The 61,410-nt window shown below is 45.2% G+C and overlaps 1 protein-coding gene across 1 annotated transcript; it reads left to right on the forward strand.

Annotated features, from left to right (window-relative positions):
* The first annotated feature begins 6,455 nt into the window (after positions 1-6,455).
* Positions 6,456-47,724, forward strand: LOC120942910 (uromodulin-like). Its single transcript, XM_040355862.1, has 19 exons — positions 6,456-6,563; positions 9,139-9,162; positions 10,457-10,486; positions 11,826-11,969; positions 13,489-13,754; positions 13,836-13,949; positions 16,772-16,952; positions 19,929-20,102; positions 23,668-23,682; positions 26,803-27,627; positions 27,720-27,851; positions 29,886-30,088; positions 32,356-32,510; positions 34,361-34,609; positions 36,154-36,316; positions 37,982-38,060; positions 41,202-41,222; positions 43,389-43,409; positions 47,390-47,724. The coding sequence occupies exons 1-19, from the start codon at positions 6,500-6,502 to the stop codon at positions 47,452-47,454; spliced, it is 2,925 nt and encodes a 974-aa protein (XP_040211796.1). The 5' UTR covers positions 6,456-6,499; the 3' UTR covers positions 47,455-47,724.
* Positions 47,725-61,410: the final 13,686 nt, after the last annotated feature.

Here is a 61,410-nt window from a genome sequence, read left to right on the forward strand (position 1 = left end):
AAGCCGACCTAACTCTGAATCTAAGCCGGCCTATGTTTAGGTGTATTCTCAAACAGAGATACACTTAGGCCTCGTACAGACGGGCAAACATGTACGATGAAACCAGTCCGCCGGACCGTTTTCAGCGTACATGTCTGCCCGGGGATTTCTGTATGATGGCTGTACACACCATCATACAGAAATCCGCGCGTACTCGATACGCGGCGACGAGGCCGTGCCGTCGCCGCAACGATGACGCGGCGACGTGCGCGGCCCTGGCAGTTCAATGCTTCCACGCATGCGTCAAAGTCATTTGATGCATGCGAGGGATGGCGGCCGCTCGGACATGTACGGTAGGTCTGTACAGACGACCGAACATGTCCGACGGGCAGGATTCCAGCGGGCTGTTTTAAAACATGTTCAGAAATATTTGCCCGCTGGAAAAAGGCCCGGCGGGCAAATGTACGCTGGAATCCTGTCCGCTCGGGCCTACACACGACCGAACATGTCTGCTGAAACTGGTCCGCGGACCAGTTTCAACAGACATGTTCGGTCGTGTGTACGGGGCCTTAAACATACCTAAGATAGGCTGGCTTGCGCCATTCTATCTTAGGTTGCAATGTTTCTTTTGGCCGCTAGATGGCGCTTCCATTGCGGCCGGCCTAGATTATGTAAATGAGGGGATACGCCGATTCCCGACGATTTACGAGCGTACGCCGGGCCTACACCGTTGAGTTACGTTGTTTCCGTACGCGATAGGCCGCCTAAAGTTATTCCACCTATGAGGTGGAATAACAATGTCAAGTATGGCCGCCGTTCCCGCCGCGAGGTTCGAATTTTTTACGTCGTTTGCGCAAGTCGTCCGCGAATCGGGATTTACGTAGTTTACGTACGCGTTGAAATCAATAGGCCCGTACGGCCTACTTAGCCGCAATGCGCACTGGGAAGTGTAGTCGCCCGGCGCATGCGCAGTGTAAAAAACGTCAAAAAATGTGAGGTCAAGCCTCATTTCAATACTACACGCCCCCCTCCCAGTCATTTGAATTAGGCGTGCTTACGCCCGCTCGTTTTAGCCTACGCCGCCGAAAATTTGAAGGTAAGTGGTTTGAGAATCACTTCTAACCTAAATAATTTACGGCGGTGTAGCCTAAAAAGAGTAGGCTAGGACGTCCTAATTTTAGACGCCTCTACGTGAATCTACCCATTTATAGGGTAGATTCACGTAGAGGTGGACGTACGGGTGGACGTACGTTTGTGAATCAGCGTATCTTGCTCATTTACATATTCAACGCAGAAAACAACGGAAGCGCCACCTAGCGGCCAGCGTAAATATGCACCCCAAGATACGACGGCGTAAGAGACTTACGCCGCTTGTATCTTGGCCAAATCTATGCGTAACTGATTCTATGAATCAGGCGCATAGATACGACGGCGGCCATTCGGACTTACGACGGCGTATCTGGAGATATGCCGTCGTAAGTCTTTGTGAATCTGGCCCTATGTATTCCTTTGTCGTTAGTGTAAGTAATATCAACAAATTGTTAGTCAAAGAGCAACAACTCTGAGGCCCCGTACACACGAATTCAGCCAGAAACTCGATCGGAGACGTATTCTGCCGAGAAACCCGGGCGTGTGTACACTTTTCGCCGAGGAAGCCGACGAGGATCTCGTCGGGCCAAATAGAGAACACGTTCTCTATTTCCTCGTTGTTCAATGGGAAATTTCGGCTCGCCAAGATCCTCGGCGGCTTCACAAGGAACTCGATGTGTTTTGCCCGTCGAGTTTCACGGACGTGTGAACGGGGCCTCAAAGCTACAAATGGGCCTGGGCAAGAAGGGGGTGAACGTGTCCGGTGGGTAAGAGGTTAAACTCCAGCGACTTACATCTCACCCATTGTCCTGGATGATTAATAATAAAAAAAGATTAATAATAAAAATAAATCTCGTGGTGCTTAATCCTCATGAACAACTTTTCCCACCACTCTCCTGTGTACAATGAATGTATTATGTGGAGCTTATACAGATCACCTTTCTATAGGTCAGATTATCGGATCACATAGATAGCGATACCGACCAGAGACCTTTTTTTCACAGTTCTCTTGAGAAAAAAAAATTAATATTAACCAGTTCATAAAACTGATATTTCTTTCCTCTCACTAAAATAAAAAAGTTATCTTTACAAATACATTTGTGCATAAAGTGCGTTGCGCTATTTGTGCAGAAAAAATATATAAATCAAAATAGCGATATTTTAAATCCCAATGGCCAACAATCAAAAGATATGCTATATTTAAAAGTCCCAGTAAAAAGTATACAAAGACGGGGAGAACATGCAAACTCCATGCGGGTATTATTACTAATATATGGGATTTGTATAGCGCCAACACTTTAACCGCTTGCCGCCCGTCAAATGACGGCTAGGCGGTGTGGCTCTTGTTCTGGCCGGGCAACATGTCCACATCCTTGACTTCTCGAGCCTCTAGGGGGCACAAGTGTGCCACCAGCGTCGCGCACGCGCCATGCCACTCGGGGTACAGGTGCACGTGCGCGGCGGATACGATGTCTACCAGGCACCCGCGAAAGCCGGGGACACAGCCAAGGATGTGGATCTGTGTGTGTAATGATGGGGTGTAAACACAGAGATCCACGTCCTGTCAGAGGAGAGGAGACCGATGGTGTGTTCCCAGTACAGAGGAACAATGATCGGTCTCCTCCCCTTGTAAGTCCCCACCAACTACAGTTAGAATCACTCCCCAGGACACATATTTAACACATTGATCGCCCCCTAGTGTTAATCCCTTCCCTGACAGTCACATTTACACAGTAATCAGTGCATTTTTATGTAAATGGTCCCAAAATAGCGTCAAAACTGTCCAATATGTCCGCCGAAATAACGCAGTCACGATAAAAATTGCTGATCGCCGCCATTACTAGTAAAAAAAAATATGATAAAAATGCCATAATTCAATCCCCTATTTTGTAGACACTATAACTTTTGCGCAAACCAATCAACATACGCTTATTGCAATTTTTTTTTTGCAAGACCATATATAACAATATCCTTAACCACTTCACTACCGGCGTATAGACATATGACGTCCACAAGGTGGCTCTGCTATCCTGGGTGGACGTCTTATGACGTCCTCGGGCCTCGTGACCGCCATGTCCCGCGCGTTCCAATGCACATGGCTGGCGGCTGCGATGTATGCCAGGTACCCACGATCGACAGTTACAGAGCCAGGGACGTGGAGCTCTGTGTGTAATGATGGGGTGTAAACACAGAGATCCACGTCCTGTCAGGGAGAGAGGAGACCGATGGTGTGTCCCTTGTACATAGGGACACAGATCGGTCACCTCCTCTAGTAAGTCCCCTCCCCCCACAGTTAGAATCACTCCCTAGGGAACACATTTACCCCTTGATCGCCCCCTAGTGTTAACCCCTTCCCTGTGTGACAGGAAGTCAGGTAAATCTGTGGGTGTTGTCACAGACAGGACATACATTTCTGCCTTGTTTAGACAATACACCAATTGTTATTAGGCGTCGGCTGCAAACGTAGCCAGAGAAGGTCTAAGGGCGTTGGAAAACTTCAGCTGTTCAGAATGAGGCAATTAAGGCCTCTATAAGTAATCCAGAGGATTACCACTGAATTGCTGCATCCTGAGGCTTTGTGAGTAAGGAGAGCAGCGTACTGAAAGTCTTCTGAGGAGGTGAGGAGGTGTTTGATTTTTCTGTGTGATAAAAATCAAAATACTATTGTTTTTCTGCTGTATGACCAGTAGTGTCTGCCCAGCAGTAGGCTGTGCCAGACTCCCTAGATAGGTTCCTGTGTGATGAAGGTAGACGCCCCAAGTGGCCAGGGTTTATTTTATGTTTGATTTTGTTTATGCTGTTTGGATGCTTGCACTTGTTTCCAGCAAGATGGAAGAATAAACCAAAATCTTTGGGCTAGATTCAAGTAGCCCGCCGTAAGTTTGTGCGGGCGTAGCGTAAGTTACGGCGGCATAGCATAAATGGGGCCGGAGTAAGCGCTCCTAATTCAAATTTGTATGAGGGGGGCATGTTTTATGTAAATGGGTGGTGACCCGACGTGATTGACGTTTTTCCCGAACGGCGCTTGCGCCGTCCGTGGAATTTCCCAGTGTGCATTGCTCCAAAGTACGCCACAAGGGCGTCATTGGTTTCGACGTGAACGTAAATTACGTCCAGCCCTATTCGCGAACGGCTATCGCAAACGACGTAAAAAATTCAAAATTCTACGCGGGAACGAAGTCCATACTTAACATTGCGTATGCCTCATAATAGCAGGAGCAACCTTACGCCGAAAAAGCCTAACGTAAACAACATAAAAAAAATAGCGCCGGGCTTACCTAAATTTGTGAATCGGCGTATCTAGGTCATTTGCATATTCTACGCCGAAAACGAAGGAAGCGCCACCGAGCGGCCAGCGTAAATATGCACCCTAAGATACGACGGTGTAAGAGACTTGCGCCAGTCAGATCTTAGGCTAATGCCGGCGTATCTTGCTTTCTGAATACAGAAAAAAGATACGCCGGCAAAGCTTTGAATTTACGCGGCGTATCTATAGATACGCCGGCGTAATTCAATGCTGAATCTGGCCCTTTGTTTTCAACCGTCTTCGACTGCCTGTCTGTGTAAATTCAGTGTGTAGTGAACCCATCCAAGGGGTCACACACCCCGCTACCGAGCTAACCCCTTACACCTGCCAGTCACATTTATACAGTAATCAGTGCAGTTTTATAGCACTGACCGCTGTATAAATGTGAATGGTCCCAAAATAGCATCAAAGGTGTCCGAACTGTCTGCCGCAATATCGCAGTCCTGACAAAAATTGCAGATAACCGCCATTACTAGTAAAAAAAAAAAATGTTATAAATCTATCCCCTATTTTGTAGGCGCTGTAAATTTTGCGCAAACCAATCACTATGGGCCAGATTCACAGTGGAGATACAACGGAGTATCTGAGAGACTCCGTCGTATCTCTCAGAGTATCTATGCGGCCGATTCATAGAATCAGTTACGCATAGATAGCCCTAAGATCCGACAGGTGTAATTGTTTTACACTGTCGGATCTTAGGATGCAATACCGCGGCCGCCGCTGGGGGGAGTTCGCGTCGTAAACCAGCGTCGGGTATGCAAATTAAGAGTTACGGCGATCCACGACGGTTTTTCGCATTCGCTACGTCGCCGTTAGTCTAGTTTCCCGTCGCAAATTTAGTCGTCGTTTTTGGTGCCTTAACTTTAGTCAGCAAACGTATGTGCTGTCTAAAGTATGGCCGTCGTTCCCGCGTCGAAATTTAAAATTTCACGTCGTTTGCGTAACACGTCCGGGAATACGGAATTACGCTACGCGCGTCGCCGTTCGAAAAAATGACGTCACTTCGCGCAAAGCACGGCGGGAGTTTGCAGGAGTAGGTCCGGCGCGGGAGCGCGCCTAATTTAAATGGCACACGCCCATTTAAATTACGCTGTCTTACGCCGGAGGCCGCCGGCGTAGTTTTCATCGCAAGTGCTTTGTGAATCAGGCACTTGCGATGAAAACTTGCGGCGGTGTAACGTATCTATGATACGTTACGCCGCCGCACTTGTACCTGAATCTGGCCCTATATGCGTATTGCAATTTTTTTACCAAAAATATTTAGAAGAATACGTATCGGCCTAAAAAAAAAATGGGATATTTATTATAGCAAAAAGTAAAAAATATTGTGTTTTTTTCAAAATCGTCGCTCTATTTTTTGTTTATAGGGCAAAAAATAAAAACCTCAGAGGTTATCAAATACCACCAAAAGAAAGCTCTATTTGTGGGGGGAAGAAGGACGTCTGTTTGGGAGCCACGTCGCACGACCGCGCAATTGTCATTCAAAGTGTGACAGCGCTGAAAGATGAAAATTGACCTGGGCAGGAAGGGGGTGAAAATGCCCGGTATTGAAGTGGTTAAAAAATATATATATATATGTGTGTGTGTGTGTGTATATATATATATATATATATATATATATATACTGTATATATATTATAAATGTATTATTTATATACAATATATATATATTATGCAAACAGGTGCATAGTGTAAATGTAAAAACTGCTCCATAGGGGGGTGACGGGGGGGGGGAGAGATGACGAGGTTACAGAGCTGAACAATAAGAACATATTGATTTTCTGGTAATGCTCTTTATACATATCTAAAAAAGAGAGAATAAGAAAAAAAAAAACCTTCCCCCATTCTTCAATTCATGAAAAGCACAACAATAGTTTCTAAGAATGGAGACAAAGCGACATCACAATACTGGGAATATTTTACATATTTGTCCCAAGGACTTGAAGAATGTTTAAGAAATGTGTAGAACAATGCCTTGGACATTATCAATGACATGTTTGCATGTGAGAAGAAATAAGTGAAAAAAAGGCAATTTTGGTTTTCTCAGCTTACAGAAAAAACAATATAAAAGGGAGGCAGGAAAGTGGACCTCACATATGTTGGGAGAAGTTTGAAGATTCCACAATGAGAAGGATGTCGTCTCTTCTCTTCCTCCTGGTCCTGCTGGGTGCTCCTCATGGGATGGCTGGTGAGTAGATTCAGGTCATCTGATGGGGTTAGGTCTGTGTGGGGGGGGTTAGGTCTGGGTGGGAGGGTTAGTGGTGGGTGGGGGGGTTAGGTCTGGGTGGGGGGGTTAGGTTTGGGTGGGAGGGTTAGGTCTGGGTGGGGGGGGGGGTAGGTTTGGGTGGGGGGGTTAGGTCTGGGTGGGAGGGTTAGGTCTGGGTGGGAGGGTTAGGTCTGGGTGGGGGGGCTAGGTCTGGGTGGGAGGGTTAGGTCTGGGTGGGGGGGGGGTAGGTTTGGGTGGGGGGGTTAGGTCTGGGTGGGAGGGTTAGGTCTGGGTGGGGGGGCTAGGTCTGGGTGGGAGGGTTAGGTCTGGGTGGGGGGGTTAGGTCTGGGTGGGAGGGTTAGGTCTGGGTGGGGGGGTAGGTTTGGGTGGGGGGGTTAGGTCTGGGTGGGAGGGTTAGGTCTGGGTGGGGGGGTTAGGTCTGGGTGGGAGGGTTAGGTCTGGGTGGGAGGGTTAGGTCTGGGTGGGGGGGTTAGGTCTGGGTGGGAGGGTTAGGTCTGGGTGGGGGGGTAGGTTTGGGTGGGGGGGTTAGGTCTGGGTGGGAGGGTTAGGGGTGGTCTATGGTATGGTGGTTGATGGTGGAGAGCAGACAACACATGGAGGATCTCCTAGATCTACTCCTAAATAAACCATCTAGAGACCCAACAAGGGAGGTGAAGAAGCACATGGAATGTGTGGAAGGTGCTCCTCCGTTCCCCTTCACTTATCATTTGTCAGGTTCCCAGAAAACGTAATAATATAACACTTTATATATGAAATAAAGTAAACCTGATAATACATAAAGTCTGAGCAGGTAGGTCCCTTACAAGATAGTTCAAAGTTGGTGACCAAGAGAAGGAAAATCTATGAAATACCTTCTTCAGCTCTGTGTCTACGGAGGGAAATAATGGCGCTCAAGCTCCTGATAGGTGTAGTATTATCAAAGCCTCACACAACCCACAATGCCTTGACACTAATATGGCCCAGAGACAGCGAAACCAGGCCTTCAATAATGTGAATGGAGGAGAATTATAAAATGCAACGTACAAAAATAGAGTGAAGGTCTAGATGGATAAGTGGCTAAATGACGGCATTCCGAGAGAAGTGATTCATACTTAGAATGGTCTAAGAGAATTTGTGGTGTACCCCAAGGTTAAGTATTGGTGGTGTACCCCAAAGTTTAGTGTTTTTTAGTGGTGTACCCCAAGGTTCAGTGTTTTTAGTGGTGTACCCCAATGTTAAGTGCTATTAGTGGTGTACCCCAAGGTTCAGTGTTATTAGTGGTGTACCCCAAGGCTCGGTGTTATTAGTGGTGTTTCCCAAGGTCCAGTGTTATTAGTGGTGTACCCCAAGGTCCAGTGTTATTAGTGGTGTACCCCAAGACTCAGTGTTATTAGTGGTGAACCCCAAGGTTCAGTGTTATTAGTGGTGTACCCCAATGTTCAGTGATATTAGTGGTGTACCCCAAGGTTCAGTGTTATTAGTGGTGTACCCCAAGACTCAGTGTTATTAGTGGTGTACCCCAATGTTCAGTGATATTAGTGGTGTACCCCAAGGTTCAGTGTTATTAGTGGTGTACCCCAAGACTCAGTGTTATTAGTGGTGTACCCCAATGTTCAGTGATATTAGTGGTGTACCCCAAGGTTCAGTGTTATTAGTGGTGTACCCCAAGACTCAGTGTTATTAGTGGTGTACCCCAATGTTCAGTGATATTAGTGGTGTACCCCAAGGTTCAGTGTTATTAGTGGTGTACCCCAAGACTCAGTGTTATTAGTGGTGTACCCCAAGGTTCAGTGTTATTAGTGGTGTACCCCAAGACTCAGTGTTATTAGTGGTGTTCCCCAATGTTAAGTGTTATTAGTGCCAATCAGTGCCCAGGCAGCTGCCTGCCAGTGCCATCAGTGATTTCTATCAGTGCCACCCCATTGGTGCAACCTATCAGTGCCAACCAGTGCCACCCATGGGTGCCCATCAGTGCCGCCTATCAACGTCCATCAGTGTGGCCTACCAGTGCTGCTTACCAGTGCCCATCAGTGCCGCCTATCAGTGCCCGTCAGTGCCATCTCATTGGTGCCACCTCATCAGTGCTGTCTTATCAGTGCCACCCCATTGGTGAAACCTCATTGTTATCTCCTTATCAGTGTCAATCAGTAAAGAAGAAAACATTTATTTACAACGTTTTATAACAGAAACAAAAGAAAACATAATTTTTTTTCCAAATTTTCGGTCTTTTTTATTTCTTTAGCAATTGTATGGGTACAGCGTAGCACGACCGCGCAATTGTCATTGAAACAGCGGCAGCGCGGAAATCTGAAAATTGGCCTGGGCAGGAAGGGGGAGCAAGTGCCCCCCGGTATTGAAGTGGTTAATGATAAAAGGTGGAGATTTGCTGACATATTTATTTCCTGTATATTGTAACACATCAGGAATGTATCCATGCCGGCTTGTAGATGTACTGAATGAACGGATACATTGTAATGCTCTATCCTTTGTAACACAATTTATTTTATGTTCATTTTCTCTCTTTTATAATCTCTTAATCTCTGTTTTCTTGTTTCAGGGTTCACCACCCCTACGAGTCTCAGTAAGTTCCCTTTCTGGGGTTTGTACTCTGCGATGACATAAATGAGCCGACCATCCGCCTGGAGAATTTATTGTTGTAATACAGTAAAACCTCGGATTGCGAGCGTAATTCATTCCAGAAACATGCTTGTAATCCAAAGCGCTTGTATATCAAAGCATTTTTTTTTACAGGGTATAAAAGAGAAGAGAGGCACCTCTAAGTGTAGCAATAAGTTGCTAAATGTTGTCCCTTCATTAAATGTAACCATATTGCTACACTTAGAGGAGGAACCTCTCTTCTCTTTTATGCTCAGTTGTGACATGACGCTACTCTTATATCAAGACATCGCTTGTGTATCAAGGCAAAATTTATTAAAACATTTTGCTTGTCTTGCAAAATGCTCTCAAACTGCTCGCTTCCTCAGAAGTTGATGTATGTACAAGCAGGCCCTTCGCTACAGGACAGGCAAAACAAACAATTGCTTGGGGCCCCGAGCTGGCCTGGGGCCCCCAACTTCCCCTTCCCAGGCTGTAGCGTGGCCGAGCTCCTCTTCCTTCCTCCTGGAGTACTGTCAGTCCGGCCGGGTACCGCGCGTGGTACAGGAGAATCAGTTTCCTGTTCCCGGCCAGACTGACAGGAAGTTCACACTTCCTTTCAGTCTGGCTGGGAACACAGGAAACTGAATCTCCTGTACCGCGCGGTACCCGGCCCGGGCACTATCTGAAAGGGGACCCATAATGACAGAACACCGGACTGACATGAGGAAGAGGAGCTTGGCCACGCTACAGCGGCAGCCTACAGGGAAGAAGGGGAGGTGAGAATAGAAAAGCTTAGGGACTAGGGAGGGGGGGAGAACATGGGTGTAAAAAATTAGTGTAGCGCTAACGTAGGCTTTGCCTGTGGGGGGGTGCTTGGGGGCCCCCATTTTGCTTGGGGCCCCCAAATTCCTTCAAACGGCCCTGTGTACAAGATATTTGCATTATGGTTGATTAATCGAAGGGACTGATCCCAAATTGTGACAACGGAAAATGCTCCAACCGGAGGCTGAAGGGGCGTGACCCGCAGCAACCAGTCGAGGGCCCAGTGGAGGGTGACCATGGCGAAGCGAAAGAGTGACAAAGTGTGTGTTCTGAATTGCCCCATTGGCCATATGTATCATGACAACCTTGTGTAAGACCTCTCAGATGTGGGAGGACAAACCAAATGAAACGGAGAGAATATTAGTTGAGGTTTTTGCCCCTTTGACATTTATGAATTTTTGTAGAGAAAAAAGGATTGCAGGGATATTATATAATATCTTTTTCTTTTTCTTCAGGTACTGAAGCCCATGACTGTACACAGAGAGGTAAGTCACCAAGTGAGGGATCCCTGATACAAAAACTCAGACAAGCAAGAAAAAAAGATCATCAATATATCTTACACTATTTCATTTATTTTGACTGAAACAAATGACAACAAATGACTCCACACATGGATTTGAACCACATGAATAAAACCAATAGAGCTATACACACATCTGGAGTAGGATTTGACCACCTTAGGTCTTAGAAGACATGTGATCTCATGAGAACCTATCACTGGGGTTCATTTATTATCCGCTTGCTGCCAGCCCACAGTGCATTTACTGCGGGTGGGCAGCGGCGGCATGCTAAGCGACATACTAGTACTTCAACACATGTGCACTGGCACGCCTCCTGTGGCATGCAGCAGTGCAATCCCATGACCGCTCAGTAGAGGCGGCTCTAGGCTTTGTGAGGCCTTAAGCAAAACATAGACATGAGGCCCCATAATGGGAAAAGTATTACATTTTTAGTGCAGAGTCCTTGCATGAGGAGATTGGTCCCACACATCGGCAAGCAGTGCCATAATTTTTCGCAATGCTGGGCTCTTCCCTTCCTCAGTCAGGCAAATTAGGCAGCCGCAAGGCCCCTGTGAGCGTGAGGCCTTAGGCAACCGCCTAATCTGCCGCTCAGCGTATATCACGGTCTTATGTGAGTGGCCAGGATATCATATAATCCCTAGGACCAATTATAGAGATTACATTTAAGAAAAACTGTCGTGAACATCTTGCCCAGTGATGCTGTGAATGGCCTGCTGATGAAGAAGGCGAGGCCGTGCCTTCAAAATGCATTCTGATTGGCCAGACATCGTGTGGGCAGCTCCCCAGTTTGCAGCCCACTCCCACCCAGAGACACACAGCCGACGTCTACATGAGGCTTATCGAGGCTCCAGGTGTGGCTAACACACAGCACTGGTGGATCCCTCAATAAAAACTTTCCGGCGACCCTCCTGTGACACCGCAGGTGGAAGTCCCCACCCGCTCTAGAACTCTGCAAGCGCTCCAACATTTTTCACGCAAGTTTTTAGTGTTGTTTTATACTCATATACTGAATACATTCCTGAGCTGTTTAAAGGATTGGCTTGGCGCTTCTCTCTCCTCCTTTTGCTGTGATTGGCCTACAGCTATCACTTGGTACCTGTCACCCTGTACAATGTTATTAGAACATGTCACCGCCATCTTTACTCCCCTTACAGCTCCAACAACATTCATTTTCCAAATTCATCACCAAAATAGACCGAGAGATTTTGTTACAATGTTACCAGTGATAATACTTAATGTGTTTTATAAAATATCAACAGAGCATTGATGTATTTTCCTTTTTTCTGGTCGATTTGTGTTGCAGAGGGGACCTCCCTTACCGTAGTGATGGAAGCATTCATGATGTTTTTCGATTTTTCATTCTTCATGGACAGAGCTCTGAATTCCATATCAGCCAGATTCCCCTGTGTCTCCCGGCAATATGCTTCAGTAATCCTGGACATTGCGGGTAAATAAAAAAATAGTACTTTATTTGTTTCATTGTAGCTTTTTATTACTATGCAATGTTTTATGTTGTAGAAATTTTTTCAATGGCATCTGTGAGAGTTGACAATCTAGATGCCCTTCACAGTGCCAATCTACTTCCTCCCATTCTACCTCAAAACCGGCACTTGCTTCTTCATACCCCAAACCTCAACCAAAGTGCACAATTCCACCCTAAATTCCGGCTCCTATGCTCTTATTTTTACTTTGTTTTTTAACTGATGGTCACTTTCTTATATCCTCCACCCATCAATGAATGGACATTTCCTCAGGCTCCTCTTCTGAGCTGATGTTCATTATACGTGATCAGTTTAAAGAGGAATACCGTTATTATGGTAGCTACCATAACCCCGGTATCCTCTTCTTCAGCGGGCGGTCCGCTACAAGATAAAAGATAAACTTCATTGGTTTGCCGTATCCAAAAAGGTCATTCCATTGTGAAGATGGGGTAGAACGGGTGGAGGGGGCATAAGGGGAATCAAATATGGGAAGGTATTCAGTTCGCATGTGTTGCGCTATATAAGTTTCTCACTCACTCACTCAAGGTAGGAGGAGATTGTCTAGCGGTTGGTATTTAGAACATCTCCACTTGAGGGGTAGTAAGTGGTATGTTGATTACCCAGGGGAGCACGCAAAGACTTAGGATCAGCATTAGAAAAATTGAGAAGTGAGATGTATTGCACCAGGAAAAATAAGGTCTAGGGCAGGGGTGCCCAACCAGTGGCCCGGGGGCCACTGGTTGGGCTGTGCAAAACCACTGAACAGAGCAGGTAAGTATAATATATGTGTTATTTGTATAGAAAAAAATATACTTTAGTATCACTTTAAGTATGTCAAATGATGGAGTTCAGCTTTTAGTGAGTGGGGTTTCTCTCCAGGAGCCCCACAACTGTGTACAATGCAAGGTGCAAGGTGGTAAGGAGATGGTGCAACACCTCCTCACCACCTGTCAAATGCCCTCTGAAGAGCAAAAAGTAATACACATTACTCTTCAGAGACCAAAGCACATGTGAATGAGCCCTACAATAACTAAGGAGTACTAAGCAAGCATTAACAGTTGAAGCAATGGACACTTATTCTCAGTAGTATGTAATTTATAGCACAGCTCACAGAGTGCAGTGGCAGGGAACATGTAATGAGCAGCACAGCTTATAGGGTGCAGAAATCAGGACTATTTGGCATACAGCATAGAGTATGCCAGAGTACAACATAATGCACAGCATACAGTAAGGAGCAGCAAATGAACAACTCTGTGAATAGCATGAAATATACAACTTTCTACTTTAAACCCTTGTTTGAGCCAATCAAATCACACAGTGGTATTTGGCAGTCATGGAGACCATATCTATCTTGAAACTGGGTCAGATTGGCTTCTTTTTGTGCGACATTGATGTGTAATTTTGTTTTTCTTACAATTTTTTATGCTACTAATGATGTTTGGAACTTTATTGTTTAATTTCTAAAATTTTTTTTTTTTTTTTTAGAAACAAATGAAACTATCACAAATGACAAGAATGTCTTCCTGCAAAGCATAACAAAAAGCTTTGATGAGGACTATGCTATGTTTTATGAATACTTGGACACATTATGGGACTGCGATCAATCCCTCCTCTATGGGGTGAAGAGAGCTCTGGAGATTTCCCCCGCTGAGTCCATCATTGTGGTTTATACATTTGGCTCCATGACAGATTACAATGACACTGAACTCATGTCTGATGTTTATACACTGATGGAGGAAAAGAAGTCCCAAGTAAGAGTCTTTAATGTAAAGTCACACATCGTCTACGTATCTCTGATCCATAGCTAAACATTAGATTTTGTTTTTCTACAGGTTTATTTCATGTGGTACTCATGGGGTTGTTCTGTCCTGGAGGATGTATTTATTAACATTTCATCTCTTAGTTATGGAGAATCAATTAATATGGATAATGAAGATTATTATAAGGTAAGACTCATATTAGGAGCATAGGACACTTACAGTATTAGTGAAGCAAACCCTTTTGGTGGTGGATACATTATGTATGTGATTCAATTTGCAGTTCAACTGCATATGTCTGTAAATTGCTTTAGAAGTTATATTTTGTGATGAGCCAAACTGCCCTGGGCTTGGTAATAAACTTGCAGGCCTGTCGCTACAGGACAGGCAAAACAAACAATTGCTTGGGGCCCTGAGCTGGCCTGGGGCCCCCAACTTCCCCTTCCCAGGCTGTAACGTGGCAGAGCTCCTCTTCCTTCCTCCTGGAGTCCTGTTAGTCCACCTGGGTACCGTGCATGGTACAGGAGATTTTGTTTCCTGTTCCCGGCCAGACTGACAGGAAGTGCATACTGAGTGCTCACTTCCTTTTTAGTCCGGCCGGGAACACATGGAACTGAATCTCCTGTACCGGGCACTATCTGATAGGAGACTAGGGACCCATAATGATAGAAAACCGGGTTGAAAGGAGGAAGAGGAGCTCGGCCACGCTACAGCGGCAGCCTACAGGGAAGACGGGAAGGTGAGAATAGAAAAACATAGGGACTGGGGGGGAGTAAGAACATGGGTGTAAAAAATGAGTGTAGCGCTAACGTCGGCTTTGCGTGCGGGGGGGTTCCATTTTGCTTGGGGCCCCCAAATTCCTTTAAACGGCCCTGTAAACGTGGGTAAGTTTTTATGCATGTATGCATCAATCCATGACACCCATCCAATAATTATGTCCTTGTAAAAAGTGGTTAAAAATCCAGATGCTCCAGAGGTACATCTTTGGTTAACTCATAGTGGTAAAACTCCCTTATTACAAAACAGTGGGTAATGTGGTCCAGAGGAGGGTAGGTGTTTACAGCCGCATTTCCCGTTCAATAAGCCAAAGTGTGTATGTAAACATGAACAACACCTCCCTCGCCCACCGGTAAATGTTACAGGTCACCTATTCCATCACCACCTTGGAAGTAACTCCTCAAGGCCTTGGATACAAATTGAATGCATGGGTGCATGTATGCATGTAATACTTAAAGGGGTTGTAAAGGAACATTTTTTTCCCCCTAAATAGCTTCCTTTACCTTAGTGCAGTCCTCCTTCACTTACCTCATCCTTCCATTTTGCTTTTAAATGTCCTTATTTCTTCTGAGAAATCCTCACTTCCTGTTCTTCTGTCTGTAACTCCACACAGTAATGCAAGGCTTTTTCCCTGGTGTGGAGAAAGCCTCTTGAGGGGGGGAGGGGGCGAGCGGGCAAGTCAGGACTCTCTCTACTTTGCAGATAGAAAAAGGAGCTGTGTGTTAGTGGGCATCCTGACACTCCTGCTCGCCCCTCCCCCCTAAAGAGGCTTTCTCCACACCAGGGAGAAAGCCTTGCATTACGGTGGTGAGTTACAGACAGAAGAACAGGAAGTGAGGATTTCTCAGAAGAAATAAGGACATTTAAAAGCAAAATGGAAGGATGAGGTACATGAAGGAGGACTGCACTAAGGGAAAGGAAGATATTTAGGAAAAAAAATCCCTTACAACCCCTTTAACCATCCAAATGTCTGTAGGAATGTAAGCCCATAGTTGTCATAAAGAGGAAATGTGTTCCTGGGTTTGCATATTTCATGCCAAAGGCAAGAGGGTAGATGCTAGATATGCCTGACCGGTTTTGCTGGACACTGGCCGGCTGCTTCAGAGGCAAAATATTGGCTGGCTCTGTCACCATGTGTTTAAATTGTGTTTGAAAATGGCCATCGTGTGGCGCCAGTGCGTCACCTTTCACGTGCCAATGGCAAAATATGAATGGGGAATATGTTTTTTTTTTTTAATGGCGCAAAGCTCTGAACAGTCAAAAGCAGTGCCAAATTGGTGAATAAATTATCACTTAAAGCGGTGGTTCACCCTCCTTAACAACAGTCTAGCATTAAATTTGGCATAGTAGCGCGAGCTACAGTATGCCTGTCTGTATTTTTTTATCCCCGTACTCACAGTGCAATTGTATATTGAAGATTCCGACTCCTGCGGGGAATGGGCGTGCCTATGGAGAGGGAGGATGATTGACGGCCGGCTCTGGCACGTCACGCTCCCCGAAGACAGCCGGAGTAGGTCTCGGCTCTTCACGGCGCCTGCGCACAGGCTATGCGCAGGCGCCGTGAAGAGCCAAGCCTATTTCGGCTATTTCCGGAGAAGCGTGACGTGCCAGGGCCGGCTGTCAATCACCTTCCCTCTCCATAGGAACGCCCATTCCCCGGAATCTTCAATATACAATTGCACAGTGAGTGAGGGGATAAAAAAATACAGACAGGCATACTGTAGCTCGCGCTACTATGCCGAATTTAATGCTAGAGGAAAAAAATAAATAAAAATTTTATATAGGGTGAACCCCCGCTTTAAGCCAATATATGTATTGATGTTTTGCTCCTAAACCACAACAGATAAGGCTGGGGACTGATGTCCCTTGAAGTTCTGAATGAGTCTTATAATGATGCATTGTGGGATTTAGAGCTTTCCATATTACAGGAACACCCAGCCCAGGGCTCCTTGGTGGTTCCCAGGTCAGTATATGGAAGACTAGGGTCTGGGATAGACAAGAGACATTTCAGTAGTGGCCACTGGACCAACTCTTGTAGGACAAGACACCAATGATCATCATGCAATGGTATCTTTAGACCTTGATGTACTAAGATATATTATAATGTCTGGTTGTATGTAGAGAATACTATAAATGTGGGTTTTGATGTTAATAAAGGCTTTGTGCCCATATAGATATTCCTTTATAAATATCATCTGTTTGCTTGTTTTCTCTCTCTCTCTTATTTGTGGCAGCTTTTCCACTCATTGGAGTTATTGTTGTCGAAACCTCTAAATTCATCTGAGCGCATCCTGACCGTCAACACAAAGGTCACTGATGATAAATATGCTGACGCGTTCAATGTTACAAATCCCCTTACACATTTATTGATCTCTGGAGATGAAACATTTGCTCTTAATTTTAGTGATCCAAATGGTAAGTTCATGACTGTAGACTTACAGTAAGAATTTTGAAATGTATATATCATATCATTTCCAACATGTGTGAGGCCCCGTACACACGTCCGAGAAACTCGACGAGCAAAACACATCGTTTTGCTCATCGAGTTCCTTGTGAAGCCGCCGAGGATCTCGGCGAGCCAAGTTTCCCCATTGACTAACGAGGAAATAGAGAACATGTTCTCTATTTGGCTCGACGAGTTCCTCGTCGGTTTCCTCTGCCAAAAGTGTACACACGGCCGGGTTTCTCGGCAGAATACGGCTCCGATCGAGTTTCTGGCTGAATTCTGCCGAGAAACTCGGTCGTGTGTATGGGGCCTAAGAAGATAAAACTAATGTCCACCATTTCTACTAATATATAAAAAAAGCACCCTTGATGCAGCATGTCACATAGAGTATATATATAGAGGAGCCAGCTATGTCATTTACCGGCTCCTAATGTGTCATTAGTTCCTTTCCCTGTCTCAAAGGAAAGATAGCAGGGATCTGATTAGACCCCTGATATCTCATCAAAGGCCCCCCCCCCCCCCAACAGGGCTGATAACACAAAATTATAATAAAAAAAGAAAGAATTATATGGTATAATATATATTACAATGCTTTCTTTTGGGGGGGGGGGGGGGGTGAGTGGATGGTGTCAGTGTTTTTTTATTTTATTTTTTACAATTTAGCTTTTAAATATTCTATCTATATCTATCTATCTATGGCCCGGATTCACAAAGCACTTGCGCCAACGTATCTCGAGATACGACGCATAAGTGCAAATATGCGCCGTCGTATCTGTGCGCCGTGCCCACAAAACTAGATACGCTTGAAAATAGGCTTCATCCGACCTGCGTAACTTGCCTACGCCGGCGTAAAGTGGGCGCATATTTACGCTGGACGTATTTGGCGCTCCCATTGATTTTCTATTCACATATGCAAATGAGGGAGATACGCCGATTCACAAACGTTCCTCCTGATGCAATGCGCATAAAGTCATACGTCCGACGTAAAGTTATGCCCCATAAAGGGCTGCAACAGGGAACTCAAGCCGTCGTATTTTACGTCATTTACGTTGGACGTGAATATGACTGGGCGTAGGTTACATTCACGCCGTAGGCAGTGATCCGTCGTATCTTAGGGAGTAGATCCGACGTGATTCTGAGCATGCGCACTGGGATGCGTCCACGGGACGGCGCATGCGCCGTTCATTATACGTATCTGTCTGAGACTCAGCCCATCATTTGCATGGGGTCACGCCTCATTTGCATGGCTCACGCCCACTTCCACATATGCCGGTTTACGCCTTCGAAACCCAGCGCAGATTTGGCAGCACTGGCTTTGTGAATCCAGTGCTTGCCTCTCTGCGCTGCGTCGGCTTAGCGTAAAGAAGAAGATACGCTACGGCGGCATAAATATGTGCCACTGTTTGTGAATCCGGGCCTATATCTATATATATCTATCTATCTATCTATCTACCTATCTATCTATCTATATATATATATATATAGAGAGAGAGAGAGAGAGAGAATATATATATATATATATATATATATATATATATATATATATATATATATATATATATAGTAATAAATATTTAAAAGCTAAATTGTAAAAAATAAAAACACTGACACCATCCACTCACACCCCCCCCCCAAAAAAAAAAGAAAGCATTGTAAAAAAAAAAAATGTAAGAATTGTAAAAAAAAAATGAAATTGTAAAAAAAATAAAAAAATTGTAAATATAAAATACAAAATTCCTGACACAGTCCATGTCTCATCAGTGCCCATCAGTGCCACCCATCAGTGCCCATCCATGCTGCATATTAGTGTCACTGTCACATGACATTAAAAAAAAGTATTGGTAATCGGTATTGGTGCGTAGTTGAAAAAATTTATTGGTACTTGTACTCGGTCTTGGTGGTATTGGTGCAACCCTAATTTATTGCATTAGTGACCCTGTATCCAATTCATTCTAAGGGTCTTAGTGATGAACTTTCAGCTTGTGTCCAAGAATTTTGCAAAATGTTGGGAAATCCAAACGGAGCCCTAGCTAGTGTTTAGTCACTTAAGTATGTAACTAGGTGGCTCAGGTAAGGTTCTTAGGTGGAGGTGGGGTAGACTTCCCTGAATAAATTTGTTTTTAGGAATCGTCTAATGGTGAACATTGTAGGGGCTTACCGGACATACTGGGGCAGAGAGTTCCAGAGGATGGGAGAGGCTCTGGAGAAGTCCTGGAGGTGAGCATTGGAGGAGGAAATAAGGGAGCAGGAGATCTTAGGAGGAGCAGAGGGGATGATTTGGGCAATATCTGCAGATGAGGTTGGCGATGTAGCTGGGGACGATGTTGTGGATGGTCTTGTATGTTATATTTAGTATTTTGAATTTTATATGGTGGGGTGGGTGAAGCCGGTGAAGGGATTGGCAGAGAGTAGCAAATGAACTTGTTAGAATATTACACTTAGGCCCCGTACACACGACCAGATCTGTCCGCTGATATTTGTCCGACGGACAGTTTCAGCGGACAGATCCGGTCGTGTGTACAGCCGACCGGACCGGATTCCCGGCCGAGCAGATTTTTTCGAGCGGACTAAAATTTCCTAGCATGCTAAGAAATCTGTCCGCTGGAAACCTGTCCGTCGGACGTGTTCGGTCGTCTGTACAGACTCACCGGAAATGTCCGACCGACCGCCATCCCTCGCATGCGTCGTACTGATTCGACGCATGCGTGGAAGCTTTGAACTTTAAGGCCGCCCACATCGCTGCGTCATCGTCGCGGCGACGGCGCGGCCACGTCCCCGCGTATTGTTTACGCGCGGATTTATGTCTGATGGTGTGTACAACCATCGTTTTCAGCGGACTGTCCGTCCGTGTGTACGGGGCCCGACAGTTGTTTGACAAATGTCCTTTTTATCAATGTGTATATTTATTTAAATTGTATTTAATTATGTGCCCTTTATTCTTTTAGGAAACACATATAAATATGCAAAAAATCCATATTTTAGTGATTATTACTACTCCTGGTCCTCGTATGATAGTAGTATTCTAAGTTCCCATTTGGTAAAAAGTCCGGCTGTGGGATCCTGGATTCTGAACGCTCGGGGGAGTCGCACGCTTTCTGTACACGTTTTAGGATTTACTGGTAAGTTCTCTCATCTCGGTGCATATGAAGACTTCGGAATCTGATAGACCATCTCCAATGACTTGTCTAAAAGATCAATTCCTGAGATTTGGATCATGTTAAATTTAGACCGGATTTCTCAGATTCAGGTGGCCAAAATCCAAATCTAGGGCCAGATTCAGGTACAAATGCGGCGGCGTAACGTATCCCGTTAACGTTACGCCGCCGCAAGTTTTCGGTGTAAGTGCTTGATTCACAAAGCACTTGCCTGTAAACTTGTGGCGGCGTAGCATAAAGCCGTCCGGCGCAAGCCCGCCTAATTCAAATGGGGCGTGTACCATTTAAATTAGGCGTGTTCCCGCGCCGAACGTTCTGCACATGCTCCGTTAGGAAATTTCCCGCCGTGCTTTGCGTGAATTACGGCGCCCGACGTGTTTTTTGAACGGCGACGTGCGTAACGTACTTTCGTATTCCCGGACGTCTTACGCAAAAAAAAACATTGAAATTTGACGCGGGAACGACGGCCATACTTTAACATGGCTGTTCTAAATGTAAGCCATGAAAAAGCAGGCTTATGTTTGCGACGGGAAAAAACGACTAGCGACGACGTAAGAGAATGCGACGAACGCGCGTACCTTCGTGGATCGCCGTAATCAGCTAATTTGCATACCCGACGCGGAAAACAACGCAAACTCCACCCAGCGGGCGCCGAAGTATTGCATCCTAAGATCTGAAGGCGTACGAAGCCGTACGCCTGTCGGATCTTAGCCAAATGCCGTCGTATCTTGGTTTGTGAATTACAAATAAAGATACGACGTGGCAAATTTGAAAGTACGCCGGCGTATCAGCAGATACTCCGGCGTACTGTTACTGTGAATCTGGCCCCTAGATTTCAGTGTTTTTTTAGACGGGTCAGATTCTCAAATATCTTCTGGGAGCCATGTGACCTCCATAGGACCAATCCAGTGATTCTGGCAATATTCTATCCCCTTTAGTATTAAAGAAAGCCTCCTCCCAGAGTTTACTTCTTTCCAATGTTGTTGAGTGAGGAGATGCCGTTGGGAGAGAATGTTATGGTGGGATAGGGTAGGGTCTAGAACAGGGGTCTCCAAACTTTCTAAACAAAAAACAGCTCAGTCGTTTCCCTATAGTCTTCGGCCAGTGAGTACGAGCCATGAGCACGATGATGGCGTGCGCAGTGAAGTCACCATCCTTGCCCCGCCCTACGCATTTCATCAATGTGACACTCCATTTCTGAATTCCATACATAAAGGTTACCTATAATCATCTAGACATGTATCCTCTGTATGGAATTTACATGATAATGTTGTCCGTATTATCGCCTGAGATTTGCTGGCTGGTCTTGGGCAATCACGGTCCATATCTTGCTTGGTATATATTATGTATTTGTTTTAAACATAGCTGGTTAATTTTGATGCTGTAATGCAAATTAGACATACCCGAGGAAGTGGCATATACATTTCATGAAACGCATTGAGCATAAATCAGTTTCTTCCCCCCACTAATAATATATCAAAATTGGGGTTCTCGGTGTAATATGCCGACATTACAGTACCTGTCACCGAGAATGTGTTTCCAACACGACGGCATCGCGCTGATTCTCGGTGAAATGGTGCTGACATCTCGCACTTGCTGGAATAGAAAAAGCACATTCCAGCGAGCACGTCATAGAAGCGACTGGGATCCGACTTGGATTCCCGCCAATTCTAGCCGCGGCGTTTGGTATGAATCATGAGGGAACTAAATAAAAAAAACGGCATGGGTTCCCCCCCAGGGTCATACCAGGCCCTTAGGTCTGGTATGGATTGTAAGGAGAACCCCCTACACCGAAAAACGGCATGGGGGTCCCCCCACAATCCATACCAGACCCGTATCCAAGCAGGCCGCACGGCCGGTCAGGAAAGGAGTGGGGACAAGCGAGTGCCCCCCCCCTCCTGAGCCGTACCAGGCCACATGCCCTCAACATGGGGGGGTTGGGTGCTCTAGGGCAGGGGGGCCCCCACCCCAAAGCACCCTGTCCCCATGTTGATAAGGACAGGGCCTCTTCCCGACAACCCTGGCTGTTGGTTGTCAGGGTCTGCGGGCGGGGGGCTTATCGGAATCTGGGAGCCCCCTTTAATAAGGGGGCTCTCAGATACCGGCCCCCCACCCTAGGTGAATGAATATGGGGTACATTCATTTGTACCAGCCCTAATATTTTAAAGTGTGACAATGTTTTAGGCCCCTTTCACACTGGGGCGGGAGGTGCAGTGGCGGTAAAGCGGTGCAATTTTTAGCAGTGCTTTACCGTTTGAATTGCGGTGGTATTCTGGCTAGTGGCCGAAAAAGGGTTAATACCGCCGGCAATGCGCCTCAGTAGAGGCGCATTGCCAGCGGTATAGCCGTGGTTTCCCATTGCTTTCAATGGGAAGGAGCGATGGAGGAATGGTAAACACACCGATGCGGCTAGCAGGACTTTTGGAGAGGGCTTTCGCACAGGAGAAACAGAAGTCGCTGTTTAAGGGCAGTTTCCAGGCGCTATTTTTAAGCTCAATAGCGCTTGCAAACTGCGCCAGTGTGAAAGGGGTCTTATGGAAGATTAATACACTTATTACACTTAATATACTGTGTTTCCCCGAAAATAAGCCTGGGTCTTATATAAACTTTGGCAACAAAATACCCAGTAGGGCTTATTTTCGGGGTAGGGCTTGTCATGTGCTGATTTCTCCCCCAATCTCCCTCCCTGCCTGTCAGGAATACCCAGTGGCCAGTGGAACCGAGTAAATGTGCCTGCAAAACTCAAGAATGCTCTGGATTACAGTATCGGATAATGAAAACTGTACCTTTCTGCAATCCATGTGTGACAAACACCTTCACATAGCGCCACACCCATGTGCGGCCAGAGCACTGCAAATGGAGGGGGTCCGATATCCTCCGCAGAAGAGAGGAGAAGAGCAGTGGGACATCAGCTGAGCGCGGCTATGCGCTTCCATGGCCCGCCTGAGCTCTTGTTCCCACTCTGAGCACCGAGGGGGGGGGCAAAATCCCCCACTGATAGCTGGCTGATAGGAGCAGAAGAGCAGCGGGACATCAGCTAAGCGCCAATATGCGCTTCAATGGCCCACCGGAGCTTGTGTTCCCGCTCCGAGCACTGAGGGGGAGGGCGGTCAAAATCCCCCGCTGACAGCTGGCTAAAGAGGAGGAGAGCAGCGGGAGGCCAGCTGAGCGCTATACCTAATGCATCCAGAACACACAGCCCACATCACATACCATGCTAGGTCTTATTTTCGGGGTAGGGCTTATATTGCAGCCCTCTCCAAAAATCACAATAGGGCTTATTTTCGGGCTAGGTCTTATTTTCGGAGAAACACGGTAATGAGGGTGCAAACTGGTACCCACACTGTCTTACATTGGTTTATGATGATTGCTGCTAACCACACCTGGTCCAGTATTATGTCCAGTAGAACGTGAGTAATGCTTTGTGTGTAGATTGTAAATGAGAACCATATAATCATACTTGTCACGTAATGTCACTTTATGTGGGACATTGTTTTTAAAAATCTATTTTTTTTTACATGTTTTTCAGGGTTGGACAAATCAGGTAAGCCTTTCATATAACAGCATTGTGATTTCCTTCTTTGTATATTTTACAGCACCATTATCTTTCTATTAGGCCCATTTCACACTGGGGCGGTCAGGTGCGGTGGCGGTATAGCGGCGCGATTAAGGCTGTTTGGACTGTCTTATCTGTGTTGTCATAACAACGGGTGGGACGTTCCTCTGCCGCCCGTTGTCAATACAACAGCACAAACAACCTGCGCTACGAGTGCCGCTCTAGTGCGCACGCGCGAGATCGAGAGGTGCTGTCTGGTTACCCAGCATGCACCTATCCACGAATACAAGAAAAAAGAAATGTAGTGGCCTTCAGATGCCCACACATAGAATGGCAACGGCCACAGTATGAGCTGCAACAAATAAGGCAAGTAGTAGATAGATAGAAAAAGGGGGGATAAGGTTGGGACTTTTCATGAGGCATATGATAAACTACAACCATAGGCCTCCATCCCTGTAAATGGATAAAAAGGGGGGGGGAGGTTTTGGGACTTTAAATGAGATGCGTTTTTAGCAAAATGCAATCAAATATATATATGGAATATAAAAAAAATTCTATAATACCCAAGCTTAAAGTTACCAACCAAAAAAGCAACAAACCAAATTAACCTGTCTAGCTGTAAGCATTAAAAACAGAGGTTTAGTTGCATGTATTTGCAAATACCTGTGTAAGCTGCAGGCCTCGTCAAGGCTCTCTGTGTACTGCAGTCCTAACTATGAATTTTAAAGTCTCCTCAGTAGGAGCACAGGAGTGCTAATCAATAGATAGGGGACAGGTGATCACCTGACCATGCCCCTACCTATAGCTGGTCTAGCAAAAAAAGAGCACTGGAAAAAAACAAAAGAAATACAAGAGTGGAACTAATCATGCCTACCAAACCAAAACACCACCAAACATGGTAGATAGATTGAACGATCGATTGCGGATCTACTACCATATTTAATGTAATGTATAATGTAATTCAATCTAAATGGCCAAAAAAAAAATTAAGACCGTAACCGGAAATCGTCCAGTCTGTAGGTGGTTAGGAAGTGGTCAGGGTCAGGTTTTATGCAGCGCCATTTAAAAAAAATTGCTTATGAATCTCAAATCTGCCTCAGATCTACTTCACACCTTCCTCATTTGCTCCTGCCTAGCATTGTCTAGCCGTGCAAAACAGAATAGATGAATGATTGATGCGATTGAGCGAAAACGCACAGAACACAATGGCCCAGATTCACAGAGAGCGGGCGCACATTACGCCGCCGTAGCGCAAACAATATACGCTATGCCAACGCAGCGCAGAGAGGCAAGCATGGAATTCACAAAGCCAGTGCTCCCAAAACTGTGCTGTGTTTCGAAGGCGTACGAGGGCGTAGGTGGAAGTGGGCGTGAGCCATGCAAATAAGGCGTGACACCATGCTAATGATGGACCGAGCGCCAGACAGATACGTACCACGAACTGCGCATGCGCCGGGACGTGGACGCATCCCTCTGCACATGCTCACAACCACGTCGAAACAACTGCCTAAACTACGCCGGATCAATGCCTATGGCGTGAACGTAACCTACGCCCAGCCACACACGCGTCCAACGTAAACTCCGTAAAACACGCTGGCTTGTGTTCCCTGGTGCAGACCTTTGCATGTCTGCTGCTGAGTTACACCTCCTTTATGGGGCTTAACTTTACGCCGGACGTACAACTTAGGCGCACATCGCATAGCCTGCGGTGGGCGCACGTACGTTCGTGAATCGCCTTATTTCCCTCATTTGCATATTTGAATAGAAAATCAATGGGAGCACCACCATGCGTCCAGCCTAAATGTGCGTCCGCGCTACGCCGGCGTAGGCAAGTTACGTCGACGGGATGAAGCCTATTTTTAGGCGCATCTTAGTTTGTGGGTACGGCCCACAGATACGACGGCGCACATTTGCACTTACGTCGGCGTATCTTGTTCTACGTCGGCGTAAGTGCTTTGTGAATCCGGGCCCAAGTGCTTTGGATTGTCGGGGGAAACATCTTTCATTATACCTGCCCAAATAAAAGTCAGTTACGGAACTGAACCCATTAACCCCTTCCCAACCGCCGCATGTACATATACGTCCCTGCCTAGACGTGGGTCGGGGGTCCAATCGGGACCCCCCCCGCGACTTGCGGTGGTCGGGTCCCCTCGGGGAGCGATCCGGGACGACGGCGCGGCTATTTGTTTTTAGCCGCTCCGTCGCGATCGCTCCCCGGAGCTGAAGAACGGGGAGAGCCGTCTGTAAACACGGCTTCCCCGTGCTTCACTATGGCGCTGCATCGATCGAGTGATCCCTTATATAGGGAGACTCGATCGATGACGTCATTCCTACAGCCACACCCCCCTACAGTTGTAAACACACACACAGTGTACACCAAATCCTACAGCGCCCCCTGTGGTTAACTCCCAAACTGCAACTGTCATTTTCACAATAAAGAATGCAATTTAAATGCATTTTTTGCTGTGAAAATGACAAAAATCCCAAAAATGTGTCAAAATTGTCCGAAGTGTCCGCCATAATGTCGCAGTCACGAAAAAAATCGCTGATCGCCGCCATTAGTAGTAAAAAATAAATAAATAATAAAAATGCAATAAAACTATCCCCTATTTTGTAAACGCTATAAATTTTGCGCAAACCAATCGATAAACGCTTATTGCGATTTTTTTTTACCAAAAATAGGTACAAGAATACGTATCGGCCTAAACTGAGGAAAAAAAAATTTTATATATGTTTTTGGGGGATATTTATTATAGCAAAAAGTAAAAAATATTGCATTTTTTTCAAAATTGTCGCTCTATTTTTGTTTATAGCGCAAAAAATAAAAACCGCCGAGGTGATCAAATACCACCAAAAGAAAGCTCTATTTGTGGGGAAAAAAGGACGCCAATTTTGTTTGGGAGCCACGTCGCACGACCGCGCAATTGTCTGTTAAAGCGACGCAGTCCCAAACTGTAAAAACACCTTGGGTCTTTGGGCAGCAATATGGTCCGGGGCTTAAGTGGTTAAAATATGTTTGTCTGGAAATTAGTACACCTTATGTTTTTTATGCCATAAAAACCCACTACCCGTAAGAAAAAAAATTAAATGTTTTCCTTCTCTTTTTAGGGAATTGTTCAAATGTTGACTGCCACCCGGATGCCACGTGTTCGGAGTTTGGAGGATACGGGGAGTGCACATGTAAAGAGGGGTTTGCTGGAGATGGGAAATCTTGTAGTGATATAGAAGAATGTGCGGGCGCTTACACCAACAAGTGTTATTATACTGGTTTTAGTTCCTGCGTGAACACGATCGGATCTTACACCTGTGGTTGTGACCCTGGATTTGAATATAAAGAAGAATTTGCCTGTGTTGATATTGATGAGTGTGCCGACAGATCTCTGAATGAATGTGATCCAGTAGCTATTTGCACAAATTATTATGGATCTTACACCTGTACTTGTCCCAATGGATATTACGGAGATGGATACCACTGTGAGATCAATGAATGCCAACAAGGAACACCATGTGGCTCTAATGAAGAATGCATTAAGTCCATCGGATCATATTCCTGTATTGACCCTTGCTCCGCCCACACCGTACTAAATGACCCCTGGCGCAGTACTTCTAATATATATAATGCTGATGTTGACTGGTATGACTGGTATCATTGTGACTATCGTCTGTCTGGCTGGTTTCGGTTTAAAGGAGAATATGACCAGCAAATCCCCGAGCAGTGCGTACCACGAGCCAGCTGTGGGTCTAGCATCCCCATTTGGATGAACGGCTCCCACCCTACAGTCAGTGACGGCATTGTGAAACGTACAATGTGTCACAACTGGTATGATGGATGCTGTACACATCCCTTCAGTATTTCTGTCAAAATGTGTCCAGGAGGATTTCATGTGTATCATCTAACAAACACACTAGGCTGCTACATGGCCTATTGTACAGGTCAGTGCCGACACAAAGATAATTCAGTAAGCTGTAACCATTATGTTACCTTCATAATTCATAAACCATTCTTTGTGTTCCTTCTCTTCCAGAATCGAATCATACCTGCTCGGGGGTGGACTGCGCTCCGGATGAGGAATGTAAAATTGTGGACAATGTTCCCGGCTGTTACTGTAAAAAATCATTATATACTACTAACGGGATACAACCAGGAAATCAAGCAGGTAATAAATTCCCTAAAACAAGCAGCTACTTATGCCCCGTACACGCAATTGGATTTTCCGTCAGGATAAACTCTGATGGATTTTTCAGACGGAATTCCTTTCAAGCTGTTCAAAATGGGGTCATTTTTTGTGGGCGTTTCCATTGTCCTGGTGCTCCAGGACCTTCAAAAATGTTATGCCCTGTACACACGACCGGTTTTCCGGTCAAGCTGTCTTGAATACACACGGACACACCAAATTTACGACCGTCCAAAATGTGTTGACGTACAACACTACGACGAGCCGAGAAAAATTAAGTTCAATGCCTCCGAGCATGCGTCGACTTGATTCTGAGCGTGCGTGTTTTATTTTTTCCCCGTCGGAGTTCCATGCAGACGAACGGAATTTCTCTTTCTAACTCCATCAGAATTCTCTGAAGGGAAAAAGTCTGATGGGGCATACACACACGGTCGGAATATCCGATGAACAAAATTCCGTCTGACTTTTTTCCTCGGAAATTCCGAACGTGTGTCAACTGTTATACCGGCTCTAAAATAAAATATGTGTAAATTAAATACATTTAATTAAAGGGGTTGTAAAGGAAAACAAAATTCCCTAAATATCTTCCTTTACCTTAGTGCAGTCCTCCTTCACTTACCTCATCCTTCCATTTTGCTTTTAAATGTCCTTATTTCTTCTGAGAAATCCTCACTTCCTGTTCTTCTGTCTGTAATTCCACACAGTCTGTAATTCCACACAGTAATGTGAGGCTTTCTCCCTGGTGTGGAGAAAGCCTCTTGAGGGGGCGAGCAGGAGTGTCAGGACGACCACCAACACACAGCTCCTTTCTCTATCTGCAAAGTAGAGAGCGTCCTGACACTCCTGCTTGCCCCCTCCCCCCTCAAGAGGCTTTCTCCACACCAGGGAGAAAGCCTTGCATTACTGTGTTGAGTTACAGACAGAAGAACAGGAAGTGAGGATTTCTCAGAAGAAATAAGGACATTTAAAAGCAAAATGGAAGGATGAGGTAAGTGAAGGAGGACTGCACTAAGGTAAAGGAAGCTATTTAGGGGGAAAAAAAACTTTAAATAAATTAATTAAATTAAACAAAATAAAAGTGTAAATTACATAAAATTTAATAAAAATCAATTAATTTAATTAAAACAAAATAAAGTGTAAATTAAGCAGCGCTTTTGAAGTGCTAAGTGAAAAAATTTGCATATATATAAAGTGCAAAAAAATGTAAATAATTGCAAGTAAAATACAAATACATAAGCATGTAATGAATCCCTTAGATAACTAACAAATGGATTAGTAATTAAACACAATCCAAAGTGAAAACAACCAATGCCATGTCAATTTAAAGTTGAAGTAAATCCATTGATTTAACAGTTACATTCCCGACACATGCCAGAAATGTAACTGTCACATTGGTTGGGCTCTCAAACAAACTGTCAAACCCTCCAATGGCTTCTGTCATAGCTGATCACATGTGCAGCATCATGCCAGTTGAAGATAAAACAGAGGCCAAGATGGCAGCTTCCTTGACTGAAAATGATAGGAGTGTTTACTCCCCCTCAGGGCTTTTTTTCCCCTGACAGAAAATAGGTACAGGAACTCAACCACAGCCCCCCAAAACCCCCTCTCACCTCCCACACACACCCTCCAAACCGCATAAAGTTGTGGGTGTGGTAAAATCCCACTAACAGTGGGAGGGTCTTAAAGAGAAAGTTAACCCCCCCCCTCATAAAAGAAAAATGCATAACGAGCTAGTATGCCTAGCATACGAAAATCCTTATATAAAATGTCTCTCCCATTAAATACATATGGGAATTGAAGAGGCATTCTACATGTTACTTTTATACTGGAATAGGGTAGCTTATACATTTTACCTCCCTCTTCAGTGTGAAGGCAATGGGTATATTTTACAATTAATACAAACCCAACCCCCTCATTCACCGACTTATTAAAATGAGGTCAAGAAATGTAAGCAATTCGTTGTGAGTGAAACAGATGAAATGTACGTTTCAACATGGTCTTCTTCTCTACTTGTAGGTGACCTCATACCACAAGTCACCTGTGGCCTGGGGAACATAGAAGTGAGGTTCAGCAAATGTCTCATGGAGAAGCTGGAATATAGCCCCTCAGCCTTTCATATGAGAGATTATTCCTGCCGAGCAATCACGGAAAGAAGCGATCAAAGTTACGTCACTTTCATCACACGACCAGCAAATGGCAGTTGTGGGGGATCCATTGCGGTACGTAGATGACCATTACATCTTTATTTGATTTCATATCATAGGTGACCTGCTACAGAGACTAGATGTAACTTTTTAATAGCTTCATGATTATGAATGATAAATACTACAACAATAATGTACAGTAAATACTGTATATATACTCAAGTATAAGCCAAGTTTTTCAGCACTTTTGTGCTGAAAATGCCCCCCTCGGCTTATACTCGAGTCACCTTTTTGCGCCTGATCTCCCGGACTTTGGGGACCCGGTACCGGCCGGCCGTAGGTCCCCTTGGCACACATATAGCCCCACTCTTCCTTACAAGTGTGCAAAGTTTGTTGTGAAGGGAACCTACGGTCGGGGAGCACCGTTTTTTCAAAGTCGGGCACCCCTTCCATAGACTCCCATGTTAAAACAGTATATTCTTCGGTAACTTTGGGGACCCGGTATCCAGCATACATGTAGCCCCAGTTCTCCTCTACAAGTGTGCAAAGTTTGCTGTCTGGGGGACCTATGGCCGGGGAGCACCGATTTTTCAAAGCCAGGCACCCCTTCTATATACTCCCATGTTAAACGTAAGTCTAGTCATGGGCACAGTGAGGCATGGGCACAGTGAGGCATGGACACAGTGAGGCATGGGCACAGTGAGGTATGGGCACAGTGAGGCATGCACATGTACACAGTAGGCATGGACACAGTGAGGCATGCACATGTACACAGTGAGGCATGGACACAGTGAGGCACAGTGAGGCATGCAGATGGACACCCTTGGCTTATACTCGTGTCAATAAGTTTTCCCAATTTTTTGTGGTAAAATTAGGTGCCTCGGCTTATATTTGGGTCGCCTTATACTCGAGTATATACGGTATGTCATTTTAATACACTGACTATGCAAACAAATATTAATGTAGCTGATTCTCAAAAGACAACAAGAACAGACCTTAATTAAAATAAAGTATCTTCCTGATATATTTCAAATAAACAACAGACTTCCTCTAGTGATCAGATAGTAGAAAACCTCTAGGGGCATATTTAGATAAAGTAAGTAACCCCCGGGAAATTCACCTACCCATTAGAGCTGCACAATTAATTGTTAAAAATTATGATCTCGATTCAAAAGACGATCTCTATTGCAGAGTTTGCCGATTCTTTCATATAACAAGTGGAGCGACTTTTTCTGCTCACTCAGCTGCCAAAAGAAAATATCCGGCAGTCTGCCAAGCTTTTAACAGGAAACGTTGTAACTAACGCTTCCTTCTTAAATCAAAGGGATAAACTTCTGCGAGTAAAGAAAAAATCTGGCAGTCTGCCAAGTTTTTAACAACATGAAACATTGTAACGAACTTCCTTCTTAAATCAAAGGGATAAACTTATATGTGTAAATAAAAAATCCGGGCAGTCTGCCAAGTTTTTAACAGGAAACATTGTAACTAGGAGCCGGTTCACACTGGGGCGACCTGGGATCCGACTTCAAGTCACCCCAAGTTGCCCCAAGTCGCGCGGTCGAGAAAATTAATGGGAGTGAATGGGAGCCATCTTCATGTACACTACTGAAGTCACTCCGACTTCAGAAAAGGTTCCTGTACTACTTCAATCCGACTTCTAGGCAACTTGTACCGATAGATTTCAATGGAAGTCGCCTCAGAAGTCGGATCACTGTCTTAACTGAAGCAACAATGTAAGTGTAAATAAAAAATCCAGCAGTCTGCTAAGTTTTTAACAACAGGAAACATTGTAACTAACACTTCCTTCATAGATCAAAGGGATAAACTTCTGAGTGTAACTAAAAAATCTGGGCAGTCTGCCAAGTTTTTAACAACATGAAACATTGTAGCTAACACTTCCTTTTTAGATCAAAGGGATGAACTTCTGTGTGTAAATGCAGGAAGTTTAACCACTTAAAGTCTAATAGCTTTAAGTGGATGCATTAAGGTGAAAAAAACGCGAGGCCCTTTAATGCTGGCCACAGTCCAGCCCACCCGAAAGTCTGAAGGACAGTAAATTGTCTCTTTGCTTAGAAAGTTTGGAGACCCCTGTGGTAGAGGATACAACAGGGACAATCAGAGAGCGATCAGTAAACCAACCATTGACAAATGTAATTGTGGTGCCTCATTTTGATTAAATGGAATCTCACATGGAGTGGAAAGCTGCACAAAAAAAAAGATGTGGATCCACGACTACATGACTATAACATGTGTAATGTTCTATTTAAAAAAGTGAAAACAAAACAAAACATTTTTTTTTGCCCAGAATCGTTGTTTTAATTTTTGTAATTGTTATTTTTCAGAACAATGGAAATGAGATCACATATACAAATACTGTATACCTAGCATCACAATCTGACGGAGTGATTATAAGAGACGAGTACCCCATTGACTTCCATTGCTCTTATCCATTAAACATGGAGATCAACCTTCTAACCGCTATCAGCACCTTCGTAGTGTGAGTCGATTTCCTTGGTACCTTTCCTAGATACAGGTGTGGTGCTGAATGAGATGGGATTGTGCTCAGATCTTGTGAGAGACCAGTTGGTGTCCAGTCCTGTAGAAATGTATCAGAACAAAATCTTGCACTAGTGGAAGGAGCGTATCACGTACCAGGTGCTGGAGACCAATGGAGAGAGGACTTCCCTTGTGGCTAAGTTCCAGACTCTACTGAAAGTGAGAACAGGAGGAGTCAGGCTCAAAGTAGCACAGGTCGCCAGTGATGTTGTTTGCAGAGAAACTTTCTGATGTTTTAAGCAGTGGCTGCAGACAGGTGGCACCTGTGAGACGTGGCAGGCCTGTAGTGGCACTGAGATAATGGGAAGTCAGTTCAAGCTAGAGTTCGGAGCCAGGAGGATCACAGAGCAGGCAGGGTCAGAGGGGAAGCCTAAGTCAGATACAGGACACAGTAGAGAATATTTGTGAATAAGCCAAGGTCAGGTCAGGAGAAAGGCAAGAGAATAGTCAAGAACAAGCCGGGTTGGTAGCAAATGATTTTCAGGAACAAGAATCACAGGAACGCAGCACAAGCTGAAGATCAATCGGCAGCTTTGAACACTAACACACTTTCTTACAAAGACCCATGTGACGTGCTGGTAGAGATGCTGGGTCCTAGAGCCCTTCTTCTGCTGATGGTGTCTTGATGGAGGCTAGGTCCTAGAGTCCTTCTCCTACCATTGGTTCCCTGACAGAGCGCCAGCCCAAGGGATAAAATACTTAAAATGAATGCAGCGCCTTTCGGGTGTCATAAACCCCCCTCCCTCAGGGCTTCAGTTAGAATAAGACCCTTATCAGCAGTATCTGCATGAGCAACCAAGATCTGGATTGCTCATGCAGATACTGCTGGCCAGTAACTCTCCCAATCCAATGCTTAGCTTCCATATTTAGATTCATACAGGAAATCTCTATTTTGAATCCATTTAAAAAGAAAGTAAACCCTGATGGGTTTTACTTCCGCTTTGTTTCCCTGCAAAGGTAAAGCATAATGGGCTACTATCGCATAGTAGTCCATTATGTGCCACTTACCTGAAACCGAAGCCTGCAATGCCTTTCCTCGCCGGCTGGAATCAATTATTTCCAAAAACGGTGGAATAAGTGTATTTCTAATATTGCGGTTATGCACCCGTCCCAAAACAAAGAACCAGCTATCTCTATGTAAGACCAAAAATGAACACATCGGGGGGTTGGTTTACTAAAACGGGAGGGTGCAAAATCTGGTGAAGCTCTTCATAGAAACCAATCGGCTTCCAGGTTTTATTGTCAAAGCTTAATTGAAGAAGCTGAAGTTAAAAGCTGGGAAAAGAGAAATTACCGCTCAAGGTGGGTCTGCAGGACAATCAGTAGCTGCTCAGGAGGCCAGAAGTGCCGGCAATGCACGAGGCAAAATGTAGAAGTTGAAAGGATGGAAAGCCGCACCTCCAAAAAAAAACATAGGTTGTCTTTATATAAAAAAAATAGGTGGAAAATGCACTACAAATAACAGCAACAGGTGAAATACAGCTTACGCGTTTCGCACTGCGATCAGTGCTTAGTCATGGCTAAGCCATGACTAAGCACTGATCGCAGTGCGAAACGCGTAGGATGTATTCCACCCTTTGCTGTTATTTGTAGTGCATTTTCCACCTATTTTTTAAATAAAGACAACCTAAGGTTTTTTTTGGAGGTGCGGCTGTCCATCCTTTCAACTTCTACATTCTGAAGTTAAAAGCTGATTGGTTACCATGGACGTTCCAGGTTTAGTAAATCTCCCCTATCATGCCTTTACAATTTTCCTAATTAATATTTAATGATGATTATATTCTGTTACAGCTCGGCTTCCATCAATGTGGCTGGAAAAGCAAATTTCACGATAACGATGGGCCTGTTCGAAGATTCCAGATACATCGCCCCGTATACCGCCTCCCAGGTGTTTCTGAACTCCTCCGCCATGCTATATGTTGGTGTCGTTGTAACCGGACCTTCGGGTTCATCCCCATTTGTGCTCATCATGAAAAACTGCTACGCCACCCCAACACCCGACAGCTCCTCCGGCCCCAGATATAACATCCTAACCAACCAGTAAGTTCATTATCATGTGTTTTATATTATTCTTCTTAAAGTGGAGGTTCACCCTATAAAAAAATTCTAACACTAGATCCAGCCTAGTTCTGCATATAAAATTACACTGACCTTTTTTTTTTTTTTTTCCGTAGGTATCGTTTAGCCGTGGAATTCACCGCGGCTTCCGGGTAGGGAATCCCGCGGGAGTGGGCGTTCCTATCGACATGCCAATTGATTGACATGCTAAACGACGGCGCACACAGCGCGTCACCACTTCCCGAAGGAAGCTCGGCTCTATTTGGCACCCGCGCACCGGCGCCGAATAGAGCCGAGCCGACCCAAGCTTCTTTCGGGAAGTGGTGACGCGCTGTGTGCGCCGTCGTTTAGAATGTCAATCAATTGGCATGTCAATAGGAACGCCCACTCCCGCGGGATTCCCTACCCGGAAGCCGCGATGAATTCCACGGCTAAACGCTATCTACGGGGAAAAAAAAAAGGTCAGTGTCATTTTATATGCAGAACTGGGCTGGATCTAGTGTTAGAAATTTTTTATAGGGTGAACCCCCACTTTAACATTGGCGTAAATCAGCGTACGCGCCCCTAGCGGCCAGCGTAAATATGCAGTTAAGATACGACGGCGTAGGAGACTTATGCTGGTCGTATCTTAGACAAATTCTGGCGTATCTGATTCTTTGAATCAGGCACCAAGATACAACGCCTCACACTCAGAGATACGACGGCGTATCTGGAGATACGCCGCCGTATCTCCTACCTGAATCTGGCCCAATGTATATACAGTGGATATACATATATATATTGTATAATATAATATATTAATATATAATATAATAATATATGAATTGTGTGTATCTCCTACGTGAATCTGGGCCCATGTTCTCAATTTTTTTCGGAATTTCAGTTCGTCTGGATGCAATTCCGACGGACTAAAAGCCACGCATGCCCAGAATCAAGTCGACGCATGCTCGGAAGCATTGAACTTCATTTTTCTCGGCGTGTCGTAGTGCTGTACGCCACCGCGTTCTTGACGGTCGGAATTTGGTGTGACCGTGTGTATGCAAGACAGCTTGAACGGAATTCCATCGGAAAAACTGTCGGAGTTTATTCCGACGGGAAAACCGGTCGTGTGTACGGGGCATAACACTTTTGAAGGTCTTGGAGCACCAGGAGTATGGAAACGCCCACACAATAACCTCATTTTAAAAGCAAACACCCCAACGTACATTCCATAAGTCTTTTCAACATGTCATTTTTTTCCACAAGTTTTTGGAAAATGTGGAAAAAAATGAAAGTCCATTTTTTTTACACAGCCAGTAATGAGTGGACCTCTAGTTTGCACAACAAACTCAATCAAGCACTCGTCTGTCAAGTAAAAATATTTTTTGTTAGAATTTAATAATTGGTGGAGAACAATCCAAAAATGATATAAGCAGATCAGGAAAACTGCTCCAGGAAATATTATATTAATGAATGGAAATGAATCACATTTATATCTTGATATTATTGAACACGTTCTAATCCTCGTCTGATGACATCACTTTTAGATGCCCCAACAAGAACGACCAAACGATCTCTGTGCTGGAAAATGGAGTGTCCCTTAAAGGTCGCTTTTCCCTTCAAGTGTTCAAATTTCTGGGAGGATTCGATCAGATTTATTTACACTGTCAGGTCGGCTTGTGTGACACCTCCAGCAAAGTGTGCGCAACTGTGAGTATGGGCTGTTAAAATGCATTTACCGATATTTTATAGGCATTCGTTTTCGTCCGAATTTCGGGGATTTTCGCGTTAGTTTTAACCAGGGGTCCTCAAACTACGGCCTTCCAGTTGTTCAGGAACTACAATTCCCATCATGCCTAGTCATGTCTGTGAATGTCAGAGTTTTGCAATGCCTCATGGGACTTGTAGTTCCCGCAACAGCTGGGGGGCCGTAGTTTGAAGATCCCTGAATTTAACAAACGATAACGAACGCTCAGAATCCGAAATCCGAAAGATCCGACATAAAAAATGCTTCATTTTCATTTTGTTGCGACAACAGTTGGATAGAAGATTGGACATGACGGTGAATCTGCGGTTGAATGTGCCTAACATACCGTATTTTCTGGCGTATAAGACGACTTTTTAACCCCTTAAAATCTTCTTAGAAGTCGGGGGTCGTCTTATACGCCGGTAACCTTACATCCCTTACCTTATCCTAAGACATGCAGAATCGCGGCCGTCCATTTTTCAAAAGCCGCGCTTCCTACTTCTTCTGTTCCGTGATAGGTGGAACACTCAGCTTCCCAGGAGGCACTGGCCCAGATTCAAAAAGCAATTGCGTCTGCGTAACGAATGCTCCTGATTCAGGAACCTCGTTACGCCGACTGCAGCCTAAGATATGACTAGCATAAGGCTCTTATGCCAGTCATATCGTAGGCTGCATTCTTACGATGGCCGCTAGGGGGCGTTCCCGTAGTGGTCAGCGTATAGTATGCAAATTGCATACTAACGCCGATTCACTACCCTACGCGAGCCCTGCGTACGCAGTTTACGTTGTTTCCGTTCGTCGGATTTCGCGTAAGGCTGCTCCTGCTATTAGCAGGGGCAGCCAATGCTACGTATACCCGTCGTTCCCGCGTCGCGAAGTTTAAATTTTACGTTGTTTGCGTAAGTGAATCGTGAATGGCGCTGGACGCCATTTACGTTCACTTTGAAGCAAATGACGTCCTTGCGACGTCATTTGCTGCAATGCACAACGGGAAAGTTTCCCGATGGAGCATGCACACTACGTTCGGCGTGGGAACGCGCCTAATTTAAATGATCCACGCCCCCTACGGGATCATTTAAATTACGCGCCCTTACGCCGGGCATTTTTGAGGAGCACCCACGCAAATTACGTGGCTACTGCTTCGTGAATGAAGCGTAGCGCAGATAATTTGTGGGGGCGCAGGGCAAAAACGGGACGCTGCGCCTCCTTAAGAAGTGCGCAGCGGTACCTGAATCTGGCCCACTGTGTTTAGTGTCCACCTATCACGGAGGCCCTCTCGTCCTCGGACTCCGTGATAGGCGAACACCGAGTACCGCCAATCAACGGCCAGGCTGGGAAACCAAGAACATCACATGGACGCGCCCGGGAATTTCGAACGGTCAGGTAAGTAAAACGGGGGCTCGGGGGGGGCGGTACCATCGGATGTTTTTTCACCTTAATGCATAGGATGCAACCCCTTTAAGGCTTTTTTTTTCAAAAAGTTGGAAAAACTATTTATAATCACAAACAATAACACATAAAATCTCCACTCTTTGCTATGTATATAGTAATATGGAACCAGTAAGGGTGAGAAACATTCCTATTATTGTTTTTGGGTAAGAATTTGATGACCCATTTTCTGATTTTAGAGTTGTCCTTCCACGAGATCTTCTTCGCTCGGCAACAATGAAGTGACAAATATGACTCTTGGACCTGTAAAGCAGAAAGGTAATACTTATTTCTAATAAATAATATTTTTTGGAAATATCTGATGTATCCTATACAAACAATATATTGTCAAAAGTATTGGGACCCCTGTCTTTACACGCACATGAACTTTAATGGCATCTCAGTCTTAGTCCGGAGGGTTCAATATTGAGTTGGCCCCGCACTTTGCAGCTATAACAGCTTCACCTCTTCAGGAAAGGCCGTCCACAAGGTTTAGGAGGGTGTCTATGGGAATGTTTGACCATTCTTCCAGAAGAGCATTTGTGAGGCCAGGCACTGATGTTGGACAAGAAGGCCTGGCTCACAGTTACTCAGGTTGTAAGGTTGAATAAAGACAATAGTCCACCCGGTTCAACCTGCATTGGTGTGTGTGCATTTAGAAAATAATTTCCCATATACCCTGTATATTGTTTTTGTCACGTCACCTGTGGCCAGGTGACAAGTGCACCCCGTAGGGGTCAGGGATGCACCTCAGGGTAGTGAACCCTATAGCCGACTGCTGCTATCAGAGAGGAAGTGTGAACCCAAGATCCCCCAGGGAGCGGAGTCTAAGACCCAGCTTTGTGTTCACCAGAGCCTCTAGTGGTGAGGATGGCCTTCGCCGCAGCTGGGCCCAGGTCGCGACCCCTGGGATCCCCTAGGTCACGCTCCACAGAGAGAGAGGGGAAGCAGCAAGCAGGACAAACGGAAGTGATGGGTAAGCCGAGGTCAGGGCAACAGGCAGACGAGGGTAACCGAGGGACAGGCAAAAGGTCAAGGGCACAGGCAAACAGGAGAAGTCAGGGACAAGCCAAAAACGGTACACAGGAAGATAATCGTAGCACACTGCAGACAGGAACTTAAACAAACAACACTGTTAAACAGCACTGCAGGCCTGTAGTGCAACAGTTAATATAGACTTCCTGGGATGGCCTGGGTGGGGCCATAAAGAAAGTAGAGGAGATAAGAAGGTAACCAGAACAGAGTCAGGCCTCTTAATGGACAGATGGAAACAGGTAAGCTGCCAGACTATTGCATATCCATGACAGTTTTCAGGAAGATGCACATCCAAGAGTCTTTTAAAAATATCCCCCGCTGACACCACCGATTGTGGAAGAGCATTCCACATCCTTACTACCCTCACAGTGAAAAACCCTCTACCCAGAAGAGGTGAAGCTGTTATAGCTGCAAGGGGTGGGCCAACTCAATATTGAACCCTACAGACTAAGACTAGGATATTATTATTATTATTATTATTATATATGATTTATATAGCGCCAACAGTTTACGCAGCGCTTTACAATGTAGTGGGGGGACAGCAAAAAGACAGTACAATTCAGTACAGAAGGTACAGGAGGGCCTGTCTCGTAGAGCTTACATTCTAAAGGGAGGGGGGTGGTACTAAAGGTAATAGCTGCAGAGAATGATTTGATGGGGTTGGCTGATACAATGTTATGTAGTGAGTGTACAGCTTGTATAACAGTGTCCATTTGCTGTCCCCTCAAAATAACCCAACACACAGACATTTATGTCTAAACCACTGGCAACAAAAGTCAGTACACTCCTAAGTGAAAATGTCCAAATTGGGCCCAAGGTGTCAAAAATTTGTATGGCCGCCATTATTTTCCAGCACTGCCTTAACTCTCTTTGGGCATGGAGGTCACCAGAGCTTCACAGGTTGTCGCTGGAGTCCTCTTCCCCTCCCCCATGATGACATCACAGAGCGGGTGAATGTTAGAGACCTTGCGCTCCTCCACCTTCCCTTTATTTTATCTCAGCAGACTGCACTATTTTCCCATGAAATGTGATTAACTGTATGGGCCGGATTCAGATAGGAGATACGGCGGCGTATCTCCTGATATGCCGTCGTATCTCTGAGTGCCGGCCGTCGTATCTATGCGCCTGATTCAGAGAATGAGTTACGCATAGATTTCCCTAAGATCCGACAGGTGTAATGCCCCGTACACACCATCACTTTATGTGATGAAAAAAAACGACATTTTCTGTGAAGTAAAAAACAACGTTTTTGAAACTTCAATTTTCAAAGACGAAGTTGCCTACACACCATAGTTTTTCTCACAATGTTCTAGCAAAGCGCGGTTACGTTCACCACTTTTTTCCATTGAAGCTTGCTTCATAACTAGCTTCTGGGCATGCGCGGGTTTAAAAATGTAGTTTTTTGCTACACACGGTCAATTTTTGTGAAACAAAAAATTACGTTTTGAAAAACGACACATAAAATTTAAGCATGCTTTTTGTCGTTTTTCACAAGACATAAAACAACGTTTTCCCCACACACGGTCATTTAAATTGACGTTTTTAAAAATGACGTTTTTTTTCATCACATAAAGTGATGGTGTGTACGCGGCATAAGAGTTTTACGTCGTTTGCGTTAGGCTTTTTCCGGCTTATAGTTACCCCTGCTATATGAGGCGTAGTTAATGTTAAGTATGGAAGTCGTTCCCGCGCCGAGTTTTGAAAACTTTACGTTGTTTGCTTAAGTCGTTCGCGAATAGGGCTGGACGTAATTTACGTTCACGTCGAATCCAATACGTCCTTGCGGCGTACTTTGGAGCAATGCACACTGGGATATTTCACGGACGGCGCATGCGCCGTTAAAAGAAAACGTAAAAAACGCGGGGTCAACTAAAATTTAAATAAAACACGCCCCCAACATCCCCATTTGAATTAGGCGGGCTTACGCCGCCACACATATGTTACGCCGCCGTAACTAAGGGCGCAAGTTCTTTCTGCATACGGAACTTGCACCCAAAGTTACGGCGGCGTAACATATCTGAGATACGTTACGCCAGCAGAAAGATCCGCTGATCTTTCTGAATCCAGCCCATTATTTATAGAAAGGCGGTCAACAGACTAAAATATGACTTAAGATAAAAAAAAAAAAAACTTGTTGAAAGAAGTAATGATGCGCCATTTAATTTTTCCTTTTATATTATATTTCTTCCTTGGTTTTTAGAAAATTGGACATAATGACCTAGTCTTAATTTTAGTAGCTGGCACTGTATAATCTGATAAACTAAACGTAATTGACAAGAAAAATTATATATTTTATAGTTTCAATAAATCGTTAAAGTTATAAAAAAATAGCAAGCAAAATGAAAAATAATAATAATAATAATTGTTTCTTTATTTTACTTTCAGTCGCTGAGTCGTTTACTGTAGGTAAGCTTGAAATTTTTGGTTCATTTGGTCATTATTTGAAAGATTTTTCATATATAAATAAGAAATAAAAACAGTGAAACCAACTGCAAAACATACCCAGAAACTCAAAAAGAGGGTACAAATCTTTCATGTTCTCTTAAAGGGGTTGTAAAGGGTCCCCCAGCTCCCCCGTTTTACTTATCTGAGCCCCGAATTTCCGTGGGTGCGATCCCGCGTCACTCTCCCCACAGCTTCTCGGCTCTTCATTGGATAGATTGATAGCAGCGCAGCTATTGGCTCCCGCTGCTGTCAATCAAATCCAATGACACGGCCACCGGTGGGTGGGGCCAAGCCATACACTTGGCAGCTATGGCCGAATGTATGACACGGGAGCGCGCCCGCAAGGTCACCCCCTTGTGAGGGATCTTCCCAGAGGAGTTTAACTATTGTGGGGAGGATCTGCGAGAGCCAACGTGGGACCTCAGAAGAGGAGGATCGGGGCCACTCTGTGCAAAACGAACTACACAGTGGAGGTAAGTATGACATGTTTGTTATTTTTAAAAAGAAAAATGTGAACCCATAGTATCACTTTAAACCTTAAAGGTGTTGTAAAGGTACAATGTTGTTTCCAAAATAGCTTCCTTTACCTTAGTGCAGTCCTCCTTCACTTACCTCATCCTTCCATTTTGCTTTTAAATGTCCTTATTTCTTCTGAGAAATCCTCACTTCCTGTTCTTCTGTCTGTAACTCCACACAGTAATGCGAGGCTTTCTCCCTAGTGTGGAGTGTCGTGCTCACCCTCTCCCTTGGACTACAGGAGAGTCAAGATGCTCTCTACGTTGCAGATAGAGAAAGGAGCTGTGTGTTAGTGGGCGTCCTGACTCTCCTGTAGTCCAAGGGAGGGGGCGAGCACGACACTCCACACCAGGGAAAAGGCCTCGCATTACTGTGTGGAGTTACAGACAGAAGAACAGGAAGTGAGGATTTCTCAGAAGAAATAAGGACATTTAAAAGCAAAATGGAAGGATGAGGTAAGTGAAGGAGGACTGCACTAAGGTAAAGGAAAGAATAATAATAAAAAAAAATATATAAGATAAAATATAAAAAAAAGGGGGGGGGGTTGCTGCCATCCGGGGAACTGGGGACCTCTGGGCCCTTTAATAAAAGAAAAATGTATAAAAAAAAAGGGTTGCCATCTGGACCCCTGGGGACCTCCGGGCCCTTGACAGGTGTACTGCCTGATGGGGGGCCCCTAAGGACCTCTGGGCCCTTTAATAAAAGAAAAAAGAAAAATGTATAAAAAAAGGGGTTGCCACCTGGGTCCCTGGGGACCTTCAGGCCCCTTACAGGTGTACTGCCTGTACCCCCTGATGGGGGGCCCCTAAGGACCTCTGGGCCCTTTAATAAAAGAAAAATGTATAAAAAAAAAAGGGTTGCCATCTGGACCCCTGGGGACCTCCGGGCCCTTGACAGGTGTACTGCCTGATGGGGGGCCCCTAAGGACCTCTGGGCCCTTTAATAAAAGAAAAAAGAAAAATGTATAAAAAAAGGGGTTGCCACCTGGGTCCCTGGGGACCTTCAGGCCCCTTACAGGTGTACTGCCTGTACCCCCTGATGGGGGGCCCCTAAGGACCTCTGGGCCCTTTAATAAAAGAAAAATGTATAAAAAAAAGGGGTTGCCATCTGGGCCCCTGGGGACCTCCGGCCCCTTACAGGTGTACTGCCGGTACCCCCTGATGGCGGCCCTGGCTGTGAGGGATAAGTTGACGGAGAAAAGGAAAATACAGTTAAGAGAAGGGTTTTCAGGGATTGTGTAAAAGTGGATGGAGCAGAAGATAGTCGGACAGATTGGGGTAGGGAATTCCAGAGAAGTCCTGGAGTTGAGTATGAGAGGAGGTGACGAGGGAGCCTAGAAAGCAGAAAGTCTTGGGAGGAACGGAGAGGAGGATCTGGTTGGCATTTGGAGATAGGGTTAGTGATGTAGATGGGGACAGTGGGTGGGGTTTTAGAAACTCGGAATACATGCGAATTTGTCTTGATATTAGTAGTTCCCAGCACATATAAGGCTCCAATGCATGAGCAGTATATATATTTCATATTATATAGAAGAAATGTAATGAGTAACATACTTTTGCTATGGAAAAAAAAAATCAGATTTTTTATTTATTTTTTGCATTTTATTTCTAGCTGCTCTCTCTTCTGGTGGAGGTAAGTAAATATTATAATCAATTATATTTTATTCAAAGTGGATCACGCTTGGTTGGCTGGTGGAGTAAGACATTGGAAGAAAGAAGACTAAATACATAATCTGTGTCCCTATTCCGGGTCAGGGGTGTTCCTTGCAAACATTGTCATGCTAACCCCCTAACACAGGGGGTCAGGCATCGTCATGTACCTGATGGCAGTGGGAAGGCCTCTAGTACGGCCCCGGCTCAGATACCATCGATGATGTAACAGTGGCCGCAGGGGCGGACTGACAACTCATGGGGCCCCCAGGCAATAGAAGATTATGGGGCCCCCAGGCAATAGAAGATTATGGGGCCCCCAGGCAATAGAAGATTATGGGGCCCCCAGGCAATAGAAGATTATGGGGCCCCCAGGCAATAGATTATGGGGCCACAAAGTATACACACACATACAGTATACATACACACACACACAGTATACATACACAGTATAAACACACACACATACAGTATACATACACAGTATACACACACACACAGTATACATACACAGTATACACACACACACAGTATACATACACAGTATACATACACACACATACAGTATACATACACACACACACACACACAATATACATACACAGTATAAACACACACACACACATACAGTATACATACACACACATACAGTATACATAGACACACATACAGTATACATACATAGTATAAACACACACACACATACAGTATACATACACAGTATACACACACACACACACATACAGTATACACACACACAGTATACATACACAGTATAAACACACACACATACAGTATACATACACAGTATACACACACACACAGTATACATACACAGTATAAACACACACACATACAGTATACATACACAGTATACACACACACACAGTATACATACACAGTATACACACACACACACACACACAGTATACATACACAGTATACATACACACACATACAGTATACATACACACACACACACACACACAATATACATACACAGTATAAACACACACACATACAGTATACATACACACACATACAGTATACATAAACACACATACAGTATACATACATAGTATAAACACACACACACATACAGTATACATACACAGTATACACACATACAGTATACACACACACAGTATACATACACAGTATAAACACACACACATACAGTATACATACACAGTATAAACACACACACATACAGTATACATACACAGTATACACACACACACAGTATACATACACAGTATAAACACACACACATACAGTATACATACACAGTATACACACACACACAGTATACATACACAGTATACACACACACACACACAGTATACATACACAGTATACATACACACACATACAGTATACATACACACACACACACACAATATACATACACAGTATAAACACACACACATACAGTATACATACACACACATACAGTATACATAAACACACATACAGTATACATACATAGTATAAACACACACACACATACAGTATACATACACAGTATACACACATACAGTATACACACACACAGTATACATACACAGTATAAACACACACACATACAGTATACATACACAGTATACACACACACAGTAGACATACACAGTAAACACACACACACACACACAGTATACATACACAGTATACACACACATACAGTATACATACACAGTATACACACACAGTAGACATACACAGTATACACGCACAGTATACATACACAGTATACACACACACACAGTATACATACACAGTATACACACACATACAGTATACATACACACATACAGTATACATACACAGTATACACACACAGACACACAATATACACACACAGTATACATACACACAGAGTACACATACACACACTGAAAAGGTACTGGAGAGGCGGGGCAGCTATAATCTAATGGTTTTACTTAGGCTGGCAACCCTGATGGGACCCCCTAGTGGCATGGGGCCCTCGGGCAGTGCCCGAATGGTCAGTCCGCCCCTGAGTGGCCGTGAGAGCACAGTGATGTACGAATTTCTGTACAGTCTTTCATGTAGCTGTTGCTTCACCAAGATGGACCGGATAGCTGGACAGCAGGTGTTGGCAGAACCAGCAAATCCAGGGCTGGTGGCAGAAAGCAGAAGTGGGCAGTGACAATGGCTGGTGCAGGAAGACTGGTGGCCCACAATAGAGAATGCTCCAGCAGGAGGCAGGCAGGTGCATGCAGAGCAGATAAGACACAGTGTACACGGTAAGACAAGCCGGGTTGGTAACACATGGTCAGATGCAGGCATAGACAGCAGACAAGGAGGCGTCAAGGTACAAGCAGAGATCAGCAACACAAATTCAGGTGGATAAGTAGAAGGCAGAGGCAAAGTTCAGATACAGGTCGGGGGTCAGGGTAGGATATTCACACAAAGTCAGAGGCTAGCCAAAGGCAGGCAGAGTTCCAAACGTATGCGCTATCCAATACAAGGTTGCCAACGAGGGAATCCAAACTAGCAGGTGATAAATAAAATAATACAAGCATGATACTGCATGTTTGGTTGGCTTAAATCAGGTTTGGTCTCCACCCAGGGACTAGCTACATCCATCACCTTGCAGGTGAGTGAGTGAGTGAGTGAGAAACTTATATAGTGCAACACATGCGAACTGAATCGCCTCTGGGCGCTTAGTATCCGTTCCCTACTGTACTTTTCCCCTCAGAAAAGATGGGTTTTGAGTTTTTTTCTGAAGGCCAGGTGATTCACCTCCAACCGGTTGCTGGTTGGTAGAGTGTTCCATAGTCTAGGTCCTTGGACTGCAAATCTTTGTTCTCCTTTGGACTTGTATCTGGCTTAGGGTATCTGGAGTAGATTTTGGTCAGTGGATCGGAGAACGCGATTGGGGTGGTGAACAAGCATACAGGGAGAATGCCTTACAACCAAAACAAGGATGCTGGAATGAGACCTGCAGCTGTGATGGAGCAGGAGCGCTATATGCTCCTGACAAACACTCTGACAAGTTAGGTGGAATTTCAGAAACATGAAGGTCTTTCTCTAGGAGACAAAGTAAGAGTCTTATCTAAGGAAGTCCCCTCCCAAGGGTGGTATATAGAAGATTTCTCACAATGAATCGAACCCAAGAACATCCTAAGGCAGTGTTTCTCAACCTGGGGTTCTGCAGAACCTCAGGGTTCAGTGAGAAATCCATAGTGGTTCCTCTGGAAATCAACATTGTGGTGAATGTATACCTTCCAACGTTCCTATTGGACGCCCAGGAGGAGGAGGAGGAGGGGAGAAGCTGGAAGCCGCCATGTAGGACAGGACTCAGAGCAGAGCCGAGCCGCTACACGTTGCCTTCCACTGGCCACTGGATGTGCTGCTTGGGGTAGTTGTGTGCCCTTTGGGGGGAAGTTGTGTGCTGCTTGGGGGGTAGGTGTGTGCTGCTTGGGGGGGGTAGTTGTATGCCACTTGGTGGGGGTAGTTGTGTGTCACTTGGGCGGGTAGTTGTGTGCCGCTTGGGGGATAGTTGTGTGCCGCTTGGTGGGGTAGTTATGTCCTGCTTGGGCGGGTAGTTGTGTGCCGCTTGGGGGGCAGTTGTGTGCCGCTTGGTGGGTAGTTGTGTGCCGCTTGAGGGGTAGTTGTGTGCCGCTTGGGGGGTAGTTGTGTGCCGCTTGGGGGGTAGTTGTGTGCCGCTTGGGTGGGTAGTTGTGTGCCGCTTGGTGGGGTAGTTGTGTCCTGCTTGGGCGGGTAGTTGTGTGCCGCTTGGGGGGGTAGTTGTGTGCTGCTCAGGGGGGGTAGGTGGCTGTTTGCTGCCCCCCCTACAAAAAAAAACACCAGCTGCCACTGGGTTCACTACAGAAATTTCTAAAACTGTCTTACTGGGAAAAGAGTGTACAGATTGGGTGATTGTCATCTAATGTTTACAGATTTTTTTTTAAAATTGTGATTTTTGTTTTTCTCTTCCAGGCACTGCTGTACCAACTGCAAAGATTTTCATCTCTGCCATTTTTTTCCTGTTGCTATTGTGCTAGAATCATACTGACCCATCGATGTGGATTGGTGTCAGATTTGTAGATCGGTGTAACTGTACATATTGGGGAAGGGGGTCTATAAATAATCAAAGCAAAGCGTGATCCTCCACTGCAGACAACGTCTTGGCGAGATGGTAAAATATTGGGAGGACTTCTACAATCTGAGGTCCTGGCACGCCGATTCAATTCAACACAAACACATCGATAAACGTGTGAGAGCTTTGCTGACCAGCATTGCCAGAAGAAGGAAAAAAAAGACAAAGGCAGGTCAACAATTTGGCAACATCTATAAGACTAAAAACTTGGCCAAAGTAGGACGTTCCTCCAATGTATAAATAATAGTGGGAATCAATAGGAAATACACTGTATATGGGGGAATAGGGGAATCCTATGATTCAGAACTGTATTTAGATGGTAATTTTATGTGATCATTTTTGTTTAGGCGAATATCAGAACTATCGCTAAACAATATTATCTTGGAATAGAAATAAATATTGTAGAAATGCTTTTCAATAAATATCATACTGATATAATAAATGACATCTAAATAGATTTGTGATTGGTTGGCTTTTTTTTTTGGACAATGGTATAGCATGGGGTCAGGGCTCAAGTCCTGCGGGAACGCGTGGGAACGGAGTTCCTGCACTTTTTTCACAGCAGGAACTCAGTTCCCTTTGCAGGACTAGAGCAGCCGAGCCGCCCGAGCCAACCCTTCACTAAGCAGCGATGCCCAGCTCGAGTCACTGTCAGGGGCAGGCGAACCTTAGTAATGCTTTATGTTACTGGCCGCTTCCTGTATATGGATTCCTCGGGTAGTGTGCGGGTATTCCATTACTTCTTCGATGCCGCAATGTCTCCTGGGAGCTTTTGTCATTGTTCCCAGGAGACATTGCGGAGGTCTGCCACAAGTTATCGCGGGATTTAGAAAGAACTTGCTTCTTTCTAAATCCCGCGATAACTCGCGGCAGACCTCCGCAATGTCTCCTGTGAACAATGACAAAAAAAAAACAGGAGACATTGCGGCATCGAGGAAGTGACGGAATACCCGCACACTACCCGATGAATCCATATACAGGAAGCGGCCAGTAACATAAAGGAACATAAAGGATTACTAAGGTACAGTGGATAGGAAAAAAAAAACATGCGGTTTAGTAATTATGCATATGAGCGTATCATTTTTTATTTTTTTTTTGGTAGGGGAGTGGAACTTGAGTGGGAGTTCCCACACATTTTTCCCCAGGACTTGACCCCCTGCATGGGGTCCTTTCTTATGACACCTGTTCACCGCTTATGGACCAGAGCAATATTCACATTTCTGCTATGAGCCTGTTAATTCAGAGATCATTTTGTCCTTTCTTACCCAGTTGCCTACCCTTGGTGTCTTACAAACGTCCATAAAACCGCCTCCTCTATACACAAGGCGTCTCCTGTACGTCCTGCAGTTTCTTATCTCCCCTGCTCACTCCTATGCGCAGCGTGAGACCCGGTGTCTGTAGAAAGATGATCCCATGACCGGGAGCCAGTCAGAAGCCTTCCTTATTGAATGGTCACTCTGACAGCCAATCACAGTGAGCATTCAGTGTAACATTTTAAGCCAAAACAACAACAAACAGGTAACACAGTAGCTGTCTTATCTCCTGCATTCGCTGTCAGACAGATCTGTGAGGCCTCGTACACACGACCGTTTTCCTCGACAAAATCCATTAAGAAACTTGGTGGCAGAGCTTTTTTGCTGAGGAAAACGGTCGTGTGTATGTTTTTTGCCGAGAAAACTGTCATGGATCTCGAAGAAAAAAAAAGAGAACAAGTTCTCTTTTTCCTCGTCGGGAGTCTCAATTTCCTCGTCGGGCTGGTTTACAACGAGAAACACATTTGTGTGTATGCTAAGAAACCCGCGCATGCTAAGAATAAAGTATGAGACGGGAGCGCACCTTCAGTAAAAGTAGCGTTTGTAATGGAGATAGCACATTCGTCATGCTGTAACAGACTGAAAAGCGTGAATCGTCTCTCACCAAACTGTTACTTAACACGCAGTAACATGAGATTAGCAAAAGCAGCCCCAAGGGTGGCGCCAGTGGAATGGAACTTCCCCTTTATAGTGCCATAGTACGTGTTGTACGTCACTGCGTTTGAGAACGACGAGATTTTGTCATGACAGTGTGTATGCAAAGAAAGCTTGACAAGAACCTCGACAAGCCTGACAAGGAACTCGTCGAGGAAAACAATGTTTTTTTTACGACGAGTTTCTCGGTCGTGTGTACGAGGCCTTAGTGGGAGAGCAGCATCTGACCGAAGAATGTTTATTGTGTGCACAGGGAGCTAACACTTAACCACTTCAGCCCCAGAAGAATCTGCCCCCTTAATGACCAGGCCATTTTTTGAGACACAACACTTGTTTTAACTGAGTTGTAAAGTTTATAGGTCACATTAGAGAAAAATGTTCTGAAATGATTTATGTTTGTTTATAATCTTTATTTATTCATTTTTAATTTAAATTTTGCACAAAAAACAATACAAATATTAGTTACTGCCCATTACACACCCACTCCATAGTGCAATTTATTTCATTGCAATATATTTCATGTCCATACCAGTTCTCTCCTGGTCTTTGTTACCTAACACAACATCTACACAACAACATAACCCTACTACAAAGAAAAAGAAAAAAAAACAAGAGGGGGGCAGAATAGAGGAAAGGAAGGAAGGGACTTAGATAAGGGGGGGGGGGGCGGCCTAGGGGTGGGGGTTCCCTGACAAAAAGCCCTCTACAAATATGCTGATTCTTATGTGGTTCTAAACTCTTCCCATTGCTGCCCTCAAAGTTTTTTCTTCAAGGCCCGTTTCTATTTCTATTGCCATCTCCGGGGTTTGCATCTCGCCCATTTGGCACACCCACTCTCCAATTGAAAGCATCCCTGTTTTCTTCCAGTTACGGGCTATAACTGTGCGCGCTGCTACCAGCATGTGTCTTAAAATGCCCTTAGTCTTTATAGACCCGGGGGTCATGGACAAGAGGGAAGCTCATACAACTGGTTGAACATTGATCCCTGTAACTTTGTGGTGTATGCTATAGATCTTGGTCCAGAATGTCAATGCTTCAGGGCAATAGTACCAAATATGAGACATTGGGCTAGATTCAGGTACGAATTGCGCCCTCTTACAGAGGCGCAGCGTACCATTTTAACGATGCGCCTCCGTAAATTACGTGCGCTACGCTTCATTCATGAAGCAGTAGCTACGTAATTTGCGCGGGCGCTCCTTAAAAATGTCCGGCGTAAGGGCGCGTAATTTAAATGATCCCGTAGGGGGCGTGGATAATTTAAATTAGGCGCGTTCCGCGCCGAACGTAGTGCGCATGCTCCGTCGGGAAACTTTCCCGACGTGCATTGCGGCAAATGACGTCGCAAGGACGTCATTTGCTTCAACGTGAACGCAAATGGCGTCCAGCGCCATTCACGATTCACTTACGCAAACAACGTAATTTTCAAACATTGCGATGCGGGAACGACGGGTATACTTAGCATTGGCTGCCCCTGCTAATAGCATGGGCAGCCTTACGCGGAACCCGACTAACGTAAACGACGTAAACTGCGTACGCAGGGCTCACGTAGGGTTGTGAATTGGCGTTAGTATGCAATACTATACGCTGACCACTACGGGAACGCCATATAGCGGCCATCGTAAGAATGCAGCCTACGATACGACGGCATAAGAGCCTTATGCCAGTCATATCTTAGGCTGCAGTCGGCGTATCGAGCTCTCTGAATCAGGAGCAGTCGATACGCCGGCGCAACTAAGCAATTGCGCTGCGTAACTATGGTTACGCAGACGCAATTGCTTTCTGAATCTACCTCATTGTACTTTTTCATTGTGACATCTCCAACATGTCTCATCATTTTCACTATTCATTTTATGCATATCTACTGGGCATCTGTACCATCTCGCTAAAATTCTATAGTTCCTCTCCTGATCTCTACTAGATATTGATAGTTTGTCTGCTATTAGAAAGGCTCTTTCCCAGTCCAATCTGGGAATGTTCCTTCCCAATTCTTCCTCCCATCTATTTATATAAGTTAGTTCTTCTTATAGCTGTTTTGTAGTAGATCCAGTGCCCAGGGTCGTTTGAAGGAATTTGGGGGCCCCAAGCAAAATGGACAACAACATTTGTATAGAAGCGGGGGGGGGGGGGTGCTTTTGAGTTTAATTGTTTAATTCAAGTTGAGAAGCGCAGGGGGGGGGGTGGTTGTGCTGCTGAGTTTATTCAAGTTGAGCAGTGGGGGAGGGGGGGTTCCCGCCGAAAATAACTTTGTAAGATGAGAAGCGTGCAGGGGGGGGGGTTAGGCGGTTACTGAAGATGACTTCTTGGTTCTTCTTGATTTTTCCGACACCCACATCCTCTTTCCTTCACCCGTGCAGCGAGCGAGTTCAGAGGGAGGGGCCACCGGACAGCACAGGGCCCCAAGCAATTGCTTGGTTTGCCTGTCCTGTAGCAACAGGCCTGCCAGTGCCCTCTAGTCTTCGTATATTTTTTGGGAGGAGGTATTGGTATATTGCAGTTAATACATGAGTTGGTTTTTCCTCCTGTATTAATAACTGCTTGAAATCGGTACCTGGTCTATCGAGTTTCCCTTTTTTCTATTAATAATTGAGTATGGCCTCATACACACGACTGTTTTCCTCGGCAAAATCCATCAAGAAAAATGTTGGCAGAGCTTTTTTGCCAAGAAAAATGGTCATGTGTATGTTTTTTATCGAGAAAACTGTCGTGGATCTCGACGAGAAAAAAAGAGAACAAGCTCTCTTTTTTCTCGTCGGGAGTCTCAATTTCCTCGTCGTGTTTCTCGTCGGGCTGGTTTACGACGAGAAACACGTTCGTGTGTATGCTTAGAAACCCACGCATGCTCAGAATAAAGTGTGAGATGGGAGCGCACCTTCGGTAAAAGTAGCGTTCGCAATGGAGATAGCACATTTGTCACACTGTAACAGACTGAAAAGCGCAAATCGTCTCTCACCAAACTGTTACTTAACACGCAGTAACATGAGATTAGCAAAAGAAGCCCCAAGGGTGGCGCCAGTGGAATGGAACTTCCCCTTTATAGTGCCGTCGTACGTGTTGTACGTCACCGCGTTTGAGAACAACGAGATTTTGTCTTGACAGTGTGTATGCAAAGAAAGCTTGACAAGAACCTCGACAAGCCTGACAAGGAACTCGTCGAGGAAAACAATGTTTCTTTTATGACGAGTTTCTCGGTCGTGTGTACGAGGCCTATATGTGCGAAATTGTTGATATTTTATCCACATATTTCTGCACTCTATACCAAGGGAGTCTATCGGAGGGATTTTGCCTTCGATCAAAGTCTGGACCATTCTAATATCTTCATTTCTCTGCCATTTAAAAAAATGTGGGCATTAAGTGCTGGCGAAAACTCATGATTTCCAAAAATGATTTATCTTTGTCTTATTTTTTTACATCACAAAAACCTAACATTTTAACTGCAAAAAAGTTGGAAAAATGATAAACACATGCTGTGATTCTGATAACTTATTCAGTTTTGTTAGACTACTTACGCTCTTCTTGAGCCTTGTTGCCTGGGACATGTCCTGATAAAATGTTTTTTTTATTTATTATGATCGGCATATTGTTCTTTCCTTTACCCCCTTGTTTTCCCCTCCCCCCTTTTCCTACTCCCCCCCCCCCAATTCCCCCCTCGGTGTCTGCATAGGCTCATCACTAAGCATCCTAATTTCTTTTGAACTGTTGACCTCATGGTACACCTTTATGTTTAACATTTTATCCGTCCTATGTGGGACTTCTGAAAGTCTCATCGTGGTTGTTCTCTGTATGGGCTGTGGGAATGTGCGAGTTTGTATGACTTTACTACTGCTTTATTTTTTGAAGAAAAAAAAAAGATAAAAAAAATAAAAAACTTAAACACAAATTTAAATGTATACAAATAATAATACAATATTTAATAATGAAAATACAGGTAAAACAATTTAAAAAACATACATTTGTGTGATAAAAAGAGGGATGAGGACGTTTTAAAGATAAATAAACCCACACAACAATGACAGGACACATACTGCATAGAGTTATGTGTACATGTATGGCTGAAGGTTATTCTGTGGAAAAAATAAAAGTTGGGGGTGTGGCGGCTGCTCTGCATGCTTTCCCCATCTGAGCCTGGAGCACCTGACACTCACCGGGGTAGTTCTGAATAACAGAGCCCTTGAAGTCCACCAGCCTCTGCTTCTGTTGCCAAAAAGCTGCAAGAAGTCTTCGGCCACAGTGCTTCTCTCACTCAGAGCCTCATTACAAGCTGACATACTGACATGCATCAACCAACACAGAGCTGAGATCCAAGAGCTGGGGGACCAGGTGGATCATGTGTAGAACTAATTAAAGCGGAGGTCCACCCTAAAAAAAAAAAAAAAAAAAAAAAAAAAAAATATGCAAAAAGGCTAAAAAAAAAAAAAAAAATGAATTATACTTACCAGAAATGGCTGTTGCTAGGCAGGCCATCCTAATCTGCCACTTCTTATTCCGCGGACATCTTCTCTCTTCTCCTCCTCATGTTGCCTCCTGGGAAATGGGGAGCGATGTCTTCTGGGACCTATGTGTGTCCCAGAAGAGAGCCGCCCATTCACAAAGCGCCGTGCGACTTGCGCATGCGCAGTAGGAAATAGGCAGTGAAGCCGCGAGGATGGCGGCACCGGCAAACACAATCCGAAGGACGTATCGGCCTCGGGCGGCCGACATCACAGGCACCCTGGACAGGTAAGTGGGCTAATTAAAAGTCAGAAGCTACAGTTTGTAGCTGCTGACTTTTTTTTTTTAAACAGCTGGACCTCCACTTTAACTGAGCTTACTTAAAATCACAACACCCTTTTAGACTCCCACATGGCACAGACAGAACATTTTACCTGGATAAATGCAAAATGAGCGGACCTGAAAGATAGGTCTCGTAGCAACAATCTGAAAATCCCGGAATCACTCCAATCAGCACAATTACCTCACTTTGTAAGAGATATATTCTTGGCAGTCACACTGAATCTCACTTCCGCAGACCTAATGATTGATAGGATGAACCAAGTTCCTAAACCCTCATTCCTTTTTGCCGAGATACCTAGGAATGTGATACTCAGAATTAATTTATTTCCGGAAGAGATGCTGTCAACTAACATAGTCACCCTTCCTGAACCAGGCAAAGGTCCAGATTTCCCTGCTAATTTCATTACTCAACACTACTATTACTAAACTATTAGCAAGGCGCCTTCATGGAATTCTCCCATCTTTGATCCAGCCAGATCAAACCGGCTTTATCATAGGACGCCAGGCTCCCGATGCCACAAGGCAACTATTGAACATAACCAACCTTGCTGAACGAACAGGAACGCCTTCCCTGCTTCTATCTATAGATGCAAAGAAGGCATTTGATCGCATTGATTGGGGATATATGCACCAGGTATTGCTGAAATTTGGTTTCTCAGGCACAATACTATCAGCCTTTATGGCTCTATACTCCAATCCATCTGCGAGGGTCTACTCTTCAAGCTTTCTTTCCAAATCATTTTTGATATCTAATGGAACCGGACAGGGATGTCCATTGTCTCTATCCATTTTCAACCAAGTTATTGAGCCACTAGCTGAAGCCATACGCACACACCCTGGAATATCTGGTGTGTGTTCTCACGACCCGTTCCGAAGCTCCATGACCGCGCCCATGGGACCACCGGTGTCCCGTGATCGGTTCACAGAGCTGAAGAACAGGGAGAGGTAAGTGTAAACAAACCTCTCCCGTGCTTCCTAGTGGCATGTCAGTGATCGTCTGTTCCCTATCATAGGGAACGACGGTCAATGACGTCACATGCCCAGCCACGCCCCCCTACAGTAAGAATCACTCCCTAGGACACACTTAACCCCCACAGCGCCTCCTACAGGTTAACCCCATTCACTGCCAGCGTCATTTTCACAGTAATCAGTGCATTTTTATAGCACTGATCGCTTTAAAAATGACAATGGTCCCAAAAATGTGTCAAAAGTGTCCGATTTGTCCGCCATAATGTCGCAGTCATGATAAAAATCGCTGATCGCCGCCATTAGTAGTAAAAAAAAAAATATTAATAAAAATCCTTTAAAACTATCCCCTATTTTGTAGACGCTATAACTTTTGCGCAAACCAATCGATTTTTTACCAAAAATAAGTAGAAGAATACGTATCGGCCTAAACTGAGGAAAACAAAATTATATATCTTTTGGGATATTTATTATCGCAAAAAGTAAAAAATATTATTTTTTTTCCAAAATTGTCGCTCTATTTTTGTTTATAGCTCAAAAAATAAAAACCGCAGAGGTGATCAAAACCACCCAAAGAAATCTCTATTTGTGGGAAAAAAAGGACGTCAATTTGGTTTGGGAGACATGTCGCATGACCGCGCAATTGTCAGTTAAATCGACGCTTTGTTTAAAAATGTTTAAAATTATGATCCTACCACAAATCCTCTTTATGTTTAGGACCCTTCCTATTCCAGTAAACTCTTCCTACATGAAGTTCTGTGTGTTTCCTAGATATGTTCTAACTGTGGGGGGATGGGACTTACTAGGAGAGATGACAGATCGCTGTTTCTACTTTGTCTTCTCTCCTCTGACAGCACAGGTATTTTTGTGTTTACGCACACACATTCCTGTGCTGGCTCTCGTGCACGCGATTGCGCGTGGCCGGCGGCGTTCGCGCCCACCGGCCACGCGCATCAGGCTCCCCACTATGCAGCGCCGCATTTGTGTGCCTCCGGCGGCGCTTGCGTGCCCTCTGGTGGCTCTCTTGGGCAAAGCCGTATATGTACGGGATTTCGCCAAGGAGAGACATTCTGCCGCAGTACATCTGCGTGAGCTGGTCGGGAACTGGTTAACAACCATGAGTCATCATCTGTCAGCGGGCTTCCTTACTGACAGATGTAATGTAAAGACTAAGAATAAAAACGGTGTGGGGGTTCCCCCAAAATTCATACCAGACCCTTATCTGAGCATGCAGCCCGGCCGGTCAGGAAAAGGGGTGGGGATGAACGAGCGCCCCCCTCCTGAACCGTATCAGGCCGCATGCCCTCAACATGGGGGGTGGGTGCTTTGGGGCAGAGGGGGGTGCCCTGCGGCCCTCCCACCCCAAAGCACCCTTTCCCCATGTTGATGAGTACAAGGGCCTCTTCCCAACAAACCTGGCCATTGGTTGTTGGGGGTCTGTGGGCGGGGGGCTTATCGGATTCCCATGAGGCTCCCGGTGGTGACAACATAATTACCCCACCCCTTATGTCATCACCACCAGAAGCATGATGGGACTGTGACGTCATAAGAGGCTTATATAAATAGTTGCGCACGCGTATCCGGCATTACAGCGGGAGGGAGAATTGTGTCAACATCGGGAAGAAAAGAAGAGAGAAGAAGATGAAGGAGAAGACCAGGCCGCGCTAGTAAAAGAGCTTGAAGAAGATAGCGGAGGAGCCCGGCAGTAGGAAGAAGGCACCGGAGAGCGGGAGAAGAACCAGAGAGCGTGGAGACGACACTGGAGAGCAGAAGAAGAGAGCGGAGAAGTCGAAGAAGACCCCCGGAGCTGCCTAATAAATTACTTTAAAAACCTGTGTAGTGTGTTTTTTTTACACTTTTTTCCACCAGGTGAATGGGTAGGGGTACGATGTACCCCATACTCATTCACCTAGGGTGGGGGGCCTGGACCTGGGACTTATTAAAGGGTTAGGGTTAGACCCCGACAACCAATGGCCAGAGTTGTCGGGAAGAGGCCCTTGTCCTCATCAACATGGGGACAGTGTGCTTTGGGGTGGGGGAGCCGAAGGGCGCCCCCCCTGTTTCAAAGCACTCAACCCCCATGTTGAGGGTATGCGGCCTGGTATGGCTCAGGAGGGGGATGCTCACTCGTCCCCACCCCTTTCCTGACCGGCCGGGCTGCGTGCTTAGATAAGGGTCTGGTATGGATTTTGGGGGGAGTTCCCTCTTTATAAATCATACCAAACACAGTGCCTGGAATTGGCGGAAATCCAAGTCGGATTCCCGTTCATTGAAAGTCGGACGTATGTCATCTCCCGTGTCAGGGCTCGTAGGTGGTCAATTTCGCTGATAAAAGCAGTGGGATTGACACAATATCGCGGTCACCTATGTCACTGTATGTGCAAATATATGCAACAAAAAACAGTAGTTGAGACAGTTTAGTTTGATTTTTTTTTCTTGTGACCGGTAAATAATTCTGCTCATTATCGGCAGAGAGATGTTTTATTACAATACCTACAGACAGTGAAATACTGAACTTACTTACCCTGAGCTCTCATGGAATGTCGAGGTATTTCAACAATAATTCTTTGATTAGCTGTTGTCACAAAAATTGTAAGGTGTGAGGCAATCCGTTTCTGGAGAAATTCAGCAAGTGGCCGGAGGCATTTCAAACCTGAGCTTAAAGCGGAGCTCCACCCCGAATTTAACTAAATATCAACATTTCTAATGCTCCAAAACAATTCTAAATCGGATAGTTTTATATAAAAAAGTTTTACTATACCATCTGAACTGGTATGGCTTCCGGTCTGCAGCCCCTCTGGTTTCCGTCGGGTTTTCTGTGGTTTCCTGTCCCGCGCTGTGTCTTCTGGGAGCTTGTCTCATAGCTCCCCAATTATCATATCTGGCCCTGTGACAGCAAACATCGCGCGACTTTGTTTAGCAGGAAGTGACGCGGATGTAAACAAGGGAAGGAGGGCGGGCGTTTTGAAAAATCTCCATTAGACAGATACTGATGCGTGAGATCGAGCGGTGGATGCAGGGACATCAGCATCCACCGGAACAAGGAAGTGCCGGGGCTGTGGGCTTATGCCCACAGTTAAAATGGAGATGAAACCGGAAGGAAGAATAAAAGTTATTATTTGAGACTGGATAGCAGCGGAGCGACCGGGGGAGACAGGACACGTGAGTTGCGCAAATTAGGGTCATTTAACTTTTAAATAGACATTAAGAAAAAAATCGTTTTTGGCGTGGGAGATCCGCTTTAAAGCGGTGGTTCACCCTTATTGACAACTTTCCATCATTAAATTAGGCATAGTAGCGCGAGCTACAGTATGCCTGTATTTATTTTTTTAGCCCGGTACTCACTGTGCAATCCTAGCGAGACGATTCCGACTCCCCGCGGGGAATGGGCGTTCCTATCCAGAGGGAGCATGATTGACGGCCGGCTATGGCACGTCACGCTCCCTGAAGATAGCCGGAGTAGGTCTCGGCTCTTCACGGCGCCTGCGCACAGACTATGCGCAGGCGCCGTGAAGCGCCAAGTCCTATTTCGGCTATTTCCGGAGAAGCATGACGCGCCATAGCCGGCCGTCAATCATGCTGCCTCTGGATAGGAACGCCCATTCCCGCGGGGAGTCGGAATCGTCTCGCTAGGATTGCACAGTGAGTTCCGGGCTAAAAAAATAAATACAGGCATACTGTAGCTCGCACTACTATGCCTAATTTAATGATAGAAAAAAAAAATGTTTTATTAGGGTGAACCACCGCTTTAAGGAGACGACTACTGAACCAGATTAAAGACTGCAGCCCCCCCCCCCCTAATATATTCCCCTAAGGAAATACTAGAATAACAAAAGATAAAATGGAGGGGGTAATGGCACTGTCTGTGTTCCCCCCTGTAGTGTTGGAAGGGATAGGAAAAATTGAAGTAATAGAGGAGAAATGCTTCCCACTGTGTCCAGTGGATCAGCTGGCTATTAAAACTAGCTAATAGCAATAAGTGTGCTAGATGTACTAGCTACAAACCAATAGGTAAATGGTTAACAAGTGATGTGAGCAACACCGTAAATGACTTATTTTAGGGCAAAGGTACCGTATATAAATGTCATAACCATACATAACATCAACAGCCTATCCAGTCCTGTGTAGACCCTGTGACCGGTAAAATATGTGAACACAGATATATAGCTAGATTCAGAAAGAGTTAAGCCGGCGTATCAGTAGATACGCGGTCGTAACTCTGAATCTAAGCCGTCGTATCTTTTAGGCCTCGTACACACGACCGAACATGTCTGCTGAAACTGGTCCGCGGACCAGTTTCCGCGGACATGTTCGGTCGTGTGTACAGCCGACCGGACAATTTTCCGGCGGATCGGACAGGTTTCTTAGCATGTTAAGAAACATGTCCGCTGGAAGCCTGTCCGTCGGACATGTTCGGTCGTCTGTACGACTCACCGGACATGTCCGCTCAGCCGAAAGCCCTTGCATGCGTCAAAGTGATTCGACGCATGTGTGGAAGCATTGACCTTCCAGTGTCACGCACGTCGCCGCGTCATCGCCATTCCGCTGGGATTTCGGTTTGATGGTGTGTACAACCATCAGACCGAAATCTCCCAGCGGACATGTCCGATGAAAATGGTCAGCGGACCGTTTTCATCGGACATGTCCCCTCGTGTGTACAAGGCCTAAGTGTTTTCTCAAAATGAGATACACTTAAATCTAGCTAAGATACAACGGCCTGCGCCGTCGTATCTTAGCTTTCAATTTAGGCCGGCCGCTAGGGGCGTGAACGCTTATTTACGCCTAGAATGCGGAAATCAGCGAGATACGCCTATTCATGAACGTACGCTTGCCCATCGCAGTAAAGATACGCCGTTTACGTAAGGCGTTTTCAGGCGTAAAGTTAGTCCAACAAAAAGCTGCCTAGCCAATGTTAAGTATGGATGTCGGTCCCACGTCAAATTTTGAAATTCTTACGTCGTTTGCGTAAGTCGTCCGTGAATCGGGCTGGGCGTAATTTACGTTCACGTCGAAACCAATAAGTCTTTGTGGCGTAATTTTGGAGCATGCGCACTGGGATATGTCCACGGACGACGCATGAGCCGTTCGTAAAAAAACGTCAATCACGTCGAGTCACGATTAATTTGCATAAAACACGCCCACCTCTTCACAATTTGAATTAGGCGCGCTTAGGCCGGCACATTTACGCTACGCCGCCGTAACTTAGGACGCAAGTGCTTTGTGAATACAGAACTTGCCTCTCTAACTTACGGTGGCGTATCGTAAATACGATACGCTACGCCGGCTAAAACATACGCCGCCCTACGTGAATCCAGCTAATAGTGTTAAAACAATATAGTACAGTATATATAATCCAAAAAATATGTATGTATAACAATGAGTTCCTGTGAATACAGTAGTGTTACAAATTCCTAATAAGAAAATTTGTATGTAAATGCGCACAGGTATGCGCCACGTGCCATAAACAAAAAATCCAAAAATAGTGGGCCAGATTCACAGAAGAGATACGATGGCGTATCTCCTGATACGCCGTCGTATCTCTGAGTGTATCTATGCGACTGATTCATAGAAACGCATAGATAGCCCTAAGATCCGACAGGTGTAATTGACTTACACCGTCGGATCTTAGGATGCAATACTTCGGCCGCCGCTGGGTGGAGTTTGCGTCATTTTCCTGCGTCCGGTATGCAAATTAGGTTTTACGGCGATCCACTAAGGTATTTGCGTTTGTTACGTCGTCGCTAGTAATTTTTTCCCGTCCCAAAGTTAAGCCTGCTTTAACATGGCTTAAAGGAGTTCTCTAAGCTAAAACGTTTAACCCCCGCTGTGCCCGGGCTGTAAAACTATACAAAATAAACTTTCACTTACCTGCCTACGATCCCCCGTTGTTCCGATATCGCCGTCCCGTTCTCCGGTCCCGGTCTCTTCCACTTCCTGCGGGTCGGTGACTCACAGTGCGCTCAGCCTATCAGCAGGCGCAGCAATGTCCCGTCGCGGCCGCTGATAGGCTGAGCGCACTGTGAGTCACCGACCCGCAGGAAGTGGAAGAGACCGGGACCGGAGAACGGGACGGCGATATCGGAACAACGGGGGATCGTAGGCAGGTAAGTGAAAGTTTATTTTGTATAGTTTTACAGCCCGGGCACAGCGGGGGTTAA

The sequence above is a fragment of the Rana temporaria genome, chromosome 6 (genome assembly GCF_905171775.1).
Source record: "Rana temporaria chromosome 6, aRanTem1.1, whole genome shotgun sequence".
Taxonomy (NCBI): Eukaryota; Metazoa; Chordata; class Amphibia; order Anura; family Ranidae; genus Rana; species Rana temporaria.

What these genes read in the sequence shown, in the direction of transcription:
- LOC120942910 (XM_040355862.1), top strand. Translation starts at nt 6,500, where the DNA reads ATGAGAAGGATGTCGTCTCTTCTCTTCCTCCTGGTCCTGCTGGGTGCT. An exon ending in CCATGACTGTACACAGAGAG is followed by an intron (nt 10,487 to 11,825) that starts GTAAGTCACCAA and finishes TTTGTGTTGCAG; the next exon opens with AGGGGACCTCCCTTACCGTA. An exon ending in CTACATGGCCTATTGTACAG is followed by an intron (nt 27,628 to 27,719) that starts GTCAGTGCCGAC and finishes CTTCTCTTCCAG; the next exon opens with AATCGAATCATACCTGCTCG.